The sequence below is a fragment of the Leptonychotes weddellii genome, chromosome X (assembly GCF_054177405.1).
Source record: "Leptonychotes weddellii isolate Sample4059 chromosome X, ASM5417740v2, whole genome shotgun sequence".
NCBI classification, from domain to species: Eukaryota; Metazoa; Chordata; class Mammalia; order Carnivora; family Phocidae; genus Leptonychotes; species Leptonychotes weddellii.
In genome coordinates, this window is record NC_138385.1 from 5,298,456 (window position 1) to 5,364,842 (window position 66,387).

Genomic DNA, 66,387 nt, shown 5'->3' on the forward strand with positions numbered 1-66,387 from the left:
TTTACCCTGAAGACACAGATGTAGTGAAAAGAAGGGCCACATGCACCCCAATGTTCATAGCAGCAATGTCCGCAACAGCCAAACTGGAAAGAGCCGAGATGTCCTTCAACAGATGAATGGATAAAGATGTGGTCGATATATACAATGGAATATTACTCAGCCATCAGAAAGGATGAATACCCAACTTTTACATCAACATGGATGGGACTGGAGATTATGCTAAGTGAAATAAGTCAAGCAGAGAAAGTCAATTATATGGTTTCACTTATTTGTGGAACATAAGGAATAGCATGGGGGACATTAGGAAAAGGAAGGGAAAAATGAAGGGGGGGGGAAATCAGAGGGAGAGATGAACCATGAGAGACTATGGACTCTGAGAAACAATCTGAGGGTTTTAGAGGGGCAGGGGGTGGGGGGATGGATTAGCCTGGTAATGGGTATTAAGGAGGGCACGTACTACATGGAGGACTGGGTGTCATAGAAAAACAATGAATCATGGATCACTTCAACAAAAACTAATGATGTATGGTGACTAACATAATATTAAAAAAAAAAGAAAAAGAAAATTTCTTCTTCAAAACAGATTTATTGAGAGAGAGAGAATGAGAGAAAGAGAATGAGCGGGAGGGGTGGAGAAAGAGAATCTCAAGCAGACCCTCGCGCTGAGCATGGAGCCCGACACGGGGCTCAATCTCACAACCCTGAGATCACCACCTGAGCCAAAACCAAGAGTCAGATGCTTAACCGACTGTGCCCAGGCGCTCCAGAAAGAAAACTTCTAAATAGCCCCAAATAAAATTTTTAAACAGCCCTAAATAAATATACAGTGGAAAAGATGCTCAAGATTTAAATACTGGTACCCGTGGGGCACCTGGGTGGCTCAGTCAGTTAAGCGTCTGCCTTCGGCTCAGGTCATGATCCTAGGGTCCTGGGATCGAGCCCCGTGTCGGGCTCCCTGCCCAATGGGAAGCCTGCTTCTCCCTCTCCTCCCCATGATTGTGGTATCTCTGTCTCTCTCAAATAAAATCTTTAAATAAATAAATACTGGTACCTGTTAAGCCTTCTGAGCAATCAAGACTAGCATCTGCTAATGGCTATTTCAGAATAACTGGTTATCAGAGGCATCAGAAGGTCATGAAGGAAAGATGCTATTTATGGCCATGAGACAAATGGCCTCAACAGGGATCAAATCAGTATATATTGACTCTAAAAGGAATTATAGTCCTAAGCACCAGGAGCTCTAAGATCATGCTCAGATGGGAGAAAGGCCTCTGAGTAAGCCAAGTTGAGTCTCAAGGTTGATATTGCCAATAGGCTATTTATTTGTAGCACTGAAGACCACTGTGAAACCAGGAAAGCCCAACCAAATTACTCGTAGATTGGTTTTACCTACCACATCTAACGGACCGTGCTCTGCTCTTTTAGCCCTGGAAGAGTCCAGAACCAGGCAGAACAGATAGCAGAGAACCAGGTAAGCACGAGGATGAAAACCCAGAAAGGCAGAAAATGAAGATGGAGTATCCAGAGGGGGAGCGGGGGAGGGGAGAGGCAGGCCATCAATGTGGAGGAGACTGTCCTGCACCCGTAAATCATTTGGATGCTAACATGGAGAACTTTGACTCGATCACCCCTCTACTTCTACCCTTTTTTCTCGGCTGTGCCCGAGTTTCTTCAAGTGACCACAACAGCCATTTCAGGCACCTTCCTCCTACAAACCCATCATTTATTTTATTATGGAGATACTGACATCAAGTTTTGTTTTTTTTTTTTTAAAGATTTTATTTATTTGAGAGAGAGAGCACAAGCAGGGGAAGGAGCAGGCAGAAGGAAAGGGAGAAGCAGGCTTCCCACCAAGCAGGGAGCCCGACACAGGGCTCGATCCCAGGACCCAGGGATCATGACCTGAGCCGAAGGCAGACGCTTAACTGACTGAGCCACCCAGGCGCCCTTTTTTTTTTTAAACTACATAGACACATTTAGTATTTTCCAAATGGCAGGGTATATTTGTGTGTGCACAGACAGGAGTATATGTTTAATATGTTTTGGTGGCACCCTGTGTAATTAATGTGTTGAAATCTTCTAACTGGGAATACGGAGAACCATTTTCCAGTAGGTATGTTTTTGCCCCTTAAGGGCACAGAAAACATTATTTTGCAAGGCATATACGCTTTGCATGATAAATAACTCCCCCCTCCCCAGATACTGCTAATATTTGTTATATTTAGAAATTTAAGAACAGGAGCAAACATCTGTCAGACTAATTTTTTGCTTTTTCATAAGTGCAACTTTTTAATAAAAATTTACATCTAGATAAACAATCTTTAGATTTTTGAAACTTTAATAAGATTTTAAAAACATCATGACTTAGAACTGAAAAACATACACGTTTAGCACACAAATATTGTAATACGAATCAACTCCAACTCCATTTGAAAACATGTGAATCAAATTACAGTTTTAGAAGTTAGTAATTCACATTTAAGCAAGTTAGCGCCTTGCTGAATTCAGCCTTTGTAAAAAAAGATACTTAGTGCATATTGTAATGGCACAATGTGCTTTTGTACCATTTTGTTGATTTTCTTCCACCTTATTAAACAAGATCAAGTTCTTGAAAGTTGGTAGATAACAGCTAACTTCCTATGACATGTGAAACTTCCAGTGGTAACAGTTACATTTTGTAACAGAACACTTTCTATAGATTTCTTTTCCTATCTTAAAATTTTAAAAGCAATCATTTGTAAGGATTGCATCAACATCAATTTAGCAGAGGAAGATCAAACTTTATTGAAACTGCTTGCATACAAAATATATTGCACTATAACCAAACAAATGTCAACATAAAATCCAATCTGTTGTCGCTAATATGTACAGAGAATATTGCCCAAGAGCAGTTACATTACAAGGTCATTCTACCTTGGTTAATTATCTACAGTATTTTAAACCAAACAGCTTACAGATGATGTGTGCAAGGTACCAATTTCTGTTTTCAAATACTATACATTCCCAGAATAAATAACTAAAAATCAACATTAATGTTTGGCAATACTTTTAAAAGACTTTTTAATATTCTTGAAATCATGTGCAGTTTGTTGCCATTTTTATATGCTTATTTGTATGCAAGGAAAAGTAACTGTAAAATGAAAATTCAAAGAAACAAACTCACAAAATACATCAGAGGCAGAACTTCGGTTTGCACGGCTCTGTACAGATTCAGTGGTACCCCTACTTGGAGTTATTTTTTAAGAAAAATATAACATCTTAAGAGTGAAGGTCCTTCACATATTTTTCCTCAGTAAATTTCATTCATAAAAAAGACTCAAAAACAGAACCAAAACCCAACACATCAAAAAACAAAAGAAAAAAAAAAACTAAAGAAAAGAAGTATTTGTTAACCAATTCTAGTCTGCTTTCCAATTCCGCTTATACATTAGACCTAATACTTCAAAGCTTACAAAACATTTAACCTGCTTCCAATGTTTCTTAGACAAAGTACCTGTACTTCACAGGATTATTATGCACACATGAAAATGACCTTTCTATCTCCCCCAAATACCCTTGAAATTAAAATATGAAAAACTTCACAAAACTTGGGGAGGACAAAATAAAAAAGGCTCTAAGTTAAAATTGGTCATCAGGCCAAAGAGCAGGCATATCCTACTAACTTTCGACCAGGAAGATTTGTTCCTAGCTGAAAACATTTTAGCCTCTCTCAAATGAAAAGATAGTTATTTCTTCTCCTGTCTATACAGAAAAATTACACATCCCTCTCGATAACACTATTTGTCAAACTTCAGTGCAACAAAACAAAAACAAAAACAAGTTCTATTCTTTATACTGCCTAACCTGATGTTTCTGTAAGGAAAAAAATATGGAAAGCATGCATTCTTCTATAAAGTACTAATGTTTGACAGGGTTTGCTACATCTTTAACATTTAGTGTTTCCAACTTATCTTCCCTGAACTCTGCATCCAAATATAATATTCCTACCTGCCAAGATATAAAAAAGGCACAGATCATACAACTTTTTTTTTTTTTGCTAATGAAAATGACAAACGTCACATCACACACATCTCAGGGTCCACTAAAATACTGGAAAAGTGGACCAAACATAAACTGACACAGGACATGAAATGACATAGTATTTCATGGACTTCTATAGGAGATTGAAAACGGAATTGTAATATAATTACCAAAAATGCTATTTATTCAGAAAAACTGAAATGTACCGGCGAGTTATCACCCGATGCAGGAAAATGGTCCAAATTAACAAAAAATATCACTGCTCAGTACTTTAAAAAATAAACCAAACTAAAATCCTGCCCTGAAGTGCTAAAGTGTACTTAAACGCAATGTTTCAAAATTTCAATGGATCTTTTTGTGCAAATTTGAAAATTGTTGCTTATGGCCAATACCAAAAAAATAAAATTCTTAACAATTTGTATTCATTTCATGCCCTGTGCCATCTTGCCTACTATTTGTCTTTGGCCTAACAAAGTTTTCTAATATGGAATAAGAGTTATGGAAATGGTTTAGGAAATATAACTTCAGAATTATGCAGTTTAGGGTACTCCGTTCACAAGTGGTTGCTGACCATCCATGCTGTCTGGCTTTTCCTTCTTCTGGTTACGATCTTTACCCGTGCGCAGCCGATTACCTTCACTGGAGGTATTCTGTAATGTTTTAGTGTGGACACTCCTTTCATTATTGCAGTCAACTCTGATCTAAAACAAGTTATAGTTGTTATATACACAGACCATATCCTATTGTAATCTGTAACTGGCCTGACAAGAAATTTTAAGCCTGAAGTGTAAGTTCCACATGTTAAAAGGGGAAATGGGAGTGAGAATAGAGGAAGTGCAAGAAATTAAGGTCAGGTAGGATTTTTTATTTAGTTTATGATTTTAAAACACTCTTCTTCTTTAACTGGAACACACTGGTCATCTCATTGCATCCAAAGTTAGATAAAAACTCACAATCCTACCGTGTCTTCTTCTAAGCAGAATAAAATAGCGAGAAACAAATAGTTAAAATGAATTACTATTACTAATTACAAGATAACATATACCCATAATACTAGAGTTCAAAAGAATGGGTTGTTCTTAAAGACTGTGAAACCCATGAGGGACCCAAATTGATGCCTTCCAACAGGGTAAGAACTCAACTCACTTGTTACATAACTAGCCTTTAGTTTACACCTGAATTATCTATCACAGTATCTCTATACTGAGGCTCCCACTGTCTTAGAGCAGAAAAATTTGAGCGTTGCTTTCTTAAAGCTTGTATTTTCAGTAAGGCAAGTCAGATGATCATACAACTTGAACTCTGTCTGAAGAATAATACTGATATAGGGAAATTCAACAACACTAATGTGTGGAAGGACTGGAATCCCAAGACATGTGTAAAGATGAATGCAATTCAGAAAATAATATCCTAAGATTCATACAATAGTTTAAGTGTCAACACGGAACACTTAAAACACTGCTAATAATTCCAGATGCTGTATAAAAGGAAGATAATATTGACCAACGGGCTTAAAACAACTACATATACTGATCTGCTTGAAGTACAAAAGCTATATAGATCTCAAAATGGTTTGCTCTAATTTCAAAGTGTGTTCAAGTGCTGGGTCTCAGTGTGTGTTCTAAATGTTTGGCTGTCAAGGGTTTAGTGCTTTGACTTGGATCTGTTCTCCTACAGAAAGCACAACCTTTTTATTTGATGTCCCATTTTAATTATAAATATGACTATGCATCCTTTTAACCGATAACGATCAGATTGCCAAACTCCTGGAATATGTCACCTTAAGCAGGGAATTAAAAGGCCGGCAGATAAATGCCTTACATCTCTGTAAAGCACATATACGTACATCATTTCTTCATCTCTTTACCTAGATCTAAGGTCTTTTCTATTCCTTAAGAACCTGCCAATAGTTAACACCTACTTGCAACTACTATGAATCCTATGAAATATTCTGTCATGAAGTTTCTGCTCTTAAAAAGCATCTCACTAATCTTGGGTGTTGGTCCTAAACCAATCCATGGTCAATAAGGTACCCTAACTACTTGGATTAAGGATTAAGAGTTAAAGAAGCAGAGGAGAATATGGGTTCTGGGAATCATACACCAGGGTTCAAATATCACTCCACCGTATACTATGTGACTGCAGACAAAGGACTGAATCTTTCTAAAAGCTTCAGTTTACTCACCTAAAGAATAGAAAAATAAAACTACTTACCTCAGGGGGCTGCTGTAAGATTCAATAAGATAACACACACACAAAGCACTTAGCAATGGTGTCTCACATGCTCAGGAGTAATTTTAAAATTATTTAACAATGGGTTCAGCATAGGTGATGACCAACTGAAATGGGATCTCAGAATAGAGGCTGGTTCTAAACAAACAGCTGGCTGATTCAGCACGTACTAGCTGAGAGCACCATTGGCCCAGTCTATCATGATTGTTACCTATGAAGTAGACATCTTCTTTTCCTTATATTCCACTCAAAGAGATCACCCTATCCCTGCAACTCAGGGGAGGAGGGTTCCACAGGGTTTACTCAGGTCTCTCTCTCAATACAGTCCAGGATGTCCCTTTTCTTGGGGGACTTGGGGGGGACCACCAATGTGGTATTGAAATCCTAATGGACTGTCAAAGTCTTCACAAATGCTTAAGACTGCATAATCTCTAGAGAAATTTTCTTTGTATATTTGTCATGAGGAACTAAGATTGCACACAATTATAATGTTGAAAGGAAAACATTTCTTTGCATGTACCAATTTTGCAACTTTTGAACATGTTTAAAAATCAAGTAAAATAAACTCTTAAGTCTCAAACTATAGTAATTCAAATAATTTAGATGTAAAGAGGCACACAGTTTACCTGGAGGGATCCATCTGCTGTTCTTCCTTTAGCCTCTCTTGGATTACGTGGTCGATTATCTGTTCGGGAGTGATCGTCGTTTCCTATAGGGTCATTTTTAAAAGGTTCAACAGTTAACTGATTCTGACATGCTTATTGGAAGTTCTTTATTCCCACATTCTCAATTTATTTAGACCACAGATTCTAAAATATAGTCAACAATCTAGTGATTCCAGTTACCTAATACTTATAAATATAGCATGCTACTAAGAAGCAGAAAATATTTCAAAAGTATTATAATTCTGCATCAACTATGTTACAGGTCAACCTGAGCTAATGATCACATTATGTGTAGAATCCCCAAAGCAGCTGAATTAGTTATCAGTGTTTATTCCTATATTCTACACAAACCATGGGAAAGCTAATGTTCTGTTGATTACTGCTGAGCCTTTCCTCTGCTGACCAGTATAAAACAGGAAAAATGGGGTTTTAGTAACACATCCTTGAATCACCAAGATGTTTCACAGAACTTCCATTGTTAAAATTCACCTTTAATTATTAAGAAATGAACATCTCTGTACCTTTGAAGCCACCTCCACGTCCTCTTCCTCCCTGTCCTCTTCCTCCACCGCCACGTCGTCGTCCGTCTCCTCTGCGTAGAAAGTTCTCCCTCTCTTCCTCTGTTGGAGCTAATGACCAATCACTGAGTTCGTCTCTGTGGTCAGATTCTGTTTCAGAAGCATTTGATGCTTCAGAATTAGTTCCTATCGAGAGTTAAAAGTTATATACCGTTGTCCGACTTAAAAAAAAAGTTAGGTTAACAGAAGCTTCCAGAGACGTTTCAGGGGTAATCCAATACTCTTCCCAATTTATAAGCCCAAAGAGTATTATCACCTTCCATTTTGTAAAACAAATTATCTTAAATTCAAAATGAAGGGTTTCACAATATTTGAGGTTATTTTGGTTTTAAACGTTTTTGGTTCTCATTAAAAAAAAAATAAAAGGTATTTTATCAGCCATCTAAGTTCAAACCTGAGTATGCCACATCATTAAACAGCTGTGCTCCTTTAAACATCTGCGCTCTCTGGAGGAAAAGTTGTCTACAACAGTTAAATGCAATACCTTGATAAACAAACCTCTATAAAGAGAGTTCCTTTTAACAAGGTTTGGCCCAGGGACAGTGGGGAATGCATATATATATTTTGGTCACCTCTGAGAGGGTGGCAAAGGCCACCATGGCAACTGTCTCAGGGAAGGGTCTTTTGTGGGATCAGGGATTGAACTTAGCTGAAAGGGGATACGCTTGCCTGATGCTTGGTCCACAACCTTCCCTCCCACTCCCACTGAAATAATTTATCATTAATAAAGGAATTATTAAGATAAACTCATTATGCATGAGGGGGTGGGTTAATGATGTAGGGGGGATGGGGAAAAGAGCTCCATGGTGAGGTGGGACTTCAACAGCAAAAAGAACAGACTGTTGGGAGAGGGGTTAGGGGTTAGGTTCAAGGTTGGCCTTAGGAGTAGGTGTCTCTCTCCCCCACTCCAGAATATCAACTCTACTACCTCTCTCTCTTCCTCTGTTGGAGCTAATGACCAATTATAGCTTCACCATTATAGCTTCTTTCCTGTGGATCTTGAAGGCTTTTCCATCTTAAAGAGTTCCTTTTTGAAATGCAAATATTTGTGAGATGGATTATACCTTATACCATCATTAGCAAGTTACATAGTAGATACACAGTTGAGCAAGAAAGACAGTAGGCACTGGCAGGTGGGGACAGTGTTCAGTGGAAGGTACTGGGAGAGAAGAAAGAAGCACTGACAGAAGAGCTGGGAAGGCAAAGAGAAACTTTGCCTACTTCTTGACTGTGCCTAGGGCTGACTTTGGCCATGACACTCAAAATCACCTTATGAGCCATAGGATGCAGAGCCCTGATTTACACAGTCCATCCAGCAAGTATGATCAGCACATGCCTGACAAAAAATGAGCCACAGTACACAAATGAAAAAAATTTTGGCTATACAGTAATAAAATCAGGAAAGGCCTTAAGAAAGTCATCAACACACAAGGGCTTAAGCAGATTTATCCCCAGTCAGAACGTGGACAGAACTCACACCTGCCCTGTAAACTCTAAGTGTTATCATCAGGTTTTAACTCTACATGTCTCTTGCAACACAATTTGACCCACTGTGAATCGGAAACCATGTAGTGAGAAACCGTTATAATGGGGTTCTAATGAATATTAGAGATTAGCAGCTATTAAGTCTAGGAACAGATAAAGTTACTGAGTAAAATGCTTAGTTTGTACCTGAAGTATATCCAGGACCGCGTCTGCCGTGCCCCCTATTTCTGTAAGGTCTACTACCTCGACCCATTCCTTGACCATCATCAGTCACATAGCCTTTTTCCTTATCTGTACGATTTGGTGGTGGTCTAGAACTAGCTCCAATCTGTCGCAACTGCTCATCAATTTGTAATCTCTCCAAACGCAACTGGTCTACTTCCTATTTAAAATATACAAGATAACAGTAAAAATAATTTGACATTTTACTTAATAATACCTTTCTCCTTTTCATCAGATAAAAAATTATACTGGAAATATTTCAATTTCAGTTCTAAATTTATAGTAAACACTGTTACACAGAATTATCAGGAAATTGAATGGTCTCCTTAAAAAGAAAAATTACTACAGATAACAGATTACTGATGTCCATAATTAGAGATGTAACAAAAATACTCAGCATTAAAATTCTACTGAATAGAATTTAAAGTTGTTTGATTTGGCACTATTATCCAATAGAATCTGTTAAGGCACAGATATGCTAGTTGGGGGACTTCTTGATGATAGGATATTCAATAAAGCAACTTTAAAATGCAGGTAAATGACATTTAAGGTTTAACGAGCTAACCTTAAAAAAATCACACACTGTAAATAATCTTAATTGAAATATATTTGCCAGTTAATATCTTAATTTATGAAGCACTGAGTTTGGGTCATCTTTTGCTTTCAAAGAACATATATTATGGTAGGTCTTTGGATGTGATTATACCATTAAGGAAAAATTATTTTCAGGGAACCGAAAATGCTCCTGTTCCTTATATGGCGGGGAAGGGGGGAGGGGAACTATTTAAGAGCTAACCAAAAAAGTTAGATCTTAACATCATGCCTTGAAACCTCTTAAAGACTACAACTGTGCTAGAACAAGTACAACGAACAGTATTAATGTTGATCAAAAATATACACCTGGGGTCCACTGACAGACCCTTATACACAGTGCTTCTGATATGTTGGGTTCTGTCAAATCCAGATAAAGCCTCAATTCTAACCCCTGTCCTTCCAATCTACCCATAAAACATCTCCTTTACTGGCTAAGAGGGAACTGGATCCATAACTCTAATAGTACTGGGTGTCTTGAGTAAAGCAGCGGCCATCATAGGGACTGTCTACATGGACAGTCACTGGATAAGCCCCTGTTAAGCTAAGTTCTTAAAATCTTGGTTGTGGAAGCTTCTGGAAAAGAAAGGGCAGATACGTTTAATCTGTGCTCTGAACCAGAATTTCTGTTTTACAAAGGACTTGAGCAAAGGAGAGACTGAGTAGCTTACTCCAAGAGTATAGTTATAGCTCATGGAATGGGTGTTATCTTGCAAAACAGAATGGTAGTCCAGGTTATCCCACTGGGGCAAAGCAGTCACCTTTTGGTGAGAGATGCCAGGCCCAATCAAGGGAAGATCTGGTGATGGAAAGAATGGCAACAGGACAGCTGATAACCAAAAAAAGATATTCAATTGTGAAGAATAAATAAAAAGATCTAAAAAAAGAACATTAGTCAAAAGAACAAGGGATTGATTACAATGCAACCCTAACTCTCCAGGTCATCATAATTATTTAAGCTAAGAATATGAAGAAAAACACATACAACAGATTACAAATAAAACACATTTTAGAACAAAAATAAATAAGCAAACCAACAGGGTATCCTACCCATGCAAACCTTGCTGGATGAAACCTTCCCATTTTCAATTATTAACTGACCACTGTAAGAATGAAATGCCTAACTATTGCACTTTTTTCCCCCTTATTTGCATCCAAGTCAAAATTGTTTATTTCTTTCAAGAAATCAGCAGAAATATTCTTATTTAGATAGGATCATAAATAAAATAGAAAGCTGGATTTTTAAATTCCTATTTAATACTAGTCACTTGTAATTTTGATGCATATGGATATAAAAAAGAAATTTTAAAAGTGACATGGGTAAGATTTTATTTAATTGAATTATAGAATATTTTGGCTAAAAGAAATTTTAAAAAGCATCCAGTATAGGGAGAAGTGACTTGCCTAAAGTCACATAAGCTAGTTCATGGTAGAAGAGAGACAAGAAGCAAATTGCTGGACTGCCAATCCAGTGCTCTTTCCACCATACCTTGTAGCCTCCTAGTTCCTGATTTCCAGTTTGCAATCTAGAGGAGGCATAACTGTACAAATTCTAACTAAAACGAGCATCTACAAGACACAAGTTGTTTATATTTTGTATAAGAAAGTATAGAGAAAAATACAAAGGGTAAACATTTAAACAGAGGACTTCAGGAAACACTGGGATTTCAAATGACAAAAAAGGACAACCAAAGGCAAGTGTTAACAGACACAAAATTTGGCCTGGAAAAAACTCACAGAGGCTAGAAAGGATCAACTGGATGAAAAAGCTATGTATAGGCATACCTACACTGAGTGTAAGGGTTTAACAGAAAAATAATGGGAAATAGGGTGATTTACTGAGAACTGGGATATTGGTCCTTAAATTTATAATGATAGAAAATGGACTTGTGTTTTCAGAAGGAATATAATAAGCAAAACAAAGTGAATATTTGCTCTATTGTCATTCATTGTAATGTACAGGCTAGAATGAACCTTCACTGCTGAAAGACTGACTGTGGAGTTTTTATATTTTAGTACAAAAGGATTAGAAGTTAAAGTTCTTCTTGTTCTCACCTTTAAATAGTTCAGGTGATAATCCAGAAGAACAGTGGCATTAGCAATGCTGTCCTTTGTTCCCACAAAAACAAATGGTACCATACCCTGAAAAATAAATGGCAACAATAATCCTATAAAACAATGGATTAATCTGACAAAAATGCAAATAATTAACTAAATCCCTAGCATAGGGCCTGACAAACAGTAGGTACACAAATGTTTGTTGAAAATATAAATCAATACATGGAAACAAAAGTAGTTGGCATATTTTACACATCTACTGTGAATAACGACAGATCAATACAGCAACCCCTTGAGCGTACCAGATTATGTTTTAAATGCTACTATTAAATGTTGGCAAAATCACAAATTATGTAATTCAAAATTATACAAGCTCTGACATGAGATGCATACACAAAACGAATACTTTAAAGTACTCTTATTCATACACTACAAGTTTTATCTAGATCAAATTCTTTAAAGAGAAATTCAAAGTTAAATACTAGGGCACAGAAGTAAAAACTAAATCCGTTTTGCTAACCAAGAGAGTACAAACAAAACACAAAAAGAATTAGGATAAATTAAAATGCACTAATTATTCTGTGCGGGGGTTTGGGGGTTAGAGGCAGGTCCATGAGCACAAAATTTAGCATTTCAATAAATTTCAATAATGCACTCTAAAAATTATAAAAGGTTGAATCAGAAGGAAAGTTTCATCTTTTCCCTATGGTACTACTTTAATATAAAGATAGATTTTTAAAAAGGTGTATACTAAAAGATTTATACTTCTAGCCCATCAGTACAAATGAGGAAAAAAAAAAATTTCTTGTCACAAGTTCTAAGGAAGCCTAGGTGTCGTGCAAACTAATAGCTGGCAATTAGGACATTCGAAGTCGAGAATACGTCAGTATTTTGCTAATAGAGAAATACACATGGTTACTGATATTCACATATGACTACAGAAAACCATATGGTGGCTTTGATGAGGATATAATTTTCTAGGTGTGAAAAATCAAGAAGCTGTCTTTTAGCAAGTATCACTCTTTTAAATAAAAAGAGCATTCATTTGATAGGTGTGGCTACTGATGGGCTGCTTTTGCTTGCCTGCATTCAGGAGACAGCATCTTAAATGTGGGGCTGGAACAGGGTTTTTCTTTTCCCTTCTACATGAACATGGCTGTTGATGGGGAACAAAACTGAACAATTAGGAAATAATGCTTGTAAAATGTCCTTTATCTGGTAGGCAAGGCACTGCTTCCTAGTAGCAATGACCACCTGAAGAGTCAGGTGCCACTGAAAACCCATGGGCTTCATATGGATTTTTTTGCATTGACTAATATATGAACTATGGAAATAATAAGGCCTGTGAATCAGATCTCCTTTTCTCAAAAACATTTTTGACTGTTTTTTCCCCAACTGACATTGTTACAAAGCAGTTAAACCTTATTATTTCCCAAAATGTCGTATGATGAAATGCTACACTCTTCCCCCTAGATCACATATGTCCAAAATAGACTTTAAAACCCTATGTCATAGATTTAGTCTGATCACTTTGGACCAAACAATTTTAAAACATTTTCTCTTTCCCCACATCCAAACTTTTGTTGTACCCAAGTGCCACTCTAATTTGAGCACATCACTAGGGGACCAGAATAGTAAAATGAAGAAGGGCCAAGAGCACAACGGTGGCCTTCAATATGAATGCTAGGAGAAAGGGATTCCTTGACTGGGTAAGAACTGAGCTGCCCAGCAGAGAGGAATATCCAATCCACTTGTGGTTATATTTCTCTTTATAAAATGGCAGTTTTTGCTTTTAATCTCTGGTAAGCCATAACATTTTTCCCATAAATAGTTCTCGTGGGCCAGGTAGGGGGCCCTGAGCCTTCAAGGAACTCATGATGTGGCCAAAGAGATTAACAAGTGAATGTCTGTGTAGAAAGTGCTACTGAGAGGGATGAGCACACTGGAACACAGAAGGGGGAAATGGGAGGAGACCCGTGGCAAGTACACAAGGCAAGCTGCACAAGGAGTAAGGTCAAAGGAAGGTGGGAAGCTGGAAGGTAAAGAGCACTCTGGTGGAGGAAACATATGCATACAGAGATAATAGCGTTCAGAGATCTCTAAGTACTTCAGTATGGTTCAAGCCACTCTGGAAGGCAAAGGGGAGGGGGGGAATGGTAAGATGTGACAATGGACAGGTGAGCATCAAAGAAAGGCCTGATAAGCAACAGGAAGGAACTTGAGCTTTCGCCCCAGGGCAATAGATGAACATACCCCAAAACACTCCTCCACCATCCCCCAACCCTGACGATCACTTGTAGTCTTTCTTAACAAGGGGAATAAACATTAAAATATAAAATTAAAATGTATTTTTCAAGGAATGTTTTCCTACCTGCCAAGCCTTGAGTTCAGGTTTCTGGGATTCCCCTGCTACAATTGATGAAACCACTAACACCTAAAGCAGTATAAGGAATGCAAGTGATGTCATTAACTATAACAAATGATACACAGAAGCCTGAACGCAGGACTTTCACTGTAGGACTTCTAAACCCATCTAAACAGTTAGGTTAGTTCAAATAGTGAAAACCAGTTTCTAAAATATGGTTCTAAGTAGAAACTAAATGTATCTAACAGAAGGTACATTTTTGAGCTACCACAACCTGCAAAATTTCAAGATACAGCATGAAAAAATGAAAGACCACCCTCAAAAGAAAAAATGTGATCATTAATTATAACCCCATATTTTAGGTTTATACCATCATATTTGTCACTGTGAGTAAACTGAGAAGTAGGTATCACTTTGGTTTGTAATCTCTCATAAGATGGCAATCAGATTTCAAAAAAAAACATGAGTAGACTATAAGCCTAACCAGAGAAAACACCCAAAACACCAACTGTGACATCTGGGTCAAAGAAATTCCTTTTAGTATAATTCAAAGTGACAAATATTTCTTACCCTCTGGACTTTTGTACTGTTAGGTTGAGAAAAATGAGTGTTGTTTTCCTTTATATCTATATGTTTTTTTTCTTCAGAGGGAGTAGGTCCAACCCTCGAGTTACTGGAAGGTAGGGAATTTGGTGGCATGATTTCCTTGTAAAAAACACAAAACACAAAAGAGAAAAAAGGACCAATTTAAAAGACTGTATTTAGCCCTGATTTTGTATCAATGATCATATTTTAAGAATATAAATTATTATAAACATTTTTGGCAGACAGAATTAAAGAATGCAAATATTATGCAATAAAACCCCCAAAAGATCTAACATCAGCTAAAAGAAAAGAGGACTAGACAATGTGTGAAAATTATGGCAATTTGGGGGAATTTTATTTTAAACAGTATCGTTGTACAGAAGAGTACACCCTTACCTCCCCCAACCCACACAAATACTTTAAAAGTTGCTACCAAAAAGCATATATTCATGAAGATAAAAGTGAGGGTTATCAAATTTAATGACTGGGAAGAGATATTATGCCCAGATAAAAATTTAAGCACACAAAATAAACATACATACACACAAACTAAAAAAGACAAAGGATGAAAGCCAGAAAACCTAACTAGTGTCCCAACTTGGTCTCTGTCAGCAACATTAAGTAGTATTTGAAAAGTGCCTTATACTCTTTTTAAAATTTATGACCATCCATTTTAAAGACTGAGAAGTAAGATTTGAAGGCATTCAAAATGACTAGTCCCAAGTCACTCTCCAGCTACAAGAATGACTGGCATGACTCATGGTCAGAATTTTTACATTCCCAGCATGTGCATAGTTCAGAGGCCTCTATATTAACATGTTGAATAAAACAATAAGAAACTTTTATCAGACAAACCAGAAACACATGCACTATAACATACCTCTTCTTGTGGAACACTTTTCTCATTTTCGGCTTCAATTCTCACCCTCACAACTCCTGACTTGTCCACAATTTCCTGAATCAGTTTTCCATTTTTTCCTATTACTTTGCCTAAGTCAAGAAATGAATAATTCATGTTTGGTTTTAAAAACATATATCTCAAACCAGTAAGCACACCCCACTGTAAACTATCACATAAAACTAAGATTTCAAAACCAAAACAGAAAGTCTTTTCAAAAAGACAGAGTTAACCTGGCTTTCTGTTTTATTAGGTTGTCACTGTTTAAACTACTTTGGTCAAGTATCAGAGGTATTTAAATCTCAATAACTGATGGGATAATTTTGAATTTTTAAGGAAGCTCAAAGACAGGCTCTTATTTTGCATAAAAGGGTCTACTTGAAACTTGCTGGTACAGTGGTATGTATCACTCTTTCTGCAAAGTTCTGTGAAAGGAATTAAGGAAAAGGACAGATAACAGAAAATACATTCGCTTATTCATTTGACAATTTTAGTTCTGTCTGTACCTGATTTAAACCTGCTTCTTTGCCCATGGTAAATATTTTTAGAATTTTATATGTCACATTTATAAAAGATAGATTCTAAGTTTAAAAGGGATTTAAGCAGCTGTACATACATCTAAAAGAAGTGCACATTTTTCAGGCCAATGTGTTAACATAATATTACTCCTGTATATCACTCATAGATTGTATGAGTATATTAAAACGTGAAGTGTGACTTCTTAATCTTTATTAGTCACAGAATAAAAGATTAAGAAATCACACTTTAAGATATCTCAAAACCACAATGAAAAAACTTAAAACCAGTTCAAGATTAACTACTATTCAATACCATCTGTTAAAACTCCAAAGACTTCGAATACCGGTAATAAACAGTCGTGCTTTCCCTCATTTTATAAAACTCAATCATATCCTTTAACTGGGAAATGACTGCTTTCATAGCCATCATCATGCATTAGTGTAAAGTAAGACTCTGCAAATAAACGAACTATTGGTTCTGGAAGTCTACATGTGAATTACATTGGCTTCTAAGTGCCTTCCCAAGGTACCTAAAGCACCCTTACACCAGCCAACCATCATGTGCTTGTCCCACCGTCTCATCTAAGGCAGGGATGGGGAAAAAACTGGAAATCAAAATTTGCTTTGAGTCAATCCTACCGAAGAACCCAGGGAAAGCCTCACAACAGGAACTTGTGGTTCTTCTATCAGCATAACCCTGGCACTCTTGCCATGTCTGGCAGCCTCACTCACCCCTATAACCTCTTTTGACTGTCAGTTGTCAGGGAACAGAACTGACATGAAATCAAGACTCCTGATATAGGGGCGAAATCGGAGGGGTAGATGAACCATGAGAGACGATGGACTCTGAAAAACAAACTGAGGGTTCTAGAGGGGAGGGGGGTGGGAAGGGTTAGCCTGGTGGTGGGTATTGAGGAGGGCACATTCTGCATGGAGCACTGGGTGTTATGCACAAACAATGAATCATGGAACACTTCATCTAAAACTAATGATGTAATGTATGGGGATTAACATAAGAATAAAAATAAATAAATAAATAGAAAAAAAACCCCAAAAACAAACAAACAAACAAAAAGACTCCTGATATAGGTAGGTCCTTTTGTCAATTATTTCTGCTCCTCTTGTCTTCAAATAAAAAGGTGTGGGGAAGAGAGAAGTTACATGGAGTCGTCCCACAGTTTGTTTTTAATCTATAACACCTGTATTTTCATGAATTAATGCGATTTTAACAAAGGTCTAAATGAGTCAGGAAAAAGAAAAATGAGCTTGGCACATGTTGCTGATAATATCTTAACTATCCTATGTATTACGTGTTAACTATAATTAAATGAATAATTAAACCAATTCACTGTCAGAGTGGATGAAAAACAAGCAAATTTTTAGAAAAGAATGACACATCCGTGTACATGCTAAAGAGAGCTTGTGAAAAATATAGAGATCATAAATCATACTGTGGGACTCAAAGAAAACTCATGCAATACTAATTAGACATCTCCCTAAAGATCTGCCTTGCCAAATCTCTTATTATACAAAAATGCTTTCTGAAAACTCTCAACATTCCCAGTGTTGTAGTAGACAATCTTTGTAACAGACTTGTTTTATTTTACTCACTAGGAACAAAACAAAACCCAGACTGATTGTACTTCAGCAGGCCTTCTGGTGAAAGGTCACTGCTGGAGCCCTCTTCTCTTTAGGTATGACCAGAGGTAGAACCTATTTTTAACAGCAGATAATGCAATTCTACACTACATGGTTATTTCCAAATCCCAACGACAGCTTACTACAATTCTGCTCTACTGAACTAGATGGAATTGTTCTAAATAAGGAGGAGAAAAGAGAAGTAACATTTACAGAGTCCCCTACTATGTCCAGAGCTTAGGTAATGTACATCTATCTAAACCTTTCTATCTACATCTCCCTGTTTAGTTATCACGGCAACTCTATGAGGTGGACACTATTACTCACATTTTTTAGAGGTAAGGAAAATAAGATTCAAGGGGGCAGAGTCAGTTACAAGGTCAAATAGCTACCAAAAAGTGAGGTAGGGACTGAAATCTAAATCCAGCTCCAATTCCAACACCCAAGAACTTTCCCCTAGAGGCATCATGCCATCTCCCAAATGAACTTTAGTGAATCCGACACATAATATTGAAAAAACGGTCTACTGGCTATATAAGAATTTCTAAATTTAAAATAACTTTTCTAACTATAAAATGTATGCAATTGCTTGACAAACTGTAAATAAAAGGAAAATAAGTATCATTCAAAACCCCACTTATCCTGAGGTAATGACAGTGCTACACACACAACTGTGTCCTAGTTACCTCAATAACATCACATTCTTTAGCTGTCTGTAGAACACAGCTGAATGAATAATTCTGCATTAATTTCACTGGTATTTATCCTTAAACTAATTTTATTCAAGAAAAAAATAGTATTCCAAGTGTTTTTAATGGCATAGGAAGATGTTTATTAATTCTATGCCGACAAAAAATAAAAGCAGGCTAAGCAGGACTGAAACTATGGGAACAAAATGCACAGAAGTCCTCATTTTCTTGTCCTTTAAACTTTCCAAAGGGCATGCATTACTTTTTATAATCAGTTGTGATATCAGGTTCAGAAAATAAAAAATGTATAGGCAGCAGGTCCCAATTTTATGTATAAATTAAAGACATAGGCAGTGTTCTTGATAAAAAAAAAAAAACAACCCAAAAACTGCAACTTGTTTTGATATGTTCTGGTAACAATATCTGCAGCATTTGAGAATATTGGTAGAGAGTTTCTGGTATTTGCTGGTACTTGTGATGATGATAGTAATGAAACAATAGTACTCACAGTCAAAATGAAGAATTACCATTGATGTTGCACAACGCCCCAGAGACATTCAGAGTTACTTTTAGCCTTACAACTTATTAGATTTAAGTAACCTACATTCAGATCTTCAACTCAGAGATAATTCAGAATGCTATCATTTTATAGCCCCATCAGAAAGATCAAATAAATACCAATATCCTCCAAATTATAAAGCCTTCAAATGTCATTCATTTTGAAAAAATGGTTTAGGACTGATTTTTTAAAAGAGTTATTTATTTATTGAGAGAGAGAGAATACACAAGGGGTAAGGGCAGAGGGAGAGAATCCCAAGCAGACTCTGCAGAGTGCAGAGCCCGCTCAATCCCACAACTCTGAGGTCATCACCTGAGCTGAAACCAAGAGTTGGATGCTTAACTGACTGCACCACTCAGGCGCCCCTAAAGATTTATTTATTAGAGAGAGTGAGCGAGTGCAGAAGTGTGAGTGGGGGAAAGGGCAAAGGGAGGGGGATAGAAGAAGACTCCCCGCTGAGCACAGAGCCTGATGTGGGGCCTCGATCTCACAACCCTGAGATCATGACCTGAGCTGAAATCAAGAGTTGGATGCTTAACTCACTGAGCCACTCAGGCGTCCCTTGAAAAAAATATTTAAGATATAGAAAATATACACTGAAGAGGCTGTACAAAATTTATCCTTCCAGGCACTAGTAGGTTTGAACTAGCAAAATAATATCTTTTGTATACCTTCTAATTTTTGAGTATCATATTTATCAAATATTTTCTGTATACTGTAACAACAGACTGTATTTCAAAGATTAAGCTTCAATTAAATGACTCCCCAAGTGAGTGGACACGGAATTCTATCGGTATAACTAAACTATTTCCCTAACTGGTGTTTTTGTAGTGTATGTCAACAGTAATTTCTGACTCACCAACTAAGTTCCTTGGAACCTGTATGACATCTTCAGCAAATTCAAGAAAGCTTCTAGCCTTTTTCACTGCATCCTGATCCTAACAACAAAGGGGAAAAGATTTAAGACAAAAGATGAGCCATATGAAATACTGTTTGTTATTTTAGAAAAAAACTACATAGTAAAATATTTACCTCTCCATAAATATGAAATGTGCAGGTATCTTCATCTAGATCAATAGCAGTGACCCCAGGTACTTTTCTAGCTTGCTGAATATTAGCACCATGAGTACCAATTGCTAGACCCATCAGATCTTCTCGTACGATAAATTGTTCATGAAACCTTGAGGCAAGTTGCCTTGAACTCTGAAGAGAAACGCACATCTGATTAATATGCTTTATCAACTATTAAGACAACTGTACTTAGGTCAGCCATATAAATTATCTTGACCCTATATATCAGGGGCCTATAAATTAGTTTCAATTGTAAACTAAAAGGTTTTAGAAAATACCTCCCACAGCCTAACCTAAGTACTTTTTAGGTTACTGAAGGTCTATACCATTTGATATATTTTTGTTAATAGAAAGGGATTCTTGTCAAGTTTCCAAGGTAACTTTTGAAAACCTATTTGCAAGGCTGCTTTAGGTAACCAAGGACATCAGTAATGTAATAATTAAGAAGCAGATCAAAGGTTCCCAAATAAAAACCAGCTCACCGGATCTGACAGACTCAATGTTATTTAAGTAAAAAAAATTTTTAAATACCATCTTTACAGAAAATTGTATTCACTTCATTTTTATTAAAGGATATCAGTACATATACATATTTTTTCAGTTTTTTTTCCCTGAAAACTGCACCATTTATATAATTTATCATTAGATACTGTGGTCTAGATACCCATCTCTCTGATGAAGTGGTGATATTAAAATACTCTCCTTCCCCCACCTCCCCAACCTGAGGAATGAAATCATAAATAGTTAGTGCAGTCATGAAATCAAATGATTATAGAATGCCAAAGATTTACAACTTATCTTGCATATGCACCTGCAACCTAGTATGAGAGTCTGCAAGACCTTGTGATCTGGATCCACAAGTATGATGAATTCTTTCAAATATTCAGTAATGCCTGAACTACGTTATACTTGACACCCCAAACTTGTGGATAATTGCTCTCTTTAAACAGCATTATCAAAATTTAATGTTTAGTTCTAGCATGCCATTAATGAAAACCAAACATATTAGTGGCTCATGTTGAAAAATGGAAATTTCTTATCTGAATATGTGGGTATCTTTAATATTAGTAGTGAGGAAAGATAGGCATGCAAACTAGTATTCAACATACCTGCTAACTGGAATGAGTGTAACTACTGTAAACAATTTAAAAAAGTCTAGTATCCATTTTGTAGATCAGAGTAACAAAATGTATCAAATATTCCTAGGACTTTTCAAGAAGTCTTGTTTTTTGAATCCTGGTTCATTCACCTGGTCTATTCTTTTCACTGATAATTCACTGATAAATGGTAAGTCAAAGGTATAACAGATCATTTAAGAAGAATTAGATGTTTAAGAAGAGGCATGAGTATTTTTTCCATACTACTCACAATGAAAATAAGGAGGCTGTTCTGGCCTAAAAGTTATGAGAGAATTGCCAAAGAAACCACAAATGTGTGAACATAGGGACATCAAGAAAGAATGAGAGTAAAAACCAATTAAACAGACCTCCATGGCCATAAGGAAAACAAACTAGCAAAAGGAGATATGAGTGTTTCCTCTCCTGCTAAGAGTTCAGCAATCACACATCAAGTGGGAAGGTGGCAAGTTTCACAGGGTTTTACGAGACTATAAGCCTTGACTACCTTCTCTCTTAATATGCAATTTGGAACTCTTTTTTTTTTTTTCTTTATTATTTCAACTGCATAGTGTTTTCCCTCTAATGAAATGAATAATGACAAGGAACTCTGGAATCTGACAGTAATACACTTGAGTTGGGACATTAAAATCCATTTAGTTTCTATGGTTATGGATGGAAGTACTAGATAGTTATCAATGAAAATAAATGTATGGTGATGGAAATTATTGGAAGATTAATAAAAGTAGATAAAATGCACCTGAAGAGACGAAATAGTAAGTTAGGGAAATAGCCTCTGGCAGGAATCTGAAGACAGGAGTTTTAAAGAGTGACAACCAATTAGAATGAAGTTCTATACCCTTTTAAACAGAGATAAACATACACAATGAAAGGAATATGATTAGATATTTAAATACTCTCTAGTACTTAAATGATAACATGTTATATGGAAGAAGCATTGCCTCATTTTATTAATAGCTTTGATGAACTTCTAGAAAAAGTGAGTTGACCAGAAGTTCCTTAATATATATCAACTGCTGCTTAATTCTGAAACCTTAGGCATGAAAAACTTTAGTACGATTAGGCTTTGTATAATTTAATTTTTCAAAATATAAAATATAAGGAATTGTTAAGAAACGGTAAATAAAGGACAACCTGCCCATATTCAAGTTTGTAACTCCACAGTTATCATTTCTAGAAAGCCTTATAAGCAGCACTAGGGAAAGCCACATACCTCTAGCTGCTTACTGGCTTCTTCATTTCTCAGTATCAGAGACAGCTTAGTGCGCAGACTCCGAAAGTGCATGTCAATTAGCATGTGCGCTCGTTTCGAGGTGACTTCATTGATAGACTAAAGGATATTTAAATTAACACCATTATTATCAAAGCAAATACTCCAAATGAAGTACACCAAAATAGACAAGTCAAAAACACTCACCAAAATGACAAGCTGATAATTCTCTGGATCATAAGTTACAGAAAAGGCACCAACTGCCTTTTTAAAGTCCTTATGTGCCGATTCTTTGGCACACCTAGAAATAAAAAGAATATCCACTGTGAAGTTAAGATGAATGATTGCCAACTACTGGCATAAGTATATGCAGAGACTTGCACTTAGTAGAATTGTGAATTCATACTGGTTTAGTTCCTTTGCTGTACATCCCTGAAAATACTTTTAGCCCACTCAAGTATTTGAGATTACAGAGAAAGGTTCCTTTGCTGTCCACCTCTGTAATACTCAGCCCAATCAAACATCTGAGATTAGAGAGAAAGGAAAAAACTAGTTATGCTCTTAAGGGATTGCTTGTGGTCCTAGATTACTAAAGGAGACATTATTTAGGAGAGTCACTCTCCTCTGAAGCTTCCTTATTTCAGTTACATATGATTAGTAATTTTCTTAACAACTGTTGAAAACTTTTGGGGATATCTACATGGAACCCAATTTTGTTCTGCTGCTTCTTTTCTATAGAAAAACTGACCAATTTAAGGGAGAGAAGGAAATGTATATGAATCAGAAAGCACAAAAACTTACACACATATGCAATCTCTTCAGTCAAAAAGCAGAATTTCTATGTACTTTGAATTGCAAGTTAATGTTTATCTAAAGTGTGACACATCCAAATCAAACTCATTATACCCCCTTGGTGAAACCTTTAAAAAGGAATCTCTTATCTAAAAGTCTTTAAGCATTACTCCAGACCAAGGATTAGAAGATTGAGACAACCTTTGGAAGCTTCTTTAAATCTACTCATTACATATTTATCTGAAAATATTAACTTAAAGGAAAAAGACATGGAGAAATCTTCATTGTCTAGAATTTGATTTGTGACTTATGACAGAAGATCTATACTAATCGATTTTAAAATTTCAAAATTCTATGAACAAAGTTTATTTTAGAAAACAAATGTGCACTAGCTATGTATCTAGCTAATGAAGTTTAGACAAGTGCAGTGCCTAATTATTTAACTGGAAAAGCTAAATTAGACATTTTTTCACTACTTTTGCAAAAAGTAGTACCATTTTTGCCAAAGTTCATTGAATTTAAAAACTGGTATCTATTATTTTAAAATTTATATTCTTTTAAATTAATTGCATATCACCTGTAAGTTCTCAGCATTTCTTGCATACTAACTTACATTTGTCGTAAGTCTTCTGGCACGTCCAGTTTGATTTTATGGAAAGTATCTTTCGTGGCAGGTTTGTTGGGATTAACCGATCGTAGACGTTCAATTGTGACAATTTCATTGTATGTAGCATCACATGCTGCATATTCTATCACATAAAACTGAGAGAAATAGATAAAAGTCATTCCTGGTCATAGTTTTTAAAGTAAGAACAATAAACTATACCTATACAGTTATTTTTAAGTTCTCTAGAGGGAAGAAAAAACTCTATTTGATTAACTAAAACATACAAAACATACTGAACATGTAGAGAAAACATTGTAATAAAATAACTCAAAAGTTAGATATTACTTTAAAATAGAAATCCACACTGAAATGTAATACCTGGGTTTAGAAAAGGCAAACAGTACAAAAAAGTTTTAAATATGCAGTTTCCTACCTCACCCTTTATCATCCTCACTTTAGCTAACCACCAACAGCAAGGCTCTTTTTCATTTGCTCTGGAATAAACCTACACAAAAATTACAACATAGATTATTTCATAATTAACATCATTCAGAAATCTATAGATTATCAGACATTGAAGAAAATTCTTAAAATGAGCCATGTGTCTTTCAAACCCATATGTTGTATGCCTTAAAGCAGACTGCAACTCTAGAGCTAGATATACACACATAATCAGAAACCACTTGATTACCTGGGAGAGCCCTGTACAAAGCACCTTCCTATTTTCTTTGTTTCAGATCAGTAATAATCAGTCCTCTGTATATGAATGCTCAAGAAAAGCAGATTGCTCATAAACCTGGGCATACTTGCCTTGGATACTTTGTCAACTACAAAAATAGATCTAAAAATGTATAAACTTGTTTTTGTTTTACTCTAATAAGTAAATAACTGATTGGAAGTTACTGACCCTGGCCTATTGCTTGGTCACTAAATGGGTGAGGCCTCTGACCACTCAAGTCCACTAAGGCTACCACCCTGGCATTCATGCTTCCTGGTGCCTAAATGAACAGCTCCTTGGTCACTCTCTGGTCTCCCATCTCCTTTCTCTCTCCACTAAAATGGACAACTCCATGCTGGCAATCCTCTGGATGGATACCACCTTCCTGCTCTCATATACTGGATCAGTTATTCTAACCGATCTCTCTGGTGACCACGTCAAAGTTCACTTACGATGTGCAGCATGGAACCTTTTGTAAAGACACTAGCAAATCAAGGTTAATGGGAAAAGAGCAGAGTATACATGGAGAGATAGAGAGAAATACTCAGAAGCAGAAAGCAGGGAGGACAAGGGGCATAGGGAGGAGAGGAGAGAGAGCTCAGAGCCTAAGGCTGATAAGTAGTAACTCAAGGCTCCAATTCTTGTCTCCCTTTTACAACTGAAGTTAAAAGTCATACAACACAGTGACTAAATACAGCTTAACCTACCTTTCTTTTTTTTTTTTAAATTTATTTATTTATTTATTTATTTGAGAGAGAGAGAGAGAGAGAGAGCACAAGAGGGGGGAGCGGGAGAGGGAGAAGCAGACTCCCCGCTGAGCAGGGAGCCCGATGCGGGACTCGATCCCGGGACTCCAGGATCATGACCCGAGCCGAAGGCAGTCGCTTAACCAACTGAGCCACCCAGGCGCCCTTAACCTACCTTTCTCTCTTGCCCTCATCACTTCTCAATTTTGCTCTAGCCAGAGAAATAACCTCAGTTAATCGTTATGTAATACAGTGAGGCCATCCTAGCAACAACACCTCATTGGTCCCCCACCCGTCATGTGACTAAGTTAGGGGAAAAGTTCCCTTACTCCATCACTATTATGAGCATTCCTGATACAGACAGACCAAAAGACCCAGTGTCTCGTGTCCCTTTCACAACCTAAGTTTGGTTATACAATACAGTAACTAATACAACTTAATTTAACCTACCTTTTCCTCTTGCCACCATCAAGCCCTTTCAACTCTGTTCTAGCTAGAGCAATAACCTCAGTTATGTACCACTGTGAGGCAGTACAGCGAGGCCACTCTAGCAACAGCATCTCATTCGTTGCCACCTGTCATGTGACTCAGTTGAAACTGTCCTGCCTTCAGGAAGCTTGTAGTCTCCTGGGGTAGTGGACAACTAAAGGTCCTCAAGTACAGACAATGTTTGTGTTTCCTACTAGGATCCCTCACAACACCAAGCCCAGTCCCTTTTACCTAGTAGGTACTGAGTACATTTTTGGTAATTACACAGTCCTTTATTCCACTCCACTTTAGAAAGAGAAAAGAACACAGGCCTGGACATCCGGAGACCTTCCCTGAGTATTCTCTAGAATAGTACTCCTGCCCCTGTATCACCTTCCATCCTCTTACTTTTTTTTTCCCATATGCCATAATATTAGCTACCCTGACTAGAATGTGTTTCACTGCACCATCTGTACCCTAGCACAGGAAGTAAGAATTCAAGAACCTAGCACACTTTACCTTATCTGTATATAAATGTCTACTTAGCTGCTTCCTTCATATCACAAATATTCATGAAGTTGCAACTATTAACAAGACATTGTGGAGAAAGAAGAGAAGCAACTCAAAATGGTGTGAAAGGGAAGGAAGGAGAGGAAACTACACAGACCAATTACAACATAAAGTGGACTCCAAGTGCTTTAAGTCCCAAAACAGTTTTCAGTGGCTAGAGAAATTATAAACACAGTTTTTGTTAATGTGTTCTATCTCTATAGCACATTTTGGTCAAAGACATCAATGGCACATAAGCAGGTGGTTCACAGCATGGCCAGTGAAAAGATGTTTTCCTTATATGTGTTTATGTTAAAACTCATAGATGGGTTTTTAATAATATACCACAAGCATTTACTGCTACTTAAAGAAATTCTAGAATGCTGCTCTATTACAAGGCATGATTTCTTCTCCTTTGTAAGACTGATTTTCCTAATCTATTTTGCTTAAAATGGAGACAAAGTTGTAAGCTAACAATACATTATTCAAATAAAGATTCAGAGATTGAAGGAAAGGGCAAAAGGAATTTCCTAGCAGGCAAAGGAAATTAGCAGTGACTTTCAACGATGCGCCCTCAGTGCTCCTCAGGCAGCCACATTTAAGCATCATGTAGTATTTTAGATCATTATTAAGATGGCTCAATCAAAAGCACATGTCCATCACAGCTGTAATTTTCAAGGTAGTCTAAGCAGTGTTCAAGACAAGAGGTACAAAAGGCACAGGCAAATTAAATGCTCCCACTTCTTCAGGGTTTAGTAACTTGAGGGCAGGGGCAACTTACCTCAACTTCATCACTTTCATTTATATCTTTATTATAACCTACAGGTGGTGGGAATCTCACATCATGGAATGGAATCTGCCTCTCTGGCTGCCAGCTGCAAATGAGCAAACATATAATTAACATGCTTTCCGGTTTGATGGAAACAATGACCACACTGCCATCAACTCTTGGTTAAGTGTGACCTTCTGTTTTTCTAGTTTAAAGAAGCAAATGCTTTTAAAACAGTGTTTTGCTGAGTGGGGCATAATGGCAATGTTGAAACATTTCAACAAAGTCTGCATGCAGCATAGCAGCCTTGTAGTTCTATTTGGAATATTCCTCTAAACACAATAGATCAACATTACAATTTTCCAAACAAGTCTTTCTTTCAGTAATTTCAGCCTCTAAGCAAGGCCACAACAGCAATTTCCTCTGATGCTTAAATTAAATGTTAGTATCAGTAAGTGTTAGTAACATCATCACCATACTGCTACTTGCAAAGGAATTTTAACCACATTCTAAGGACCACAGAAACTGGTCCTAAATGCCCTCTAATTCCCAAGCAAAATGGGGCAGCCAGCACATCAGGAATTCACAACTCACTTTTCCCCCTTTAAATTTAAGATCCCACGAGGTGGTCAATTCTTGCCATGGATAGCTGGCTGCTGATCAGCATGGCCTGGTGGGGTCTGCTAAACCACAGAAACCCGACGGAGACGGCCTACAGGAGTTTGGTAAGTTGCCTATGTTTTTAAATTTAAAATGATATGGAACAATTTTGAAAAACACCAAATTATTCTTTTATATCCAAAATTATATAAAATATTAAAAGACAAACTTTGCAAAAACACTGGAGGATTCAACTGCTGCAGCAGTCATTTCTGGGTTTTTTCCTAAAGAGCTTTCTTTAGTAAAATCCTGAGAAAAGTGCTAATTTTTTTAAAAAAAGATTTTATTTATTTGAGAGAGAGCAAGCATGCGGGGGCGGGGGGGGAGGAGGGATAGACAGAGGGGGAGGGGGAGGGAGAGAATCTCAAGCAGATTCCCTGAGCTGAAACCAAGAGTCGGATGCGTAACCAACTGAACCACCTGGAAGCCCACAATTTTTTTTTTTTCCCAAAGAAGAGCCATATATAAGGTAGCAGGGTAGGTAATTAAGTCAGAATTTGTGGAAATCCAATTAGGCCCATATTAGACTGAACCCTTTCTCTGAATTATACACATTTGAAAACTATGAAGCTTTAGAAAACACTGTCTTTACTTCAGAAAAGCCTTTTTATAGTTACTGAAAATTAATGACTTTTAACATGTTACAAATTCATTGCTAAATGTGATTGGAAAAACATATAATAATACATAATATAATTTTCTGGGTTCCAAAGGAAGAATTATTTTAAGTCTTAAATGTACAGAGATAAAAATTCAAATTCTTTATAAAAAATGTGAAATATGGAAGGTAAAAACATAGCATCTAAAATAAGCTGGTGTTGGGGCGCCTGGGTAGCTCAGTTGGTTAGGCTACTGCCTTCGGCTCAGGTCATGATCCTGGAGTCCCGGGATCGAGTCCCGCATTGGGCTCCCTGCTCGGCAGGGAGTCTGCTTCTCCCTCTGATCCTCCCCCTCTCATGCTCTCTGTCTCCCATTCTCTCTCTCAGATAAATAAATAAAAAAAAAAACTTTAAAAAAAAAAAATTAAAAAAAAATAAAATAAGCTGGTGTTATAGTAATAGGAATTGCTTTATGACTGAAAGGAAAGAAAGGGTAAATGCAGTCTGAAGTTCTATAAAACATTAGTTTTTTAACAGAAAAACAAAAAGGAAACACCCAAGGAAGGGCAGAGACTACTTTGGTAGAGACCTATCATACACTAGTGATGTGCTCAAACCCAGTGTTGAATCTTAAACATACTCCATGAACACAAGGAAAACAGTTCATTTGTTTCAAATTCCCAGGATGACATCTTGAAGAGAAACTTTTATGTAGCTATAGAACAGAAGAGAATTAGGAGGTCCGAATGTAGAATAATTTTACGTTTATAGTAAAAACCTGATTGAAAACAAAAGAGAACTGATCTGTAAGTCACTGTATTAACCAGACACATTCTTAAATGCATGGAGGAAATGAGTGTTTGCTTAACACTTTAAATTAAAGACTACAGGAGAAATTGAAAGAGTGGCAAATAAAGATAACTCTTCCTTTATGGGAAACAGTGTTTATCTAGTGATGGGAGCAAGCAGATAAAATTACCAAAAAAAAAAAAAAAATTACTCTCAAGTCATCAAAGATTCTTCTGTTAAAAGTGTGATGTTGCTGTCTAGTGTATAACCACGCAAACCCATGGATACTCAAACCGGCAGAGGCAAATTCTGGAACTTTTGGCTCTATGCATTCAGAAAATGTTATTCTATTATTCATACTTGTATTCTGGACTGAGATTAGTCTAAGAGCTGAGAATAGGGTTGGATATTCTAAATCCTTTTATCTCTGTCCCCTAAATGTGTTGCAGGCATCCAAGAGTACTACTACTTTGTCCTCTGGGTAGCTAAAAGAATCTGCTAACAGTCAAATTACATTATGTTTTGGTCAGATACTATATTTTAACAAATTTACTAACATTAACTCACATACCATATAATCCATCCACTTGTGTATGTACAATTCAATGGTTTTAAGTATATTAACAGATGGGTGCAACCATTACCAGTCAATTTTAGAACACTTTCATCACCTCAAAAGGAAATCCCATGCCCTTAGTTATGACTCCTCATCCCCCTCCTCCCGCCCCCGCCTTAGCAACTACTAAGCTATTTCTTTTCTCTATAGATTTGCAACCTGCTTTTGGGATACTATCAATTCTCTTGGTACACAAAATCCAAAATGTAATTGTTGACCATTCTTCAGAGTTCAGTAAAATCCTAAAGTCATGACATCGACACTCTGGCTAAGGAGTTTATATGTACTTTAGAATCTTGAATGGCTACTCTGAAAACAGCCTTTATTAATAAGTATTCAAAAACTTTAGTCAAGAGATTTGTCTCTCCTGATAAAATGCTACATCTATACCACTGATGTCTTCATATAGCTAACGTTCCTAGGCCTATAAGTATTTCTATTTACTCTTCTAGCAGAAAAGACGGGTTACCACTATTACTGATTATAAATACATGAAACATATAAAATAAGCTAGTAAGTAAATATGATTATTCCTGATAAAATGTACCAGACAACTAAAACCATCAATTTTAGATTTAATGTTATAAAACCCACATTTTTACCAATACCCACGAATCCATTCATTTTCATCTTGTAACAATTACAAACATTTCTATCCGAACTCTCAGTTACTAATACAGAAGAATTTGGTTTCTTTCTTTATATTCAAGGGGACTAGGATGTAGGGATCAAGGTTAAACGAAAGGATCTCTAGGGTCATTAGCAGGAATAGTCATTCCATTGGTTTTAATATTGAGTTGTTCAGAAACTTCCTGGTCAGTAACATGAAGATCCATTCCTGAAAAACACTCAAACTGGACTTCAATTTTTTTAAACGAGGAGTAAAAAGAATAATTATATAAAATAGTATAGAACCCGAACATTAAAATTATATCAAGACACTTACTTGTTTTCAAATGCAACTGTTATTGAATCTTCATGAACATCCTTTACAAATGCCTGTAGGAAAAACACCAAGTTAAATTAACTTCTAAGCTTAAAGATCATGTTTTTATTTAAATTTTATAGAGATACCATTTTCTGTTTAAGAAAAAAATGGAGCTTCAAATGAAAGTCTGTCAGTTTGTGAGGATGACTCATTCATGGATCACATCTATATCTGGCCACCTACTATGTGCAAGGCCCTAGGGATACGGATTAGTTAAAACAAAACATGAAAAAAAAATGCTCCAGAGTTCAGTCCAGTGAAAGAGCTAAGTAATTGTAAATTACAATGCAGGTGTTGAGTACAAAACTGGAGGTGCACTTTAGGCTAGAATTACTGAAAACGAAGAAATTTGTTCCATGCGCCACATGCCAGCCAGTATAGATCTGTTGTAACTTCTTCTCCTTAATAAAATTTTAGGAGAATACTACAGTAAATGACTAAATATAATCTCAAATCTAGTATATACAAGCACACTAAATTTTCCTTAACAACAATACGCTGCTAATACCACTAAAATGTCCAATTACCAAAGTTTAATTAAATTCTCAATCTCATAGGCACTTGGAGGAAAAAACAGTAATACAAAGTAGAGGTTTAAATCTTTTAAATCTGATGACGCAATTGCTAGTAATCTGCAGAAAGACATAACAAAAGTAATAGCTAACTAATTATCAAGAATTCTTTAATCAGCATGCCATCCATAATTCTATGAAATGACATAACTAAAGTAATAGCTAACTAACTATCAAGAATTCTTTAAGCAGCATGCTGTCCGTAATTCTATAAAATTAAGTTTTTAATAGGTGCAGGAAAGGAGGTTTTGTTTTTGTTTTGACAATCAGAGGAGTAGGATAAGACATAAAGAAACCCAAGGGGCTTTATATTGTAATTCATTTTAAAAATGGCCTGAGAGATTTAAGCTTCTTACTCAAATCTGTTCTGTACACGTTTCTCTCCTTCCTTGGTTTCTCCCTGCCTGTGAGATTACGGCCAAGATCCTTTTCTGGCTGTAAAAGGCCCTTCAAGACCTGGCCCCACCCCTCCCCTCTCCAAGCTTCATCTTTCACATCCCTGGAGGCTGTGATCCAGCAGTGCTAAACTACTTGGGCCTCTCTCCCTAAATGCTGTTCCTTCTTTCCCATTGTCCTTCCCCTCTTTTCATCTAGCTACCTCCTATTAAGTCTTTTAGGTTTCAGTTCAGATGGCACCACCTATGGGAAAACTCAGACTAGGTTAAATTCCGTCCTCTGCATTCTCATAGCACATTCTGTGCTTATCCCTACTATAAACTTACCCCACTGTATTATTACTGCTCATTTCCCCACTAACAGTACGTTTCCTAAGGTCTTATTTTATTTACTGTTGGACTTCGGAGTGCTTACTAAGAACTCAATGAGTAGTTATTAAATGGATCATTGCCTAAGGGGTTCCTATCCTACCCTTAGAGGAAAGACCCTGTGTGTGTAGGGGGGGTGGTGAGGTGGGGGTGGTATTACATTTATCAGGGAAGACGAAGTGAGGAAGGTGAGTTTCCTTATCAAACTTTGAAGGCTGGGGAAGAATTAGCCACACAAAACGGAGTGGAGGAAAGAGGAGGCCTGCCAGGTCTAAGGGGTAGGGGGGTAAGGAACAAAGGCTCTGACCTGGAGAAACAGCTTAGGGTATGGTAGAAATAAATCCTTTGTGAACAAAGAAGCCAACACAATTCAAAGGGGAAAAAGAATAGTGTTTTTAACAAGTGGTGCCGGGACAACTGCATATCCGCGTGCAAAAGAATAAATTTTTGACCCTTATCTCAGACCCTATACAAAAATCAACTGAAAATGCATGAGACCAAAATGTAAGAGCTAAAACTATAAACAAACAAGTGATCCAATGCAAATGTCTTGGTAAACATCTTGAAAGGCTTGAAGTGAAAGGATTTAAAAAAAACCTCAAGGGGCGCCTGGGTGGCTCAGTCATTAAGAGTCTGCCTTCGGCTCAGGTCATGATCCCAGGGTCCTGGGATGGAGCCCCGCGTGGGGCTCCCTGCTCAGCGGGAAGGCTGCTTCTCCCTCTCCCACTCCCCCTGCTTGTGTTCCCTCTCTTGCTGTGTCTCTCTCTGTCAAATAAATAAATAAAATCTTAAAAAAATAATAAAAAAATAAAACCTTAAACTTCTTCAAATATAAAATTAAAACATATCAAATATTAATTAGCTGCTCTTAAGAAAAATAATTAGGTGAGGCAGGGCCCTGGAAAACATTTATATGGAAACTACGTAAACAGACACACCAATCTTCTGCAATTATGCTTAAAAGAATAAAAGCAAAGCTATGCTAAAAGTTTCCTTATAAGATCAAGGTGGACTATAATGGAATCCAAGTGTTCTGCTATACCCAGCATGGCTAAATTATTATTTCTAAGTTAAGTATGTGTATATATTTCTATAGATGCTGGTTTGGGGGGGAATTCATATTTTCTTCCCATTACTTATCCTTAGCTATATTTAAATCATGAGTACTTTCTACAGCAGCTTTTGAAAAAACTGGTTTAATACCAACCATGATGTTTTAGAATATACTAGATTTCATAAGGGTGCATGCCCTGAGTACTCTAAGGGGTTGTTTGCCTATTACTTCACCAACAGAAAGGCTTGATCTTGAGTTAAAGTTACAGGAACTGGTTACTCTTAATTTTATAAAGTAAGCCCCCAAATTATGAAGAATGGGAATAACAGGATCCCCCACCCCATTTCTCCCTTCTCTTTACCTGATACCAAATTAACAATCTGCTTGTGGGGGAAGGGAGTCCATCAAGGATGAAAATCAAGACTGCTATTAGGAGGTGATCCCTTATTTACCAAGAAGGGCCACTGCTTCTGTTTTCATTCTTGTCTGAAGTTTTATGTTTGTATGTCTTGGCAGTAATTAACATTAGTTCCTTACTGTATATTATGCTGAAAATGTTAAGTCCTTTAGTCAGTTAAGAGAACCTTGTTATAGCTGAGTGAGGCACTGTTCTCACTTAATCAGGCATCTTTCCAACACTATTGCCCTTGTCTAAAACTATTCTGTCTACCATAGCAGCCACTGGCCATATGTGACTATTTATATTTAAATTAATTACAATTAAATAAAATTAAAAATCAGTCTCCCAGTTACACTAGCCACACTTCAAGTGCTCAATTGCCACACATGGCTTAGTGTCTACCGTAGTGAACAGCATGGGTAGAGACCATTTCCAACATTGCAGAAAATGCCATTGGATGGAACTCATTTAAAACATTTACAGGGGCACCTGGGTGGCTCAGTCGGTTAAGTGTCCGACTCTTGGTTTTGGGTCAGATCACGATCTCAGGGTTGTGAGATCTAGCCCCGCCTCGGGCTCTGCACTGGGCATAGAGCCTGCTTAGGACTCTCTCTCTCTCTCCCCCTCCACCCCTCCTCCCTCTCTAAAAAAATAAATAAAAAATAAAACATTTACAAACGTTGGGGACTGCTTTCAAACCCACCTTAAAAGCACTCCAGAAGTCAGTCTCATTATAGTGCTGTATTTTTATTTTTCTCTCTTTGCCACAAAGTTATTGCACAGTTTAATCATACTCATTCGCCACATTTGCCTAGTTCCTAAAATCAAACATTCCCTCAAAGGAGGAAAGTCTGCAACTGTTGTGACTATTAACAAAAGCTTTCAAAGGCTTCCAAGGCAATTCCGGATGTAGAGTGTCAAAAACGGTTTGAATAATCATCACAGCCTACTAGCCCATGGCCTTCAAGTTAATGAGGCTTATCTGTATGTGGATGTTCGCATGACTGTTCCAAAATCAGTCATTTTTAGTCATTGTTTGCATATTAAGTAAATACAGAAGGCAGGTAATACCTTCTCTCCTTGCTGAACACACTGAATAAAAGAAACTATTGGTTGCATCTGGCCTGCACTCACACCAAGGACAAACACCTCTTTTAACTTCTAAGGCCTTTTACTAAACTGTCATTCACTTCCAACAAGGGTCCCATCTTCCTGCTGCTCATCATATTTTCTCCAATAACCATTCTTTTGGCCACCCCTCCCTTACCCCAACACTCTTACCCTGTGCCCTGGATAACCACAGAGCACTATCACCCCACCTGCCACCAACCTGGAAAACTATGTTTTGTTGTGATCCCTACCTATCTACACCGAGCAAAGTTGGTATCTGGGGAGGAGATAGGTTCAGGGGATTCCTGAGAGGTTACCAAAGACGGCACCGTGAATAATAGAAAGCACAAAGGGCGCTGCACCATACTGAATGAGAGCTAGGGATCTTACAGGAGTCAGTAAACTTAAAATTAAGAGTTTTGCTGTGAATGAGACACAGGCTTAAAATTTTGGTTCTACCAGATAAGCTGTGAGACTCACTCTCCAAGTGGTCTCTGTGCCTCAGACTCCTCAAATGCAAGTAACAAATGGATAGAGGGGAACTGGACCTGCCTTCTAAGGGTGTTGTAATGAAATCACACGTCTACTGCCTACTACAATGCCCGCCTGGCACATAGTTGGCACTAAATAAATGAGAGGTAAAACAGAGAGGGGCGTATTTTATAAAAGATGCAGAACCATAAATACTCTTGCAGTTGAGAAAGTTACATCTTAACAAAAGCACACTAAAAAAAGATTTAAAAATTGGGATACAAAAAGAAAAGGCTGTTTCCTCAAAGATACAAAATACTGAAAGGTTACCTAGACTCTGAGAAGAAAAAAAATGTGATGAAAATCTTTGGGGTTTAAGAAAGGTGCTAAAGTGCAGTGCTCAAGACAGATACAGGCTCCTCATGGGGGAATAAACAAGAAATCAAAAAGTCATTATGGGATCCCCAATTTACTGGCAAATAGATCAAAGAAGCAGTCACAAAATCATAGTTACCAAAGTGTGTGATGACTAGAGTTATCCAATTCAAACATTACATTACGAGGGCTGATGAAATGAAGAAGTCCATCCTTATTTGGGTGAACTCTTACTCACCCTCACCCTCAATATCACACCCCTTAGCTTAGTAAACTCACAAATGAGTCACTGGTCACAAGAGTGCTTATTGTATAGACAAAATTTCAATATAAGGCCCTGACCACCACTGAAAACAACTACTGCATTAACACTGAAGACAACACATGTAGTGCAATAATTCTCCTTAGAGAAAATGTAGAACACTGCAAAATGTCCCTCCTAAAGAAAACACATAGGACCGGGGGTAGGGGTATAGAAATCAAACCCAAGCCTTCACATATAAAGTGAGTTACCACTTTGTTACCTTTATATGTGGGCACTAACAACATAAAGGAGTGAAAAATGGAAAGGGAAAAAGCACAATTAACCTCATCAACAACCCTTCCAACCACAGCACAGGTCCAGGAATACTTGACTTGACTTGGGCACTTACCACAAATTCTGAGAAAAATGCATTCTTTTTGATTCATCCTGACCCAAAGATAACACAAAGGTAGAGAGAGAATAGTATGAACTTTCCTGTGTGTATGTAGTCTAACTTTTTAATACTTCAGTTCTTATGTGCTTCCAACCTAACGAAAGCAAATTTCAGAGCAAGGTCAGAGATTTCCAACTTTCTCTTTCCTTAGTGGGCATTCATATGAAGAATTACAGTGTAATAATATCAAGTTGCAAGAATTTATAAAAAGGAAGTTGATACATAAGCTGAGTAGGTCATGACATCTTTGTATCAACAGTAAAAAGTGGTAACATCTCCTTGCAACTGTACTTAAAGAACGCTAAGGAGGTGTTACAGTAACAAAATAAAATCGAAGGTTACAATGAAGTAAAAAAATGGGCAGGAAATGAAATCCAGTTCATTTCTTCAAGCTAACTTTCATCATTTCAGGAAATCAGACTATCTGATCTCAAATCCCAGATCTGAGGACATTTACTAGCTCTGATGCTTAGTAGTAAGCCACTTACCTAATCTCTTTGTACATCTTCATTCTCATCTATAAAATGGGAATAACAACAGTACCTCGGGATTGCAGTAGAGGATTAAGTGAATTATTTACAGATGTAAAAGTGTCTAGAATAGTGCCTGGCACCTAGAAAGCTCTCAGTACCTCTTAACAGTTATCGTGATCACAACTGTAGTCATCTCAGGAAGCACATTCCCACAGGGACAGAAGTCAGAAACCCAATTATTATACCAATGAATTCTGTATTTAATTAATTTGGAGGTTTTCAGAATGTGTGAACATGAAGTTGGAAAATGCACAGTTCAAAAGGGGAAAAATGATGCTTACACAAAGACACTGAACATTAAAAAGTTAGACTCGGGGAAGAAAAAAAAAATGTGGTTGACCTGAATAATTCACTTCCTTGAAGTACATAATAACACCTGTATGCAAAGTTAGATCTACAGACTTCAGAGAAAACATGAATAACGCCTTATGCAAGTTTATTTGTGGTAAACACTGATTTCTAGCAGGCTATGTAGCTAACATGACATGCTAGGCCACCAATGTCTTCCTTAAAAATATTTCTTCCTGATTGTACATTTTGTTATAGGTTGCTGCTAGGTTGCTGCTAGTTCCATAATATTACTCACCATGTTAAAGTCTGTCCTCAGATACCAAACTTAAAAACATAAGATATATTAAATGAAAATCTAAAAATAAGAATACAATTTAGCATATTCACACCATATCACATTAATCAGATATCAGTCACTATGTTTTCAGAATACAAAAAGGTGTTATATCTTATGTTTCTAACACATGATTTATCCATCTTTAGTAATTTTCATACTGGTACCCAAAACCTACGATCAGGATATATTAGTACATTCATATCAGAATGACATACATTCTATACTTAAAATGGAGTTAAATTCATTTTCATTCTCAATATACCAAAACTTAGTCCCCCCAAAAGAAGAAACCCCCAACACCAAAAAAAAAACACAAACCCTCAAAACACTACACTATTTTAGGCAGATGCCCCTAGAAGAACTTATTTCAACATTATGCGTTTAGGAAATGTTTTGTAAAGATTTTGTGAAGTTTATCCAAGTGTCTTAATTTCTTAAATAACATAAGACTCTAAGTTGTACACAAGACTAACTTTTTCTAAGTCAAAGAAATACCTAAGCATAAGAGTAGTGGCTCTGACAACTACTAAATCTAACTTTCAAGTTTTTAAGAATAAACACCAGAGGGAAAAATAGAAATGAGCTGTCCAATCTTAGGTTTAGGTTTCATGGTTCTGTTAATTCTGAATCCTGAGCTTTAGATATTTTGCAGAGAAAGAATCCAAATATGCCCAGCTATACTCTATCCAGTTTATATTGTAAACTTGGACCATGTGCTCAGAAGATGGAGAATCATCCCTTGCAATATGGTGGTTCTGTTAGGCAAATCAAAGTCGAATTCACTAATATTGAAGTCATTTGAGTTGTTCATTTTTTAAAAGGCTTTTCTATCAATTTGATGAACCAGGTTCCCATTTTTTTTCATAAATGTAACATTTCTCCTAGTAGTTCATTTTTTATCAGTCTATTTCCCATATTTTCTTCCCATCTCACTGGACAAGCAACTGAAGTTTACTTTTTGCTTTACTTTATAACTCACAACAATACTGAGTCCTATAAAAACAAACCTTTTCATTATAGAAACGATTTTTCTACCAATACAGACCATTTGAGGTTTTCTTAAAAATAAACTTTAAGTAAATGTAACAGCAATTTCTCCACACATATTTGATCAATTTTCACATTTCTCCTCAAGGAACTAAGGGACAATCCACTCTTTTTATTAATCTTCAAATTAAGCAAAGTCATTTAAAAAAAACCCAACTAAAACGGGGGATTAATAGCAAAAATAGAGGGCATTTCTTATTATATTCCAATCAGTTTGCAAGCAAAATCACCAGAGCAAATCACAGGTTGCTAGAAGAGAACAATAAATCCTTCAAGACCACGATGTCTTGCCCTCTTATAGCAGGCAAACTCCACTGAAAGACATTAAGAGTGGTGTCCAATCTAGGCAAATATCACAGACAAACTAGAATACTGCTCAATCATTAACCCGTGCTTACATTTATTACAGTTAGCACCACAAATCTAGGGAGCAAAACTATCAATCTAGGAATCAGAATGATTCTACACTAACTAGCAGGAATTATTATGGATCACTGAAATAAATGCAACCAAAAATTTGCCTGCAGAGTCAACTGAAACAATTTTATATTGGTGAGACTTAAGAACATAAATGCTGGGTTTTTTTCCTTTTACAGCTACAGGTTTTTTCTTTTGGCTAAAAGTATGAAACAGTTTACATACTTTACACACTTATGAAATATGTTGGTCTCCAAATATCTCCATAGAATTGCTAAAACACACATGAAGCCAATTGTTAATTTTCCCTTTGCCAAATGAGTCTTGTTTGAAACGTTTAAGTTAGGCTATAATTAATTTAAGAATTGTGTTGGACAACAATAGCTAACTTCCACATGTACCTTCTATTGCCCAAATACTGTACTAACGTGGTATATTACTTACAGAAGTTATAGAGGAACATTCAAGAGAAAACGAGAGTTTATAGATTACTATATCTACAGTAAGTACATACCAACAGACGCATGACCGATACATTAAAATCTTTTTAAACCTCCTCTTGAAAATCTAAGACATTAGTTGATCTGCAATGGTGTAACTTAAAAAAGAAAAATCCACCGTAATACTACGCATGTCTGTCTAAAACCTCAATACTGTCCATCGCAACATTACACATTCAGAGAAGATAGTCAAGTACTTGGAGCACAAAACAATTATTTCCACTCACGATTTAAAATTCTCTAGTAATGATGTACTTTCAGTTAATTTCCTTAAGTTTCATGGCATATATTCAGGCCTTCGGAGGGTTAAAAATGTTTTCCTTAAGTAGCAGAGTTGCTATAATGCTTTTAGATGCTGAAGCATCTGTATTCCTGAATTTGGCCCCATTTATAACAAGGGAGGGGAACCGCGAATATTTAAGGTTACGAACTTCTCTAATGCATTGCTCGATTATGTCAGGGTCTTCCTGAAACTTTTGGTCTAAAAATCGCTCCTGAAATTCACAAAGAGAGGCCACTAAAAATCAGTTGCCATTGTGATTCGGAACTGACTACAGCTTCTTACTACTCTTTCTCCACACCCCTTGCCCAGAACAGTGGAGCTCTCCGAAGTCCCAATGCTGGACCGGAAAAGAGAAGCCAAAGGAGATCTCAAACCCTCTTTGCAAGGCAGGAGGCTGCTCGACGGAAGCGCCCCCCGCTACTCAGCAACTACCCACACGTCAGGCCCGGATCCCACTGGGAGAGGATATTTAGGAAAGGGAAATAAGCCGTCGCCGTCACTTCGCGCGGATACCGGCCCTTCCCGCCGGGATCTTGTACCTGCCGCCGGCCCTTGCCCATCCCCAGCTCTCCCTCGGCTCCCGAGAGGACACCTCCTTCTCCTTGCCCGCTCTCATTCCGATAGGCAGCGGGGCCTCTCATAGGAGAGGCAGCGGGGCTCGAGGGGCTTCCTACAGGCCCCAAGTCCGGTCCTTCTCTCCCAAACAATATCCCAACGAGCGCACCCTGGTCCCCGGGCGCGGCGCTTGGGAAGAGGGCCCCAGGCCTGCCTCCCGTGGAGGCCGAGAAGAAAAGGGAGGGAAAGAAGGGCGAAGATGGGGCCTGCCCTGGAGCCAAGTACCTTGTAGAAAGCGCCATTGGAGCCCCGCACTTCCACCACCAGCTCCTCCATCTTCTCGAAAGCCCAGCTCGCGCCGGGAGCCCGCCCCCGAGAGGTGGGCTGCGGGCGCAAGAGGCCCAGCCGCCGCCTCCGCCGCCGCCGCCGCCGCCGCGCTCCCGCACGCCCCCCGGCAGCGGCGCCGCCGTCACCGCCGCCACCCGCGCTCGCCGTCGGCTCACCGCCCGCTCGGAGGCGGCCCCTCACCGGAAGTGAAACCGAAACGGAGCCGAGCGCCTGACTGAGGCCGAACGCTCCGGCCGCTCCGCGTGTAAACAGTGAAACCGCATCACGTGACCGACACCGCCCCTCCCCCCGCGGGCTTGGCCCCTCGGCCCCGCCCTCTTTCTCCCCGCGGGCCCAGGAGCGCGCGCATGCGCGCTACTGGGAAACCGGCTGGGGGCCGGGCCCAACGTAAGGCGCGCGGGCTTGGCGTGCGCGGGCTCGGTGGAGGGCGGGAAGGCGGGAAGGGCGGTGACAGGTCGCACCGCTGGCCGAGGTCGCCCCGCTTCGCATCGCCTGGCGAGGGCCAGAGCGCCTATTCCTGTAGAAGGTCAAGTACAGGCGTGGGAAAGGTCCTTCAAGTGTATTCACTTATCCGAGTCTGGGCTGGCTTGGGTTGGAGGGTTTGTTTTTTTTTTTAAGTGGGGCAGAGTCTGAGCTGGAGGTGGAGTAGGGGACAAGACTAAAGGTGAAGAATTAGATTGAAGACGACTTTGAACTAGTAACAGTGGCAACCACGGTGACCCAGGCTTGTGTGACCCTTAGAGGCAGAAGGTGAGAGTAACGCCGCCCCCTCCCCAAGAGATTTTGGGCTGTCCTATGGATACATCCTGTGTCCTCTGAGGGGCAGTGGATTGTGTCAGGACCTCTGGAAATGTTAGTCCTCCCTCAGACCCAGCACTGACCCATGTACTTCCCTTCCCTCGATTCAGTTTCATACTTGACATTAAAAAAAAAAGTCTTAAACACTTGTTAATTTCTTTACCGTTTATTTCCCTACTATTTTGCCCCTACTGTGTGCCCACCCTGTACCGGAGGGTGGGGTGGGCATGTGTGCAGCAGTCAGGTGACTTATCTGCAGGGGCCAGAGCACCTGTTTTCCTTGCAGCTCTCCCCCTTTACCCTCCACAGTACAACAAACCCCGGCTCTTTCTCATTCCTTTTTTTTTTTTTTTTAAAGATTTTATTTATTTCTTTGACAGAGAGAGACACAGCGAGAGAGGGAACACAAGCAGGGGGAGGGGGAGAGGGAGAAGCAGGCTTCCCGCAGAGCAGGGAGCCCGATGCGGGGCTCGATCCCAGGACCCTGAGATCATGACCTGAGCCGAAGGCAGAGGCTTAACGACTGAGCCACCCAGGCGCCCCCTCTTTCTCATTCCTGTTGCTGCACTGTGCTTGTATCTGCTTTGACCTAGGTTTCTTTTGGAAAGCTTGTATCCAACTGAAAAGTTTATTGAGCCTCTACCGTATGCCAGGCACTGTGCTAAGTGCTAGTGAGAAATTGGTGAAGAATAAAAAGAGAAAGATTGCCAGCATTTAACTTGGAACCTAGAGGCATAGATGGACATAAATGATCAGAAAAGTAAATGTGGAGTTGCAACTGTGATAAGAGTGATGAAGAATTAGGTACACCTATGATAGTGGGACAGGACACAGTCTGGGGTGGATGAGGGGCAGTCAGAGCTGGGAAATGACTCCAGCTGGACTGTGACCAGAGAGAGTTGGTGGAGGTGGGGTGAACTGCCTCAGGCAGGTGTCTCAGAATTAGAGGTGTTGTTGGGCCTCCAGTTCCCTTCCCACCCCACTCCTAGCCAGAACAGCAGTGTTACTGGGGTGGAGCTCCAGTTTTAAAGCAGTGGATCAAGGGCCACATTCCTTGAGGCCACAGTACACAAAAATGAGCCATTGGAATAGGGTTTCTGGGGGGTAGTCACAAGACGTGAAGACTGCAGGATGGCTGAAAGAGAATCTCACCACAGCCTGGATGGGAGCAGAGCCCGCTCTTTAACCCCAATGTAGTTAAAGGGGACAGATTGATTAGAATGGTTATACCATCCACATGTAGGGTGTTGTTCAGTTCACCCAGAGCTTTCAAACATTATCAGCTCTTCAGAACCTCTACAAGCCATGCTAAACCTAGTGCTGTTCCCTGATTCATTTTCATGCCCCATGTCTCTACACACACTTCTGGTTCCCCAGAACTACCCTTATCCTTAGGGTTATCAGATGGATTCCTTTTTTTTTTTTTTAAGATTTATTTATTTTAGAGAGAGAGAGAGTGAGTGAGCAGGGGGAGAGGGGGAGGGAGAGAGAATCCCAAACAGACTCCCTGCTGAGCATGGAGCCTGACTCGGGGCTTGATCCCAGGACCCTGAGATCATGACCTGAGCCGAAATTAAGAGTTGGATGCTTAACTGACTGAGCCACTCAGGCGCCCCTCAGATGGATTCCTATTAGCTAGTTATTTTACCTCAGGTGCAGAGAGTTGAGTTAACTTTGCTCCTCAATTCTCAGCACATTATCATCATCAGTCACTGCCAGGCTCCTCTCTTATTTTCATTATTTTATATTGTTATTATTTTTCATTGTCTTACTCAATACCCACTCCCATTCTTCTTCTAGATACCAACTGCAATGTGTTGATATAGATTCTCGATAATTTAAGACATGCAGTGTTTTGTGTATGCTTTTACATTTACAGAGATGGTATTGGACTGGAAATGTGTTTCTCACTGTTTTCACTCAACGTGGATATTCTTGAGTATATCCACGTTGCTGTGTGTACACCTAGTTTTTCGCTTCTAACTGCTGCTGAGTATTCCACAGATTTTACTGATAAATTTCCCTGGTGATGGGTGTCTAGGTTACTGCCAACTCCCTGATGTCACACTGTGGTGAAAACCCTTGTGAATGTCTTTATGAACCTTTGCAAGAATTTTTTGTGAGCTCTCACAGGACTTTGTACATACTTCTTACTTCCTCACCACACTGCTTGGCATATGGCAGGGATTCAGTAAATGTTGGATACCTCTCCTATGATGCTTAATGTACTACAATCACTTATTTATATTTCTGTTTCCCTCATTGGATTGTGAGTTCCTTCCAGGCAGGAAAGATGTCTTATTTTTCTCTGTATCCCTGGCACAAAGTGGTTGATTTTAGGAAATGTTTGATGAATGAATACCTGCCTAGCTTCACTTCCTGTACGTGCTCTGACTTAGTCTTTCCCACTTAACTGTGTCTTAGCCTTGTTCTGATCTCTAGCTCTTGCAGTGCCCCCTTTCAGGACAAGCTTAGTGAATTCAAACATGGGCTCAGCCCTGTTTGTGAGCCTGCTCTTCCCATATTCTCTCTCTCTCAGTCACTGGCAACCCTTTCTTCAAGTTAGTTCCCCAGGCCTAAAACGGAGTCATTTTTATTTATTTTTTTTTTTTAAAAAAAGATTTTATTTATTTATTTATTTGAAAGAGAGATAGCGAGAGCAGGAACACAAGCAGGGGGAGTGGGAGAGGGAGAAGCAGGCTCCCTGCAGAGCAGGGAGCCCAATGCGGGGCTCGATCCCAGGACCCTGGGATCATGATCTGAGCCGAAGGCAGACGCTTAACAACTGAGCCACCCAGGCACCCTAAAACGGAGTCATTTTGACCCTTTCCATCACTCACCTAATCCATCAGCAATCTTTTTCTGAGTCTACGATATTTTTCTCACCACTTGCAATGCTAAGGCCATGTTCCCAGCCCCCATCTTCTCTTACCTGGATGACTGCAAAAATTTCGCTGGTCTCCCTGCAGCCACTCTCACCCTCTTGTCTATTCTGGACACAGAAGAGACAGTGACCCTATTCAGGTGTCAGTCAAGCCACTCTGCCACTCAAAACCCCTCCAGTTGTTCCCTGATTGTCTCAGGGTCAAAGCCAGAGTGCTTATTTATTCTGGCCTCAGTGCCCTACATACTCTGGCCTCTGTTATCTGTCTCACTTTCCACCTCCCCCTTCACTCCATTCCAGCCATACTGGCTTCTTTGCTGCTTTTTTTTTTTTTTTTAAAGATTATTTATTTATTTATTTATTTATTTATTTATTTATTAGAGAGAGAGCATGCACACATAAGAGTGAGAGAGAGAGCAGGAGCAGGGGCAGAGGGAGAGGAAGAAGCAAACTCCCCGCTGAGCAGGGAGCCCAATGTGGGACTTGATCCCAGGACCCTGGGATCATGACCTGAGCTGAAGGAAGACACTTAACCGACTGAGCCACCCAGGCGCCCCCTTTGCTGCTTCTTGAAAACACCAGGCAGGCCCTGTCTGTCTCCTCTCACTAGAATGTAAGCTCATTGAGAACAGAGATTTCTTTTATTCACTGCTTGTCCCCAGTGCCTAGCACAGTGTTTGGAACATAGCAGGTGCTTACTAAATATTTACTGAGTGAATGAATGAATGAATGAATATGTGTTGAGGACCCAGCTCAGATCACGTCTGCCCCCATGCCTATGTTTATCTGATAGTGGAATTGATGATTCAGCACTTCTAGCCTTGCCTTGGCCCCTAGCTTCCACGAAATTGCTGCCTGTTGTCTTTGCATTGATCTATTCTGTGTTATTTCCTGCTCCTTCGCAATTTGAGCCCTCTGAGTCTTTTTCATGCCTCAATCCCAGCTGAAATGCCCTTTCTCCTTTCTAATTCTAGAAATCGTGTGTATCCTTTAGGACCCAGCTAAAGCTTCACTTCTTTCATGACACTTTCTCTGACAATTTCACCTCACTTTGACCTGTCCTTTGAACTAGGTATTAAAAAAAAACTTTTAAAATTAACAGTCTTGGGTGCCTGGGTGGCTCAGTTGGTTAAGCGACTGCCTTCGGCTCAGGTCATGATCCTGGAGTCCCGGGATCGAGTCCCGCATCAGGCTCCCTGCTCAGCAGGGAGTCTGCTTCTCCCTCTGACCCTCCTCCCTCTCATGCTCTCTGTCTCTCATTCTCTCTCTCTCAAATAAATAAATAAAATCTTTAAAAAAAATTAAAATTAACAGTCTTTATGTTTTAGAACAGTTTTAGATTTACAGGAAAAGTGAGACAATAAGACAGAGTTCCCATGTAAGTTCCCTGATACTCCCCTCCCAGTTTCCTCTGTTATGAACATCTTGTATTACTGTGTTACGTTTGTTGTACTTGATGAGCCAATATTGACACATAGTTGTTAACTGAAGCCCATAAATTACAGTAAGTTTCACTCAGTGTTGTACGGTGTATGGGTTTTGCCAAATGCATAATGCCATGCAGCCACCATTACAGTATCATATAGAATAATTCCACCACCATAAAAGTCCCTTGTGCTCCACTTGTATATTCATCAGCTCAACCCACTAACCTTTGGCAACCACTGATCTTCTTACTGTCTCCATAGATTTGCCTTTTCCAGAATGTCATATGGTTGGAATCCTACAGTAAGTCTTTCAGATTGTCTTCTTTCACTTAGCAATAGGCATTTAAGATTTCTCCATGTCTTTTCTTGACTTTATAGCATGTTTCTTTTTTTTTTTTTAAAGATTTTATTTATTTATTTGAGACAGAGAGAATGAGAGAGAGAGAGGGAGCACATGAGAGGGGGGAGGGTCAGAGGGAGAAGCAGGCTCCCTGCCGAGCAGGGAGCCCGATGCGGGACTCGATCCAGGGACTCCAGGATCATGACCTGAGCTGAAGGCAGTCGCTTAACCAACTGAGCCACCCAGGTGCCCCAGCATGTTTCTTTTTATTGAGGAATAATATTCTATCATCTGATGTGCATGGTTTCTTTATCCACCAATTGAAGGACATTTGGTTGCTTTCAGTTTTTGTCGATTATGAAAAAAGCTGCTGTAAACATTCGTGTGCAGGTTTGTGTGGACATAAGTGTTCAACTCATTAGGGTAAATACCTAGGAGTGCAGTAGCTGGATTGTATGGTGACTATGTTTGGCTTTGTAAGAAACTGCTACCTGACTTCTGAAGTGGCTGTATCATTTTGCATTCCCACCAACAATGAATAAGACTTCCTATTGCTACACATACTCCCAAGCTTTTGGTATTGTCAGTGTTTTGAATTTTGGCCATTCTAATAAGTGTGTAGTGAAGTCTCATTGTTTTAATTTGCAATTCCCTAATGACTTACGATGTTGAGCACCTTTTTATGTTTATTTGCCATCTGTATATCCTCATTGATAAGGTCTCTGTTCAGATCTTTTGCCCATTTTTTAATTGGGTGTTCTTATTGATGAGTTTTAATACTTCTTTGCATATTTTGGATACCAGCCCTTCATCAGATTGTGTTTTGCAAATATTTTCTCCCAGTCTGTGGCTTCTCTTTTCATTCACTTAACAGTGTCTTTCACAGAGCAGAGGTTTTTAATTTTAAAAAGGTCTAATTTAGCAATTTTTTTCTTCATGGATCATGCTTTTGACATTGTATCAAAATGTTATCACCAAACCTAAGTTCACCTAGATTTTATCCCATTATCTTCTAGAAGTTTATAGTCTTGCAGTTTCCATTTAGGTCTATGATACATTTTGAGTTAATTTTTGTGAAAGGTGTAAGATCTGTGTCTACATTTTTTTTTTTTTAAAGATTTTATTTATTTGACAGCGAGAGAGGGAACACAAGCAGTGGGAGTGGGAGAGGGAGAAGCAGGCCTCCCACGGAGCAGGGAGCCCGATGCGGGGCTCAATCCCAGGACCCCGGGATCATGACCCGAGCCGAAGGCAGACGCCTAACAACCGAGCCACCCAGGCGCCCCTACATTTTTTTTTTTTTTTTTGCATATGGATATCCAATCATTCCAGTACCATTTTTTTTTTTTTTTGAAAAGACTACTGTTTCTCCATTGAATTTGCTTCGCTCCTTTGGAAAAGATCAGTTGGCTGTATTTGTATGGGTCTAATTCTGGTCTCTCTCTTCCATTCATTGATTTGTGTATTCTTTCATTAATACCATATTCACTTGATTATTGTAGCTTTAACATAAATCTTAAAGTTGGGTAGTGTCAAACCTCTGACTTTGTTCTCCTCCTTCAATATTGTGTTTGCTATTCTGAGTCTCGCCTTTCCATATAAACTCTAGAATCAGTCTGTCAATATCTACAAAATAATTTGCTGGGATTTTGATTGCAATTGCATTGAATCTTTAGATCAAGTTGGGAAGAAATGATAACAATATTGAGTCTTCCTATCCATGAACATGGAATATCCCTCCATTTAGATCTTCTTTGTTTTCTTTCATCAAGGTTTTGTAGTCTTCCTCATATAGGTACATATTTTGTGAGATTTATGCCTAAGTATCTCATTTTTTGGTGCTGATGTAAATGGTATTGTGTTTTCAATTTCTAATTGTTCATTGCTAACCACTGCTTTTGCTGCAATCCATAAATCTTTTTTTTAAGATTTTCATTTATTTATTTGAGAGAAGAGAGCAGGCACGAGCAGGGGGAGAGACAAAGGGAGAAGCAGACTCCCCACTGAGCAGGGAGCCTGAAGAAGGGAACCCTGGGATCATGACCTGAGCTAAAGGCAGACGCTCAACCAACTGAGCCACCCAGGTGCCTGTATCTACAATAGTTACTTGGTTTTACCTTGATTTTCATGCCCTTGACACATTTCAAGATTATAAGATAGTTATTTTGCACAATGTCACTCAAACTGAGTTTATCTTATCTTCTATTTTATCGATACTAGATTCAGTTTGTAAGCGCTCAGTAGTAATATTGGAGAAATGATGCTGTGTTTTTCTTATTGCCTTCTGTTTCTGCTTATTCCATTACTGTTGATGTTCCTGAAAATATTTTTCCTCAAATTTCCACTAAAACTACATTTAACCTGGACATTTTAAGGTTGTAAGGGCAGGAAAAATAAGATTAGAGACAATAGCAAAAATTGTAAGCTGGACACCAGTTGTGCGTGTGGTATCCGATTTTGACTACTGATTAGTTCTTGCATATTGTCTCCTTTTCCCATTAGAACTTTAATGTATGTAAGTCATAGTTATTTTAAATTCCCTATCTGATAATTCTAAAACCAGTGTCATATTTAAGTCTCATTCCTGTGCTTGCTTTGACTGTTCAGACTGTGTTTTTTTCCTTGCCTTCTCATGTGCCTTGCAATTTTTTCTTGAAATTAAGGCATGGTGTATTGGGTGATAGGAAGTGAGTTAATTAGGCTTTTAGTTTGAGGTTTTATGTTAATTTGGGTAGGAGCCGAGCTGTGTTTATTCATTGCAGCTGTAGGTGGCAGATGCTTCAGTTTCCTTGCTTTTTTTTTTTTTTTTGTCTCCTTTGTTATCTTTGGGTTTCCCTGAGAACTCCTTCTTACATAGTCTGTCGCTCAGCTCTCTTTAGTTTATGACACTGGAGCCCTGTTGATGTGGTGGCAAGGTGTCAGGGAGGGGAAGCATTCTATGATCTTATGATTAACTCTCAGAGTTTTAGTAGGTCTGAGTCCCTGGCCTCTGTTCCCAGAAGCACTTCTTAGCTTTTCCCCCCTCACTTCAGGTGATACAGGAAGGTTAGAGGGGACTAGCATTGGCAAGTAGGCCCTCTCCCAGGTCAGGACTGGCTTTGGTAAGTAAATTTCCCTTGGAGGGCAGGCCTTTGTTGTGGAGAACAGGGGGTGTATTTTAGAATGGTTTCTTTTCCCCACCTTCTGCAGGAAACAGGAGGGACTTTTTCTCTAATCTTCACTGTGAGAACCTAATGGATTCCTGGAGGCAAAACCCATGAAAATGTAGACCTCCCTCCAAGACTGATTGCCCAGGAGTTTTTAACTCTCAACCAAGTCTATCCCCAGCCTCAAGCAATTCATCAAAACCACCATTTAAGTGTTCCTACCAATAATTGGCTCCAGCAACTTCTGCCTTTGGTAATCTGATCTCTGCTGTGATTCTCTGTATGCACCTGTCTCTCCACATTTTGGGCTGACAGTTTGCCCTGTGACCTCGGTTCTCTGGGTCTAAGAAAAGTCATTTCTTTTCTGTTTGCTCAGCATCTTTCTTGCTGTGAGGCCGGGAGTGACAACTTCCAAGCTCTCCATATGTCAGAGCTCCATATTAGACATTTGATTTGGAATTTCTCTTGTACCTTGGGGTTGTGTGTCAGAACTCCGATTCATAGCCCAAACATCACCAATAAGCCTGCACAAGTAGAAGTATTAACTTTCAAGGTCAATTAAGTGTCTACTTCACTATGAGATAATTATATTATTTTCTTTTTATCTATTAAGAACAAATACACATGCAATCTGTGGCAGGCACTGGGCTGGCTAACTCCACTTCCGTTCCCAGCCTCATTCTCCCTTGGCTGCCTCTACCCTAGAGGCCAGAAAACCTAAATATGCTTTTTTCCAGCTACCCAGAGGTGAAAATGACTACAGGGTGTCTATTTCTTTCTTTCTTTCTTTCTTTCTTTCTAAATAAGATGTAAATATGAGTTTGTTGGCAAGTTTCTGAGAAAGTGCTATTTTGAGAAAAGCAGACAAATTTGGCTGGTGTTGCTATTTCCTCTGTAACGCCTGCTTTGATTGTAGATTTGATACCTAAAGCTAGGGAATGGCCAGGTAGCATCAGTGAACCATTGCCAGAAGCCACCCACCACCAGATTTCTTGAGTCAGAAAAATAAACCTCTATTTGATTAAGCTTTCTTAAGTTGGCTTTTCTATAACCTACAGACATATGCACTTCTAACTCATGGAACACCTAACCCATATGGAATCTGAGCTATAAAACCAAGAAATGAGTCTAATAGATAAACACTAGGAAAAGCAGGAGTAAGTTTGACTACAATGAAAGAGTAATGCTGACATCCACCCATTCAAAGAACTAAAGCAAAGATTAGTCTTAATGTTGAAATACCAGGGACTAGAGTTTTACTGATTGCCATTTATTCTACACATACGTTATGTGAGATGTGGAGGGAATGTTGATTCTGTGTAAGTTCAAAGTCGCAGGGACCAGTAGCATGACAAAAGGGCAATTTTTAAGGAGATGGGCCTATCGTAATGTCCCAGGGCTGCACAGATGAAATTAACCAAAAGATAGATTTCTCAAATTGTCTGAAGTAGGGGTAAGAGGTTCTTCCTTAACCAGTCTTCTTGGGCTTATTTGATCTCTGTGTGCTTCAGTTTCCCTATTCATAAAATGAGGATAATAATAGTATGCACCTCACCGAGGCAGTCTGAGCCTTAAATGAGATAATCTATGTGAAAAGTTTAACTAGTGTCTGCACACCAGAAGTGTTATATCAACAGTGTTAGAACTGGATTGTGAACGTAACCCTCTGCTTTGCATTGCCATTACCAGCCACACTCACACAGAACATTGCCTCACTCTGGGGAGCAGCACACATGACTGGCTTGTTCTTCACACATCAAGGAGCCCAAGAAGGGCTCCTAATAGCAGGGCAGAGAAATGTTTCCAAGTTGCAATGGACCTTGATTTGATCATTTATTTGAGCTCGATGAGCTGCCAAAATTAAGTGAACTTTAACCCGGAGGGCAGTAAGTAAAGTCCTTTGGAAGCGTGAATTTGTTGAGTAACAATTGTGTTTAGAGTTCTTCCAGGGATTGACTAAGCTTGGAGGTCTGTCCATCCTCTTTGAAATGTGCAATATTGTCTGTCTTGAGTCTCCTGGCATTTTTCTCATCCTCTTGATTTCTCAGAGATTATTTAGAGGTTACCAACTGTCACTGTCTGCTGTAGTACTAGGCCAGTACATCTCGCGAGCGGGGCTCTGTTTATCAGTATGATTACATTTGATTACATATCACTCAAACCTGGCAAATATTGACTTAATTAAAGGGTTTCTAAAATATTATTTTATTTATTATTCTCATGTAATGAGAAGCCTAGAGACAGGCAATGTGGAACTATTATGGGGGAATCCTTCTGCTTTCTACTTACTGTTCTTGATGTCCCCATGCTTCCAAGTTGACTGCTCTTTCTCCAGGCCTTGAGTTTACATTTTATGCAGGAAAAAGAGAGAAGAATAGAATGTACAAGGCACATGCCAGCTGCTCCTTTTTACAAAAAATCAGGAAAATCCTAGTTTTTCAAATGCTCCATCCAATAGACTTCTGCTGACATCTCACTGGCCAGGATGTTTCATGGCCACACATAGCTGCAAGGAAGCCTGAGGATTGCCATCTTTTAGCCAGGCACATTGCAGCTCTAAAAAAACTGGGTTTTTTTTTTTGTTTTGTTTTTTGTGGAAGAAGATGGGAATGGTATTGGGTATGCAGCTGGCTGTGAGTGCCACACTCTAATCCACAGTGTGGACTGCAGAACAATAATACCGAGGAGCTGACACTTGCAAGCTAGTCGATAGAGCAGAGGGTGTCGGTGAAATGTAGACATGTTTGCACCTGACCTTGCTGGAATGGTTGCCTGTTTTGAAGGAGTAGAGGAAAGTCTAACCTCAGAAATAGGTAATTGTTATATTTTAAAGCTATGTTCTAGAGCTTTCTTGCTCCTCTCTTTATTGGCAAACCTGTCTTTTCAGAATTAATGGGAAAAATATTTTGTATAACCTTTAGATAGGCAGAGCAGGGCTCAGACTCTTCCTGTAGAACTGACATAAAAATATTTCAACCATTTAAAAATTAAAGGGGCAAGAAAAGACTGAGGGATGGTAATAGACCAAAGGTGACTAAAAAGACCTAATGACAAAATGCAATGTGGTGTCCTAGTTTGGATCTCAGAAGAGATGAAAGAAGGTAGCAGAAAAACTAGTGAAATCCAAATAAAATCTGTAGTTTAGTTAATAGTAGTGTACAGAAGTTGGTTTCTTAGTTGTGACAAATATAACAAGGTGATGTGTATGTTAATACTAGGGGAAACTGGGTGAGTGTTTATGGGAGCTCTGTATTATCCTTTGTAACTTTTCTATAAATTGAAAATTATTCCAACATAAAAAGATCATGAAAAAATTAGGGGAATGTTCTAGGAAAAATTGTTACATGACAAATGAGGTGTTTCTATTTAATTAATAGCAACTGTAATTAGAGTGAATGGGATCCAAGTATACTAGTATGAGCATAAGATATTTTCATAGCTCGAATTTAGGCTTGTCCAAAAAACTGATGGGAGGAAGGCCCACCATGTGTCTGTTTTTCATGAAGGATGAAAAGCCTATTATGACAGAACTTACGTTTGAGGTAGAGAGATCAAGCAAATGTGGTTCAAGGACTGAGGCCACCATGGGACAGGAGGACCAATTCTCAGTATAGTGCAATATCAGTTATTCAGATTGTATCCCAGTTCTAGAATCCCTGGCATCATGCCAGAGTTCTAGATGTAAGAAAAACATTAAAGAGCTCATAAAGCTTGCTGACAAAGGTGTCAACTGCATTGGGCCCATGATTTTCTCCAAGCAATAGACATGACACCAGCCGTTTTAGCAGTGATCGGAGTGTGCGTCCTTAATTTTCTTATTGTAGGACTGTTGGCAATGGGCCTGAGCATCAGTGGTCTGATTGGAGGGCAGTGGTAGCACAGTTTTAGTGATAGGATATGTCAGTATGGGAGAAGAGGGACATAGAAAATGCCATGGGAACCAAGAAGGCTGGCTGCAGGAGAACACATGAAGCAGAGCCAGGGGACTCACCAGAAGTATGTTTGAGATACTGAAGAGGCCAACATTTCCTCAGAACTGTATAGGAGCATGGGCAGAGAAATACTAACATGCAACTGCCATTGCAACTTTCCTTTTACATCGAGGTTGGTATGACCTGAGAATCACAGTTTATATGAGAATGCATTTTGCAAGGCCTCACTGTAGAACTGATTGCTACTTGCTGGGTTCTTTAGTACATGAAATCTGACTCATGGATGCTGACCAAAATACAGAATGATAAAAAAGGAAATGAAAATTAGTTTGGCTTGAAAGATGTGTATTTGAAAATGCTACTTTCTTCAAGTAAATGGTGATCTTGTCTTGTAAGAAAGAAAATAAGCTACACTTTAAGCATTATTATTATTCATGGAAACTGACCACTTAATTATTCAGGAGAAATTAATTCTCCAGCATTAGGGTTTGGGGCTGATGTCAATCTAATCACTGACAGTTAAGTCTTATGATAAGAAGACTATATGAAGAACACCAAAAAATGTTACAAATCTTATAATTTTTAAAATCAGAAACTTCTTTACCATAATGAATTTCTGAAAATGCTTGCAATAAATCTAGAGGAAAATCAGGCAGAGTTTTAAAATTCAAAGTCAATTTATAGCTTGAAATTAAAAATTCCCTAATTTTAGTGGAGTTACAAAGTCTTGGAAATGGAGAGGGAGAATTTGAACATATAGATCCCAACTCCAATCTCTCTCCCTCTCTTGAGACAGATGCTGACACTTCCAGCTATTGAGTGCAGGTAAAGCTTTGGGCTCTGCTTGAGCTCCAGTGGAGACAACTGCTACGGGACTTTCTCCTACATGGGCTACAGAAACACCTGGTGACCAGCATCCAGGAGTCCTGGGCTTAGGGGAAGAATGCTTTACATCCCAGGAAAAGCTTGGTGGTCAGAGCAAAATGGAGACATCTTCAGTGCCTGCTTGCTGGGGACTGGCAATCTATCTGCTTCCATATTCGTGACCTGTGGGGCTGAATCTTTTTCACCTGCCTCCAGCTGGAGGACTGCCTCAACTTAGGGCTTTCTAAAATCCAGAACTGAGCCCCAAAGAGGGAAGAGTAACAACAAAATACTCATCAGCTCAGGGGCTCAGCAGCCAGAGAGAAAGATCCATCAAGACCCGTCCAGCTGAATGGCCTGCTAGAGGAAACAGGACAAATTGAACAGAAAACAAGAACATTTGAGGATATTCAAGAGCACAGAGAAGAAGTCTAAAGCTCTACAACCAGATCTCCCAGCTAAACAATACAGTAGATGAATTGAAGGAAAGACACTGTTGGGATCCAATTTTGTGGCCTGGAACATCAACCCAGAACATACACAAAAAATAGAGAGACATGGAGATCACGAGAGAAAAGAAAGGACATTTGGAGGACAGACACATAATTAATGTGCAAATTAGTAGGAGATCTAAGAGGAGAAAAAGGAGCAGATGGGAGAGTGTCCACAGTAGAGACATGAGAGAAGAAAGACCAGGGTCTCTAGGATGAAGGAGGTCACCAGGTTTCCAACTGGGGTGATGGGAAGAGTCGCTGAGGGGAGATGGGCTTTCCAGGACACCAGAAAGCCACGGGATGAGGTATTCCACAGCGACACCATGGCACCGACTCTGCTGCCTGCCCTGGCTGGGGCAAGTCCCAGTCGAGAATCAGAGCTCAATGTTAGTAAACCTTGCCTTGAAGGAAAGCACCCAGATTATTCAAATTATCCAGAATGTGATGTGAGTTTGAGACTAAAAGGGCAGCGGTGTAGCAGTGATTTGGCTACTTTCTCTAGTCTGGGGGGATCCTGCCTGCAGGGAAAGTGCCACTGGCAGCTGCACCCCTAGGTGGAACTTAGAAGCAAGGGAAAAGCCATGGAAAATTATGCTGCATCTACTCCCATACCAAGGTGGCCATTAGTGCTGTTTACCAAATATTTCTAGTTCTCCCCCATTCTAGGAAATTGGTACTATCTTAATGTTTCTGCAATCTTTTTTTTTTTTTTGTCTTAGTCTTTTTTTATTTTTCATTTGTATTTTTTTTTTAAAGATTTTATTTATTTATTTGAGAGAGAGAGAATGAGAGAGAGCAAGCACATGAGAGGGGGGAGGGTCAGAGGGAGAAGCAGACTCCCTGCTGAGCAGGGAGCCCGATGCAGGACTCGATCCCGGGACTCCAGGATCATGACCTGAGCCGAAGGCAGTTGCTTAACCAACTGAGCCACCCAGGCGCCCCTCATTTGTATTTTTTAACAGCAAAAGGGAGTTGGAACCCTGAATGGAGGGGAAACCAGACATTCAAGCAGAGGCCTGAATAACTATCTCAAATGGATGCCCCAGGTCCTGTTACTGCAGATGGTAACATAGGAAATTAGGGATGTCTTGAGAACCACCTTGCGACCCCAAGAAATGAACAGTTGCTAACTTTTCAGGTAGGGATTTGATAGTACCCAGTGCTTTTACAATTGGGAAGTAAGTGGTGACAGCAGTGATGAAAAATTTGTAACTTTCATGGAGCTAACTCTCCTTGTAGAAATGGCCTGAAATATGGTGACTACAAAATCAGGGGATTTGAATGGATACCTAAAGTTTTAAATATAGGAATGGATAATAGTAATACTGGTAAAGTTTGAAAAAACTTTGTTTTTATTAACTTTCCTCGAAAAACTGGCTAAGGAGGAAATACACTTCAAGTTAAAAGCTTTTGTTAAAAGTAACTCTTGTAAAATGTGTACTAAACCTTTCCCCTTTAAAGGCAGCTGGAATCTTTGAGCTCTGTGATTTATGTAGGTGAATTCTTTTGCTTTTAAGTGATGGTCAGAGGACAAGGATTCAGAAATGATTTTCTACATGGAATTTGACCCTTCCCCCCAAAATGTATATGTAAATATTACATGAAACTTCCCTTGGTTAATGGTCCAAAAAACAATTTCTGTCTGACATTTTGTTTAAAAGATGACTGAGTGTATGCATGCATTTGGGGCAGGTATATCAGACAGTGTTGGGACTTTGAATGCGTCTAAGCAATTGATATCTAAGTTTTGGCATTTCCATAATGATCTATGCTCTCCAAGTGTACTGAACTGGAGTGGCCTTGAGGTACTTTACCTGAAGGATTAAAATAAGTATAATTTTAACAAATTAGGTACCTTATTTTACTTCAGACATGATTTTATTTAAGAGAGAAGATGATCTTCCTGGAGTGGAATGCTGCTGAGATGGGGGGCAAGGGAGTAGTTGTCAATAAATCCAGACTATTGTTATTGAATAGTTCTCCAAGGCTATAAGACTTGGGAAAAGAGTAGTTTGTTTGCTTTTCTTTTGTTTTCTTACTCTTAGAATGTTTTAAAATCTCAGCTTGAAGCTGAGGTATCTGAGCTGGCAAATAGAGAATTTGGACCATCCCTTTAATAAAAGCTGGAGAGATATAGATTGTAAAAGGTGACAGGAGTATTAAATGGACAGTATCAGACAGGATAGAAATCTGTTGTGTTCACAGTGCAACAGTACTTCTGGCATTGAGCACACAAGAGAAGAGAGAGTAGGAGGAGATCCAGCAAGATACCGGGAGAATTCCCATTTCCCCACACTGCCAGGTAACAGGGGGCTTCTCTTGCAGGTACAGCCGGAGTTAGCCAAGATGAAAGATGTCAGAGTCTCATTTTAGACCTAAAGACATCTGCAGATTGAAAGTGAGGGGATGGAGAAACATCTATCAAGCAAATGGATGTCAAAAGAAAGCTGGGTAGCAATGCAATGCTTATATCAGACAAACTTTAAAACAAAGACTGTAACAAGAGAGGCACAGTATAATAGTAAAGGGGACAATCCAAGAAGAAGACATAGCAATTGTAAATATTTATGCCCCTAACATAGGAGCACCCAAATACATAAAATAGTTAATAACAAACATGAAAGACCTAATCAATAATAATACAATAGTAGGGAAATTTAACACCCCACTTACATTGATGGACAAATCATCTAAACAGAAAATAAACAAGGAAATGATGGCTTTGAATGACACACTGGAACAGATGGATTTTACAGATATATTCAGAACATTCCATCCTTAAACAGCAAAATACACATTCTTTTCAAGTGCACATGGAACATTCTCCAGAATAGATCACGTATTAGCCCATAAAACAAGCCTCAACAAATTCAAGAAGATCAAAGTCATACCATGCATCTTTTCTGACCACAAAGCTATAAAACTAGAAGTTAACCACAAGAAAAAATCTGGAAAGGCCAGAGATACATGGAGGTTAAAGGACATGCTACTAAGCAATGCATGGGTCAACCAGGAAATGAAAGAAGAAATAAAAAAGTATATGGGAACAGATGAAAATGAAAACACAATGGTCCAAAACCTTTGGGATGCAGCAAAGTGGTTCTAGAGGGAAGTTTGTAGCATTACAGTCCTACCTCAAGAAGCAAGAAAAATTTCAAATAACCTAACCTTACACGTAAAGGAGCTAGAAAAAGAACAACAAATGAAGCCCATAGCCAGCAGAAGGAAGGAAATAATAAAGATTAGAGCAGAAATAAATGACATAGAAACTTAAAAAACAATAGAATAGGTCAATGAAACCAGGAGCTGATTCTTTGAAAAAAATCAATAAAATTGATAAACCTCTAGCCAGACTTATCAAGAAAAAGGGAAAGGACTCAAATAAATGAAATCACAAATGAGAGAGGAGAATAACAACCAATACCACAGAAAAACAATTATGAGAGAATATTATGAAAAACTATATGCCAACAAATTGGACAACCTAGAAGGAATGGTTAAATTCCTAGACACATATAAAATACCAAAACTGAAACAGGAAGAAATAGAAAATTTGAACAGACTGATAACCAGTGAAGAAATTGAATCAGAAATAAAAAAATCTGCCAACAAACAAAAGTCTGGGACCAGATGGCTTCACAGGAGGAATCTACCAAATATGTAAAGAAGAGTTAATACCTATTCTTCTCACACTATTCCGAAAAATAGAAAAGGAAGGAAAACTTCCAAATTCATTCTATGAGGCCAGCATTACCCTGATACCAAAACCAGATAAAGACACCACTAAAAAAGAGAACTACAAGCCAATATCCCAAATGAACATAGATGCAAAAATCCTCAACAAATCATTAGCAAACCGAATTCAACAATACATTACAAAAATCATTCACCATGATCAAATGGGGTTTATTCTTGGATTGCCAAGATGGTTCAATATTCACAAATCAATCAATGTGATACATCACATCAATATGAGAAAGGATAAGAACCATATGCTCCTCTCAATAGATGCAGAAAAAGCATTTGACATAGTATAACATCCATTCATGATAAAAACCCTGAACAAAGTAGGTTTAGAGGGAACATACATCAACAGTATAAAGGCCATATGTGAAAAACCCGCAGCTCACATCCTCAATGGGGAAAAACTGAGAGCTTTTCTGCTAAGGTCAGGAACAAGACAAGGATTTCCACTCTCACCAGTCTTACTCAACATAGTACTGGAAGTCCTAGCCACAGCAATCAGACAACAAAAAGAAATAAAAGGCATCCAAATAGGTAAGGAAGAAATAAAACTTTCACTATATGCAGAGGACATGATACTCTATGTAAAAAACCTGAAAGACTCTACCAAAAAACTGCCAGAATTCATAAACAAATTCAGTAAAGTCATAGGATACAAAATCATTGCCCAGAAATCTGTTGCATTTCTATACACCAATGATGAAACAGCAGAAAGAGAAATTAAGAAAACAATACCATTTATAATTACACCAAAAATAATAAGATGCCTAGGAATAAACCTAACCAAAGAGGTGAAAGACCTGTACTCTGAAAACTGTAAAATGCTGATGAAAGAAATTGAAGACAACACAAAGAAACGGAAAGGCATTCCATGCTCATGGATTGGAAGAACAAATATTGTTAAAATGTCTATATTACCCAAAAATGTCTACACATTTAATGCAATCTCTATCAAAATATGAATAGCATTTTTAACAACTAGAACAAACCTAAAATTTGTATGTAACCCAAAAAACCCCAAAATGCCAAAGCAATATTAGAAGAGCAAAGCTGGAGGCATCACAGTTCTGGACTACAAGTTATATTGAAAAGCTGTAGTAATCAAGACAGTATGGTACTGGCAAAAACAGACACATAGATCAATTAAACAGAATAGAAAATCCAGAAATGGCCCCATGACTATATGGTCAATTAATCTTTGACAAAGCAGAAAAGAATATCCAGTGGGGAATAGACCATCTCTTCAATAAATGGTGTTGGGAAAACTGGATAGCAACATGCCAAAGAATGAAACTGGACCACTTTCTTCTACCATACACAAAAATAAATTCAAAATTAATGAAAGACCTAAATGTGAGACCTCAGACCATAAGAACCTTAAAAGAGAACACAGGCAGTAACTTCTTTGACATTGGCCATAGCAGCTTCTTTCTAGATATGTCTCCTGAGGCAAGGGAAACAAAACCAAAAATAAACTATTGGAACTACATCAAAATAAAAAGTTTCTGCACAGTGAAGGAAACAACAAAAACTAAAAGAACCTATGGAATGGGAGAAGATACTTGCAAATGACATATCCAATAAAGGGCTAGTATCCAAAATATATAAAGAACTTATAAAACTCAGCACCAAAAAACAAATATTCCAATTAAAAAATGGGCAGAAGACATGAACAGACATTTCTCCAAAGAAGGCATATAGATGGCTAACAGACACATGAAAAGATGCTCATCATCACTTATCATCAGGGATATGCAAATAAAAACTACAATGAGATATATCACCTCACAGCTATCAGAATGGCTAAAATCAAGACAGACACAAGAAACAAGTGTTGGTGAGGATGTGGAAAAAAGGAACCCTCGTGCGTTGTTGGTGTAAATGCAAACTGGTGCAGCCACTGTGGAAAACCGTATGGAAGTTCCTCAAAAAGTTCAAAATAGAACTGCTTTACAATCCAGCAATCACACTACTGGATCCTTACCTAAAGAATACAAGAACACTAATACAAAGGGATACATGCACCCCTATGTTAATAGCAGTATTATTTACAATAGCTAAGATATGGAAGCAGCCCAAATGTCCATCGATTGATGTAGTGGATGAAGAAGTGGTATATATATATACAATGGAATATTATTCAGCCATAAAAAATGAAATCTTGCCATTTGCAATGACATGGATGGAACTGGAGAGTATAATGCTAAGTGAAATAAGTCAATCAGAGAAAGACAAATACCACATGATTTAACTCTTATGGGGAATTTAAGAAACAAAACAAGCAAAGGGAAAAAACAGAGAGAGAGAGAGGAATCATGAAACAGACTCTAGAGAACAAACTGCTGGTTACCAGAGGGGAGGTGGATGGGGGGATGGATGAAATAGGTAATGGGGATTAAGTGGTCCACTTGTTGTGATGAGCACAGGGTGACGTGTGGAAGTGTTGAATCACTATATTTTATGCCTGAAACTAATATAACAGTTTAAGCTAACTAACTGGGATTAAAATTAAAACTTAAAGATGACAGAGTCAGACGTGCAAAGGAAGTCAGAAGGGACCTGGTGGAAGAGAAGCTGCAGTTCTCACCTCCAGAGCTCAGAGAAGAGTCTGAGCACAGGCACAGGGAAGAGGTAGAATTAGAAAAACAAAAAACTGTTCAGAAAACTGAACTCTGGGGAGAGAAGCTTGGCTGAGCCCTGCCCCCAAGCCAGATTGCTGCTGAAAGCAGGTGCTGATTGGACATGCAAAATGAGAACTGCTAGTTATTACTGGCCCCTAGAAAAGGGTTAATCTAAAGCAGTTAAATTCCTGAAGAATACATTACTGGCCTTGGTCCCACCCAAGTTTGAGTAGGAATTTCAACCCCTAGTTAGCCTGTTATGGATCTGGCAAACCCATATTCCATACTTGAGTCTCTTGTGGGTTGTATTCACTAGATTGCTTTGAAGGAATGGACTTTGCTGTTTATCACTATGTTGATCATGAGGTAACCACAGTGAAAGATTAGGCTATTTTGTTTCTTTGGGTTGTTTTATGATTGGGGAGTAATTTACATAAAGCACAATGTACTCTTTTCAATGTATGGTTCTATGAGTTTTGACAAACAGTTACAGTTGTGTAACTACAACCTTTCCCTCTCACACCCAGCTCCTGGCAACCACTCTAATCTATTTTCTTTCCCTACAGTTCTATCCTTTCTAGAATGTCATATTAATGTATTCATATGTAGCCTTTTGAGTCTGGATTTTTGCACTTAGCAAAATGCTTTGAAATTCATCCACATAGTTGTATGTATTAGTGTTTCATTACTTTGTATTGCTGAGTAGTATCACATTTTGTGTATATGTACATGTACCATAATTTTTTCATCCATTTGCTATTTGGAAGCCATTTGTGTTGTTTCCTGTTTTGGGAGATTATGAATAAACCTGGTATAAACATTTGTGTGGAGATATTTGTGTGAATACAAGTTTTTGTTTCTCTCAAGTAAATATCCAGGAGTGGAATCACTGGGTCATATGGTAAGTGTGTACTTAACTTTATAAGAAATTGCCAACCTCTTTTCAAAAGTGGCTGTACTATTTTGCATTTTGACCAGCAATGCATACATCTTGCTCAGAATTTTTGCCCGCACTTGGTATTGTTATTTTTAGGAAGAGCCATTCTAATAGGTGTCTAGTGATATCACAGTTGGTTTTTAATTTGTACTTCCCTGATGAATAGTCAAGTTGAGTTGATGTGCTTATTATCCATTCTTATATCTTTTTTGGTAAATTACCTAAAAATCTCTTGTCCATTTAAAAAATGGGTTTGTTTCTTTTATTCTTCTAGATCCACGTCCTTTGCTACATATGTGTTTTGCAAATAGTTTCTCCCAGTCTGTAGCTTGTCTTCTCATTATTTTAGTATGTCTTTTGAAGAGCAGTAGTTTTTAATTTTGATGAAGTTCAACTTATTTGTTTATTCTTTATAGACTGTGCTTTGTGTGGTCTACCTAAAAAATCTTTTCTTAGGCCAGGGTGGTAAAGCTTCTTTCCTGTTATCTTCGAGAAGTTTTCTAGTTTCAGCTTTTAGGTTTAGGTCTATCATCCACTTCAGTTTAACTTTTCTATAAGGTGGGAAGTATGGGTTGTGCTTCACTTTCTATTCAAATGGATATCAAATTGTTTTAGCACCACATGTAGGGCTTAGGCTGGAAGATGGGAAGTGAGTGGAAATAAAGGCCTTTTAAAAGATAGGGAGAGGTGGGTAGGGTAGAGTGAAAGTATTCTAAATGTTTCATCTTACTGGCATGGAGAAAAATGGAGGAGGAAATGGAACATTTTGATATTTTGTTTTATATTTTTAGAGAGAGAGAGAGAGCATGTGTAGGGAGGGGGAGCAGAGGGAGGGGGAGAGAGAGAATCTTAAGCAGGCTCCATGCCCAGTGCAGAGCCCAACACTGGGCTCAGTCTCACGACCCAGAGATCGTGACCCAAGCCAAAATCAAGAGTCAGACTCTTAACTGACTGAGCCACCCAGGCACCCTTGATATCTTATTTTAAATAAATAGTAACAAAATATGTATATTAGAGGAAAGGGAAAATTAGCAAATGGCAATACAAGATAAATAGTAAATGTAAAGCAAGATGTAAAACACAAAACCAAGCACATCAGACTTTACATTATATTTGAATAGACTGATTTCTTCCAGTAAAATACAGAGACTCTCAAGTAGATTAAAAATACACTTAGGGGCACCTGGGTGGCTCTGTTGGTTAAGCATCTGACTCTTGATTTTGGCTTGGGTCATAATCTCAGGATCGTGAGATTGAGCTCTGTGTCTGGCTCCATGCTGGGTGTAGAGCCTGCTTAAGATTCCCTCTCTTCCTCTCCCTCTGCCCCTGCCCCCGCTCATGTGCATTTTCTCTCTCTTAAAAAAAAAAAAAATAAATAAATAAATACGCTTAAATCAAGTGATAACGTTTGACATTAGGGAATAGGCAAAAATTATCAGGCAAATACAAATAAAAAGGAATGCAGGAGGAATTTAATGTTAAAAGCACCAAAGAGGACAAAGAAGGAAATTATGTAGTTATAAAAGGCAAGGTTATAATAGACATAAACATAAACCTATATGCAGTAAATAATGTAGCTGCCAAATACATAAAGTAGGAGCAGTCGCTGATCTATGAACAGAAATCATTGGGTGGGGGTTCTAGGAAAGCTCTTTAAAGAGGGCTGCCTCGGGCACCTGGGTGGCTCAGATGGTTAAGTGTCTGCCTTCGGCTCAGGTCATGATCTCAGGGTCATGGGATCTAGTCCTGCATCGGGCTCCCTGCTCCTTGGGAGCCTGCTTCTCCCTCTGCCTCTCTCTCTCTCTCTCTCTCCCTCTCTGTCTGTCATGAATAAATAAATAAAATCTTTAAAAAAAAAAAAAGAGGGCTGCCTCAACTATAAGGTCTCTTTTACCCCTCCCCTTTCCTCTTCCTGCTTAGAATGTTCGATGTGATGGCTGAAACAGCAACAGCTATTGTTTGGTCATGTAGCACTCAAAATTGCAAAGCAGAGAGATAAAAGGAACCCAGAGCATTTATGACAGAGAGCTGCCATGTCACTTCTGGGCTATCTATTGCCAAATTTTCTTGCGTGTGTGTGTGTGTGTGAGAGAGAGAGAGAGAGAAAATAAACCTCTATCTTGTATAAGCTACCGTCATACTGGTTCTCTTCCTAGCAGCAGAACACAATTTCTGTCTGATACATAGAGGCCTTGAATAACATAATAAATAGACTTGTGTTAATAGCTGTGTGTGGTTTGGTAAGCATGCTATTTTGTGGGGATAAGGAAGGAAGTAATGGAATATTTACACTATAAATCACGAGTTGGTCTAAAAAGAAAATCAAAACAAATTTAAAAGTACTTCCTTTACAGATTATATTCACTGATTCAATTTAAATAAAATTTGAAGCATATAATACAGACTTATCAACAAATATTTATTTATTTTGAAGATTTTATTTATTTGAGAGAGAGAGAGAGCATGAGAGAGCATGAGCAGGGAGGAAAGGAAGAAGCAGGCTCCATGCTGAGCAGGGAGCCCGAGGTGGGGCTTGATCCCAGGACCCTGGGATCATGAACTGGGCTGAAAGCAGATGCTCAACCAACTGAGCCACCCAGGCACCCCTCAACTTAGGTATTTAAAAATACATTTTAAAATAATCTCTGGATCAAAGAAAAAAAGAAAATTGAAAACTATTTAGAAAGGAATGGGAGTAATTAATATATATTTTCAGGGGAAAATTCATAGCCTTAAATATTTTCATTTTAAAAAAAGAATGGTGAAAAATAAACTAAGTGCTCATCTAATTTTTTTTTAGAAAAAGAACAATGAAAAACTAGGAGAAACTATGAAAAAGTGATTAAGAAAAACAAAAGGTAGAGTTAATAAATTAGGAAACAAAAATGGTAGTACATAGGATAAAAATACAAAAGCTTGTTCTTTGAAAATACCTATAAATTAGATAAACCCTTTTGCTAGACTGATTAAGGGAAAAAAGCAGAAAAAACAAAATCCAGTAAAATTTATAAGCAGGAAGAAGACATAAACTCACATGTAACATAGCAATAGAATTATAAGTCAATATTACATACAGGTCTTGACAGCAGATTTGAAAACATAGAGGGATTTTACTGATTTCTTTGTATTATGTGATGCCCAAAATTGACCAAAGTAGAAGTAGAAAACTGGGAAAGATTAATTTCATAGAAGAGATTGGAAGAGTGATTTAAGGTCTATTGTGTCAAAATCCACCAGAGAAAGTTGGACAAACTATTCCAAACATCCTTTGAAAAGCATATCTGAACTCAAAAGAAAGTAAGGACAATTCCCGGAGAATAGATCAAATGGAGCTGAGAACTAGAGGGGTAACTGGAGATGCGGCTGAGTCTATCACTGTTATGCATGCCAATCTCAGTAACAAAGGGTTTAGAATGCAGTGACAGGCAGGACAGGAGATAAGCCCATGGGACTGCATAATATGGAGAGTTGAACTGAGACCCCCACATAAAGCTGAGTGAGGCAGTCTAAATGAAAAGCGAACTAGAAAATTTCATCTTCTAGGAAATGGGGAGAACAAGAAACATTCTCTTTCTCAGCCAGGGCTCTGGATGGCGCACCCACCTGTATACTCCTTCCCTCTTCCCATCTTCGCACCTTCCCCCAGAGGTAGCTATTACCCTGAATTTTGTGTTTATGTTTATATAAATCTCTGCTTATTTTTGAGCTTTATAAAAATGAAATGCTGAAGTAGTACTGTCACTTGCTTTTTTTACTCAATATTCCTAAAATTCATTCATGCCATTGCATGTAGTTATAGTGAATTCATTTTCCCTGCTATATAATATTTCACTGTCTGAATTTACCACCAGTTGTCTGCATTCACCTGTTGCTGGACATATGATTTTTCCTCTTTTTATTTTTTGCTATTGTAAACTGTGTAGGTATAAGCTTGGCATTCATATACAAGAATATCTAGGCCATATTCCTAGGAGTAGAATTGCTGTTTTCAGTTTTTGAATTTCAACTTTGTAACATAGTGCCAAATTGTTTCCCAAAGTGTTTTTACCTGTTTCTACTTCCACCAGCAGTTCCTAGTGATCTTTATATCCTGACATTTGATGTTATTAGATTTCTTAATTTTTGACAACCTAGTGGATATGAAATGATATCCAATTGTATTATAATTTGCATTTCTCTGATTACTAATGAGTTGAGGTATCTTTTTACATGGTTATGTGCTATTCATTTTTCTTCTGTGAAGTGTTGGTTCATGTCTTTTGCGCAATTTTCTGCTTGGCTTTTTTTTTTTCTTATTGATTTGTAAGGGTTTTTATGTATTCTAGATATTGATATTTTGTTAGGCATATTTGTGGCAAAGATCTAGATTATCGCTGATCTTCTTTCTTTGTTGATGAACAAAAGTTAATAATTTTAAAGGGGTCAAATTTATCAATATTTTCTTTGTCATTGCTTTATGTGTCTTATTTAAGAAATACTTACTTTTGGGGGGCGGAGCAAGATGGCGGAGGAGTAGGAGACCTGGATTTCGTCTCCTCTCAGGAATTCAGCTGGGTAGGGATCAAACCATTCTGAACACCTACAAACTCAACAGGAGATTGAAGAAAAGAAGAGCAACAACTCT

The 66,387-nt window shown here is 38.4% G+C and overlaps 1 protein-coding gene across 14 annotated transcripts; it reads right to left on the reverse strand.

Annotated features, from left to right (window-relative positions):
• Positions 1 to 2,759: 2,759 nt before the first annotated feature.
• On the reverse strand, positions 2,760 to 40,801 carry FMR1 (fragile X messenger ribonucleoprotein 1). 14 transcript variants are annotated; one of them, XM_081808158.1, is made up of 17 exons: positions 40,514 to 40,794; positions 30,780 to 30,832; positions 27,182 to 27,275; positions 24,353 to 24,424; positions 23,926 to 24,074; positions 22,728 to 22,821; positions 22,524 to 22,640; positions 20,136 to 20,306; positions 19,963 to 20,041; positions 15,682 to 15,791; positions 14,787 to 14,921; positions 14,223 to 14,285; positions 11,849 to 11,935; positions 9,167 to 9,362; positions 7,439 to 7,546; positions 6,879 to 6,961; positions 2,760 to 4,670 (listed from the first exon to the last, which is right to left on the reverse strand). In XM_081808158.1, the coding sequence occupies exons 1-17, from the start codon at positions 40,562 to 40,564 to the stop codon at positions 4,560 to 4,562; spliced, it is 1,773 nt and encodes a 590-aa protein (XP_081664284.1). In that variant the 5' UTR covers positions 40,565 to 40,794; the 3' UTR covers positions 2,760 to 4,559. The 14 variants fall into 14 exon arrangements, with proteins under 14 accessions (XP_081664284.1, XP_081664283.1, XP_081664280.1 ...); XM_081808157.1 differs by having other exon boundaries at positions 7,439 to 7,585; XM_081808154.1 differs by having other exon boundaries at positions 7,439 to 7,621; positions 40,514 to 40,793.
• Between the last annotated feature and the right edge of the window lie 25,586 nt (positions 40,802 to 66,387).

Excerpts from the sequence above, each read along its gene's own strand:
- FMR1 (XM_081808152.1), bottom strand. The coding sequence starts at position 40,564 with ATGGAGGAGCTGGTGGTGGAAGTGCGGGGCTCCAATGGCGCTTTCTAC. Across the intron at positions 11,936-14,222 it reads CTGAACTCAAGGCTTGGCAG|GGTATGGTACCATTTGTTTT; the intron begins GTAGGAAAACAT and ends TTTATTTTTCAG. Across the intron at positions 6,962-7,438 it reads ACGTGGAGGTGGCTTCAAAG|GAAACGACGATCACTCCCGA; the intron begins GTACAGAGATGT and ends ATGACCCTATAG.